The sequence below is a fragment of the Parasteatoda tepidariorum genome, chromosome 5 (genome assembly GCF_982258835.1).
Source record: "Parasteatoda tepidariorum strain Cologne lab strain chromosome 5, Ptep-v5.0, whole genome shotgun sequence".
Lineage (NCBI taxonomy): Eukaryota > Metazoa > Arthropoda > Arachnida > Araneae > Theridiidae > Parasteatoda > Parasteatoda tepidariorum.
In genome coordinates, this window is record NC_141759.1 from 20,491,497 (window position 1) to 20,563,585 (window position 72,089).

The 72,089-nt window shown below is 30.3% G+C and overlaps 2 protein-coding genes and 1 long non-coding RNA gene across 3 annotated transcripts; 2 read left to right on the plus strand and 1 right to left on the minus strand.

The window, feature by feature from the left end:
* The first annotated feature begins 6,250 nt into the window (after positions 1 to 6,250).
* On the plus strand, positions 6,251 to 36,967 carry tw (Protein O-mannosyl-transferase 2). Its single transcript, XM_087163502.1, has 20 exons — positions 6,251 to 6,605; positions 8,274 to 8,358; positions 8,805 to 8,909; positions 13,102 to 13,210; positions 14,938 to 15,046; positions 16,949 to 17,014; positions 17,285 to 17,378; positions 19,552 to 19,658; positions 21,751 to 21,833; positions 23,889 to 23,998; positions 24,882 to 25,018; positions 27,606 to 27,684; positions 28,732 to 28,883; positions 30,189 to 30,277; positions 30,762 to 30,838; positions 30,928 to 30,999; positions 32,064 to 32,220; positions 33,530 to 33,670; positions 34,122 to 34,233; positions 36,630 to 36,967. The coding sequence occupies exons 1-20, from the start codon at positions 6,496 to 6,498 to the stop codon at positions 36,727 to 36,729; spliced, it is 2,094 nt and encodes a 697-aa protein (XP_087019628.1). The 5' UTR covers positions 6,251 to 6,495; the 3' UTR covers positions 36,730 to 36,967.
* LOC147808654 (uncharacterized) lies at positions 23,843 to 44,353 on the minus strand. Its single transcript, XR_015433634.1, has 3 exons — positions 44,142 to 44,353; positions 33,277 to 33,432; positions 23,843 to 26,242 (listed from the first exon to the last, which is right to left on the minus strand). It is a non-coding gene; the product is annotated as an uncharacterized LOC147808654 (long non-coding RNA).
* A 176-nt stretch (positions 44,354 to 44,529) lies between these two features.
* On the plus strand, positions 44,530 to 53,588 carry LOC122273947 (uncharacterized). Its single transcript, XM_087163503.1, has 5 exons — positions 44,530 to 44,811; positions 45,711 to 45,842; positions 45,946 to 46,089; positions 51,405 to 51,498; positions 52,775 to 53,588. Exons 1-5 carry the CDS (start codon positions 44,643 to 44,645, stop codon positions 52,791 to 52,793), a joined length of 558 nt encoding a protein of 185 aa, XP_087019629.1. The 5' UTR covers positions 44,530 to 44,642; the 3' UTR covers positions 52,794 to 53,588.
* Positions 53,589 to 72,089: the final 18,501 nt, after the last annotated feature.

Below are 72,089 nucleotides of genomic sequence, written 5' to 3' on the forward strand. Positions count from 1 at the left end.
TCACCGGAATCATTATTTTTAAACAGGCTGTCAACAAGTAAATAAGTATTGTAAAAACTACACAATACACGTTCTTGAAAGGATAATAAATATACAACAAAATATAGCTCTTGACACTTATAACCGAGTTATACCATCCACCACTCCCCTTTGTGTGCTATCGGCATCACAGAAAGGGAAATACTTCTGCATTTACAGTGAAATCGTGTGTTAACACCTTAAGTATTAGCGAACATATTACTTTGATTATTACATATTTCATAGGAAAAAAAAAAACGGAATTTTGTTATGTTGAAAAAAAGATTGAAGTTTTTCCCAATTGAAATTTCGGGTAAAACTTACACGACCTTATTATAACATATGGTCTGGTTTGAAATAATTAAGTAAATTAATGTTTTAGTAACTTACTTTATCATCAAAATAAAATAATTATCAACAGTGAAATCTTAAACATTTGGAATGTATCCACATATAAAAAATAACCACACAAAAAAAGTATTACACCATATTCATCTTAATCATAAAATGATTCTTAAAATATAAGTTGTAAGTTCAGGTAATTTTCATTCGCTTTAAGAAAACTCTTAGGACAAAAGGATTTCTATTTTACCCGGACTGTAGAATCTGTAATTAATTAAAAAAATAATCAATCAATATAGACAGGGACGAATCAAGACAAATACGAAAGCACTAAATTTTCTCCGCATCTCAGTAAGTATTTTAAATTTACTGTAGCAATAAATGACATTTCTAATACCGGGGAACTTCATGTAATAAATTTAACCAGCTTTATGTAATAAACGTTTGCTATAATAAAAACGAAATGCGCTATTATCTAAAAATTGACAATTTTCAGCAAATAAAGCATTTCAATTTTTTTAGATTTGAAATAAAAAATTAAATGCTATATTTTTAATGATAGTAATATTATTGATCCGAGCTAGTGACTGGAAACCCACCCAGTTTTGGAGGGATGAGTACCAAGTAGCAGCTTGTCTAGGAAGTAAAGGTGGTTTGTGCGCAATAGTGACCATATTGCCGCGATCATGCCATCGCTGACAAAACACAGCTCGTGAGCTTCATTAACTATGTATTTGATTCTAAAATACGTACATTTTTTAAAACTTTATCTGTCTCGATGCCCCATTTTGAACATAATATTTATAAACATAATGCCAAATTTATGAACATAATATTTTATTTTTAATATTAACATCGCAAATCTTGGAAAAAATGTTTCCCTGTGACTTGGACTTTTAGGTTACTTTACTTTCACAATTTGTTTTCAGTTTTTTTTTTAAATTTAAAGTCTAATTATTTTTAAACTATTTTTATTTTCTATGATCATATATATAAAGAGAAGTTACGCCTTATGCATGTTTCAATTGTCAAATTTCCACCAGATGTTCAAAACATTTTATATTTCTGGAAAGATGTTAGAAGCTTTCCTTTTCAAAAAATATATAAGTGTGAATAATAAATAAAGTAAAATAAAATGAACATGTCTTTTTATGTTTTATATAGAGTAGCCTGTGCCCCCCTTGTGGTCAGACCCTCCACTCCAAACAAATGTTTTCCTAATGGCACTTCTTTTTCTCCTGATGGCATTATAATATAGGGAATTGAATATTAGATTTAATAAACTTATTTCGTATTGTAACAATTCTCAAAAAAGCGTCAAAATTTATTGAAGATATTTAGCACCGAAACGATTTTTTTAAAATTCTTTTCCATCTTTCCTATTCGAGAAAAATTGCTAAAATTCCGATTCTTTTTTTATTCTCCCAATCGTCTTTCTATTTTTTTATTTATATTTAGATTATTTTAATTTTTTTATCTATCATATTATCTCTGTTTCGGTAAGAAACTGATAATTCTAAAACTGAGTTGCTCTTAGACTATATGACAGGAGAGAGAGAGAGACAGATGGAAGGAAGAGCCCATTCAACTTTTCTGAGAACAGAAGCAGGGAATATTTAGCGGTTCTCTTTTACCTAAGCTAAACGGGGAATTCCAGCCGTGTTCCTGAAAAGGCAGCACTATAAGATGACAGCTTTTGTCACACTCTATTGTAGAAAAACACGTTGCACATTTCCTTCTTTTCTACATACTTAAAGATTTATTAGAAAATCAACCTAGTAACTAAAGACAGCTTTTTTTGTTAATCAAAATTGAATCTTAGATTATAAATCAACCGCTAATGTAACTTAGCTTTAAATGTAACGACTAAGGCTAAATATTCTGTTTAAGTATTACGTAAACGCTTGAAAGGGAGAAGAAGGAAGTTTGAGATCTCATTTTTCTAACAAAAGGGGTGAGGTCAATGAGCAATGTTTACAAAAAATATTATAGTCACATTATTTTCAATTTTTTTAAAATAAAAAATACATTTTAACGAAAAATTAGGAAAAATTAAATGTCCTAAAAGAAAATACTAGAATTTCCTGAAACAATATTCAAATTTTTTTTGTTCCTAAAAAGTTTCTTAAAAACCCAAAAATATGATCTATACATTTCTATATAAGTTATGTTAATTATTATTATTATGTTAATATATATATATATATATTCTGTTGCTCGATGCCAACTGATAGTTAAAATAAAATTTAACACAATCAACAAAGCATACTTACTTATTCCTTCATACTTACTTATTCCTTACCAAAAAACTATTTCAACTATATCTAGATCAGCGGTGTATCAATTGCATAATATTAGTTGGGCATATTACTAAATAAAATTAATCGTAATTGGGTCATATTAAAATTAAGTCACCAAAATTATTTAAGCGTCATACGGTTCCCCAAAATAGAAGAACCTTTTCTCCATCCATTGTATTTTTTAATACATAGTTTATTCTTTTTTATTTCAATAAGTATCTATTAATAAAGTTGACTAATTATAACTGGTATCAATAATATTAAGGCGATTTTTTACGTTTCTCCTAAACATACTACGTAGTTCTCTTCATTTATTGTGACTTTCAGAACATAATCTTTTTTTTTTTGTTCCACTTATATTGATTTTAAATTATTTTGTATTATAGAAAAATATTTTAAAAGTATAACTTTGAACAAAATAAACATGCGATTTCGGAAAACTTACTAATTTCGAGACGCTGTCAACCATAGTTTTGTTCATCATTGGATTTATCTGACATTAAAAGATAACACTTGAAAATATCGCGCAATAAACTCTTTTAATAATTAAATAGAGCTATGAGTTAGCAAACATTACTGATGTTTTATCTTTAAAATATATATATTATAAAAATATATATATATTATAAAAATACATATATTTAAAATTGTTGAATTATTGTTTAATTTATAGCAAAGGTATCTGTAAAACCAATGAGTAAATTCTATTTTTCAAACACTTGAACGATGTAATTAAATGTTTTAGAGAATTTTTAAGATGAGTGGTAGATTAGTTTCTTTCATCTTCTGTCCAAATTTTAAAATGCACTAACGGTCCTAATTAATACGAAACACAAACTCATAAATTGATAGTTATAGGTGTATATAAATATAGATGCATATAAATATAGATGCAGAGAAAAATAAAATAAAAAACGCACAAAATAAATATGCTTAAAATGTTTTATATTTCAGTATAAATTACTGTCGAAATTATAAAAAAAACTTTTTTAACTTCAGTAAGTAGATTTTACTCCTTATAATTATGACAATCTATAAAAATAATTTATTGTAAAGAAATACTTTTAATTATATCAATCCCGCTACATATGAATGACTGATTTATGAACATACAAGAATAATAATTACTATTATAATTTTTATATTTTTATTCAACTGTATTCTTCAGTAACGTTATTACAAAGTAATTATGATTGCAAATCCTGCCAATTTGAACACTGTTGATTTGAATTAAGAAGCAAGTCGTGAACAATCATATTGCATGCATCTTAATTTTTTTTTTCGGTCAGGACACTTAATATAATGAAAGATATGTTTCAGAAGCCGTTTCTTATTATTGATTTATTTTAAAAGCTAATACTCTTAAATTTACTAAAATATAACTCGGAACCGTTTAGTATTAATTTCTTTATTTAAGAAATAAATTTAAAGATAACACAATCATAATATTAGATTTCATAAACCATGTCACATTAAATAAAATTAATAAATCGCTGTACTTATACAAAAACTAAACGGATGAGATAATTTGAATATTCGGCACTTATCAAAAGAGTCTTCCTCTCTTATTTAAAATTTCGAAAGAATAGAAAAAAAAAAGAACGAAATAAATAAAAGAAAGAAAAAAATTTAAGTATAATTTATTACTCCTCTACTTGAAAATCGCCAATAAGGTGCTAAACTTTTATTTTCGGAAAACTTATATTTCATGTAAATGTTCTAATTTGTCAACAATTCCCCTCCTTTGCCGCATGAGTGATTTTGAATACTCAACTGCGAGAAAACGATGACCCCTCCTCAACCCCTCACAGGAAGATAGCTTTGGACGAGTTCAATCATAGAAACTGCTTTCAGAAAACTCCCGTAATGAAGGGACACAAATTCTAGGACTCGATCGGAATCAGAGGGTTAATAAAACTGTTGTTCTGTATTTCACTGCTTCACAATAATACAAAAAATTAAGTAGAATTATATCACCGAATTATTCTACTACAACTACCATCCAAATTTTCCTCTCGTTTGTTCCGAAAATGGAAAGCAGCGCAAGATAATAACAGAAAATATAAAATCAAATATTATAGAACATCAAAACTAATGCAAATTATTATCACGACAAATACTAGTTAATATTAGTTTGTTTAGAATCGAACGTAATATAACTCAGAGAAAACAGCGACTTTTAGTATCTTATTATCTTAGTATTATTTTATTATTTAGTATGTTACGTATTCGAAAATTATCCAAGATAACGCCAGATTATTCTGTTTTTCTGATGTTTTCGATTATTATGTGTTACTTAGTTCACCATGAGAGATTTACGACAAAGTGGGGTTTCATAATAACTTTTGAATCCTTTACAATGTAGAGGTGTGGAAAATAACTTTAAATCAACTACACACATCAAAGAATTATACAATAAAACATAAACCTAGCTACCACTCGAAGATTTTTTTAGAAAGTATAGTTAATTACCCGATTAATTTAAATTGACGTAAAATTGTGTCAATTTTATTCGTATTGATTGTAACTGATTTGTTGTTGTGTTTAATAGTTATACATTAAGCGGAGTGCCAACTTTCTACGCTATTTGAGAAAACTTTTTCTAGTGGTAGCTTTTACATTATTTCACTTTCAAATGGAATAAGGAAGTACGTTAACTTCTGTCTTGATTTTCAAATATAGATTAAAAACTCTTAAGTTAGAAAGATGTTACTGAAATCTGCATTAAACATTGTTCTAGAAGAAAGCGTCGCGGAGATTTTAGAAAATATTTTTGACACTTAAATACAAAAAAATATCGTGGAATGGGAATATATAGTAGTGAGGGGAATTAATTATCGACTATGTCAACCTTCATCTATCAAAAGGCACCTCATGATAGATCAAGTTAACACTTTTTATATACTAATGATTTGGTATTTAATATTTGTAGTGGTAGTTACGTAACACTACCTCTTCCAGAATTTTATCTGTGATAGAATTCGATGAACGAATACCACTAGTTGATTCATGCTGTCTATTTATTTATTTATTATTTTCGCTCATTATATATTTTTTTCTTCATAGCATTTCGCTCATTATTTGTTTCCTTCATTTTTGTTTTTGTTTTTTATAGCATTTCACTAAATTTTTTTTTCTTCAATATTGCTTATTACCGGGAGACTTTATATACTTCACCGCATTATATTTTTTTCGCTTTATTTTTTCTTTTCTTTGAACAATATATTTTTTAAGCAAATCAACTGTTTAATGTGAACCATCCATCTATGTTGGCAAGTTCTTATCACGTCCAGAGGTCACCATTATGGTATAATTAGTTGATTAACCATATTAGATCTTCCAAAGGTTTTGGATTTGTAATCGTTTAGATGGCGTATTCGATCGCGAAGGCCTTGGAGCTCTAAACTCGCCTTCGGATCTGCCGAAGCAATAACAATAACTAACGGATCTAACGGAGGAAAAATAGTGATTTTGGCGAATAAGCAACATAACGCTTACCAACAGTTCTGAATAAGACAAAAAAAAGAAGTCGGAAACTACCTAGAATTGAGTAACGTTAAAAAGAAATAAAGCAATTATTACGCATGCGCCGCATGGTTGAGAGGACTTGACAGGTTTTGTTTTTTGAGACCGGTCAAGTAACTTACTTTTCATTTATTTATTTATAGTCTTTTTAAAGAATTCGAGTTACCCACGTATACTCGATGATTGATTTCATTTGAAATCAGAGTAAAACCTTGTTGTTATTTTCTCCAATATAATGCATTGAGTATTTATTATTATGATTTCTTTATACAAGAAATATTGAGAATATGGTGTTTAATATTGTTTGACTATGGCTAATAAAGAAAAAACTGATTCAACGTGGTGGCTTTTATTTTTTGTTGTAACTGTGCTAGCTGCCGTTACACGCCTTTATAAAATTGAAGAGCCGGATCATGTTTGGTATTGCATTTTACTATTATTTAAATCTTGTAGAAATCTATATTCTTATTTTTTTATGTATTGTAATGCATGTAGTTATTCATCCTCGAAGGAGTAATGAGAAAATGCCGGTGTGCAAGCCATATCCTATTTGATTATTTTATCAATTTAGGAAATAATGCAATATTTTCTATTTACAGATCACTGCCTGTTGCTGCCAAAACTTGGCGATTTTTTTACGTATGCACCGATACGAATATCTTCCCAGATTCTATTTCACTCTTTCACTTTAATTCTATTTGAAAAGTATTTTTTCGATTAGTTATTGCAATGTGCTAAATATGCCATGGAGGGAAAAAAATAATTCTTGTCAGAGATGCAGGATGTGGGCAATGTGTATAGTTTGTGTATAGAAGGAACGTCTCTTCGCACAAAGACTAAGGCTGTCTGCTGCTATGGAAACAAAAAATAGTTGCATTTCAAAGAGCGTAGCTTCTCTCTCTCCTGATGAACAAATAAATCTCTTAAATATTAAAATAACATCCTTACTGTAAATAATTAAACCTCATAACCATATTCACCGCCAATATTCCAGACAAATGTCAATGTAGGTTTTTCCATAGCGAGACAGTATAGTTTTGTTCTCAATACCCGTTTGGAATCCATGTAGTAAACTTTAAGTTTTAGAAGAAATTCTGTTAAAAAAAATTTGCCATATGACCTGCCAGTAACCTGCATGAAACTGAAAATCAGCACAGAAATAGACCAGCTTGCAAGGTACAACATAATTCATATCCACCTCGAGGAAAACCGGAAATTATTTTAAGTACAGAAACTTTAAAAAAAACTCAATGTTAGTTGTTTCAAACTGAAGCTGATATGAAAACTGTCCCTGCATTTCAATGTTTCGTTGTTTTTTTACAATCTTACCTTTAATGACATTTATAGCTTTCAGTTTCTCTGAAACCCGAGAGTGAATGTAATGTGACCTGTCTTACAATTTCTTCAAATGTGTGTTAATTTAATAGTAGATTTGTTCAGAGATTTTGGTTTGGATTGTTCCTTGGTTATTTTTTTATTTTTTATTTTTGTCTAATTTGTTATAAAACCTCAGATAATAGACTTTCTAGTTTTCTGTTCAGTTTTAATAGTAATTTTTCTTTAATTTTAAAAAGATTGAAATAAATTTTTTGCTGTGTTGCAAATTTAATGCAATTTGAATTAAATGTTTCATTAGTTATGACAAAGATTTTAAGTTTCTTAAAGGTATAGCCAGGAATTTTAGTTTTTGATTCTTATACCATCAAGGTAAGATTTTTGATGTCAAGACTGGTTTTTGACATGATAAATATCAAAAACCTAATTGTACATTACACAAAATCGTTATTATGTGTGAAAATGTTTATATTTTTAATCATTAAATATTAGTAATTTTAAACATTCTTGCAAGTTTAAAAAAAGCTTTTGCGCCTTGGATAAACAATTCGGGTAGAATTAAAAAAAAAAAGTTGAGAGACTCTAGTATGAAAATGACTTTAAAATTATTTGTTTCTGCTTATAAAAACTTACATTTTTAATGAAAGTTTGTTAACATTATGTATCTCTATGAAAAGTTAAGAAAAGCTGTTAGCTGTAAAAATTTTATACTTTTAATTCTGTATGTATATTAATTTATTTGTGTATTTACAGCTGGGATGAAACTCATTTTGGAAAGATGGGTAGTTGGTACATCAATCGTACTTTTTTCTTTGATGTTCATCCTCCTCTGGGAAAAGTAAGTTCTGTTTCATATTTTATATCATAAATTTGTTAATAACGCTAATATTTTTTTTAACTTTAGAACTTGTAACATATAATTCTTTAATTGTGATTTTCTTAATTCATTATAAACTATTTTTAACTATCTAGTATTATCATATTTTTTTTTTATGTATAATTAGTATGATGATGCATAATAATTTTTTTTATTCTATAATAAATTTTTTCTTTAATAATTTTTTTATATAATATTTTTTTTATTCTGTTTCAGCAAATGAATTATATGTTTTTAAACCTTTATTTACTTCTCAGAATCAGAAATTAATAACAACTTTTATAAGTAAAATTCTATGGTCGGATATTTTAAATTAATTTTTTGAAGATTATTTAGTCTTCCTTGTACTAATATTTTTAATAGTACTACTTTTTTTTTTTACAATATGATATTATATTTTTCCGTAGATGTTGATTGGTCTATCAGGTAAACTTACTGGCTACAATGGAACATTTGCATTTAACAAACCTGGAGATAAATACCAAGATCACAATTACATTGGAATGAGGCTTGTAAGTTATTTAAATTATTCTTCAAAAAGCTTGTTCAAATTTATAATATCATAATAAATACGATATTAATAACCGCTGTTGAAGTTTGACCCATGTCTGCCCCTGAATGTAACAAAGAAATAATTTGAATTTTTTTCTGTTCAAAAGATAAAAAGTTAAAATTTTAAATCTCAAGTACAATAGAACCTCGATTAACTAAGCTTTGATTAACCAAGGTTTCTGTTAACAGAGCCAATAACAAAGTCTTTTTTTTCTGAATGAATCCTGAAAGAGACCACACTTTTTAGTTCGTCGCCCAACTCTACTGCCCTTGAATACACTCAATTTCCGAGAAATATTTCACCCTGAGAAGTCAACAGCAGCGAGCAAAGCTTTGTTTCCAGTAGCCCTATTGAACACCAGGTGCAATGTGTTTTTGGACTGTATTTTTATAACAAGTTAATGCATATTAAATCTTTAAAAATACAATAATTTCTTGAGATTTGTGTTATTTTTGAAAATGCATCTCTTAGTTTAATTTTAAAAATAGTTAAAAACATTTCTATTTGCTTTTTGAAACTTACTATTAGTATTGATTTTCATTTTAAATTTGTTGAGCTGTGAAACAGAACTTTATATATGTTCATTTTTATCATTTAAAAAATGTTCTGTTGTTTTTTATTTCAAGAGATGTTAAATTTGCGACCAAGGCGGTTTTTATATACAGTTTCTATTAACCGAGATATCCGAGGTGGTCCCAATAAGCTCTGATAATAGGGGCTCCACTGAACTCAAATTACACAGATTCCATCAATTTTGAGATTTTTTTCATTGCGATTCAGGAATTTTTGCTACAGAACTCCACATTGTTTTAAACATCTTATCATAAGAAATATGATATTATTATGATGAACGAATTTTGAAGTAGAGTTATTACCATTTTTTAAGTACTTTATTTATGTTGATTTCCTCATTAATCTAAGTGAATTTTCTTTCATGTTTCCGGCAGCTGTTATCAAATTTTCTTGTGATACTTAAAATGCTAGTATTTTTAATATGATATCATTACTACTTGCGAGTTTCAAATCACACATTTAAATTATTACTTTTGATCTGTTTTATTTGTGCTAATTTATCTTAATCCAATTTTTTTATTGTTTTCTCTGAAGTTATTTTTGCATATTTTCACATGGTTTTGAAAATCCTCATATTTTTAATACATATAAGGTCTCTAGAGCCGCTGTTTTGAATGTGCGCTTAATTTGTATTGATTTGATCGCAATCTAAATGATTTTTTAAAATTGTTTTTTCGGTAGTTATTGCTAAGCTTTTGAAAATCCCAATATTTTTAATACATAAATTACGTCACTTGACTTGCCCATTAAATGTGTGCTTTATTTGTACTGATTTTCATGCAAATTGGAAGAATTTTTTAATAGCTTTTCTGGTAGTTATTGCTATGCTTTTCCACATGGTTTTGTAAATCCAGCTATTTTTAGTACTCACTCTTATTACTATGGCACTTGAATTATGTTTTTATGTTTGACACATCGCTAAGTAATTTATTTGTGACGATTTCATCCCAAATCTATAGAATTTTTTAATCAAATTTTTGGTAATTAGTTTTTTTGTATGGGTATAAAAATAATACTATATTTTTTATTGCTCACATGTATTCAATTGCTCATTTTATTTATCTCTTATGATGTGCTTTGTTTGTGCTAATTTCATCCTCAATCCAAACTTAATTTCAATCGTCTTTTGGCAGTTGTTACTTTTTTCATGTATTCAAGATCCAAATATTCCAAAAAAAAATGGAGTAATAATTTGGTTATTAACTATTCATTGTTTTTAACTTTTGTGCTAAACGTTCAATTATCATTTATGTAAATTATCTGCTGATAGCATAATGGTATACTAAGTTTTAATTAGGATATGCAAATATTTTGAATTACTTATATGCACTTATGAGGTAATTTTGGGATTGAATTCCAAAACTGTGATTCTAATTTTATTAGTAGTCACTTTTAATTCACGGTTTTTATTTATTACTCATAAAAGTAAATTGCCAATGTTTTATTAATTATCAATTTCTGCAAGGTAATTGTGATTGTATTATCTCATTGCAGTTTTTGATACAGACTTAAGTTTTCTGATCTGGTTAGAAGCATGAGTATTTTTTTTGTGAATAAGCATTTTGAAATTGTTAAAAGATTGGATATTATAAATTACTATCTAAGACAAATGTTTAAAAGTATTTTATTATGTTTTAAAATATGTAACAGCTTAAAACATTTTTATAAAGATAATTTTTAAAAATGAAAGCTTATTATCATTATATCTAAAAGCTTTTAGGATAAATATTCTAACTCAAACTAACAATTCATTTCTTCTTTTTTTTTAAAGAATTAAATGATATTGTTTATACTTTAAAATATTAAAAAGAGATTAAGTAATATTTCAGATGATTATAAACACAAGAAACTATGATACAATTGAAACTTAGCAAGTACACACTATAATTTAAAAGTGACATTGGAAAAACAATTTGAAGTAAAAAGGTCACCTTTGGAAAATTTTGATTTCTCCTAGTTGTTCCCCATGTCTTTCATAAATATATGGTTTTTGTAAATTGCTTACATATTATTAAATTTTTATTCTCAAATTTGTATCCATGAATGTCGTTGGTAGGAATGAGACAGTGGATATATGTTCCCTTCAATAATTAGAAATATCTAAAAATCCTTCTCAATATTTTAAACAGATAAAGAAAATTTTCTTGAATCATTATCAATTTAAATGAATTAAATTTAAAAACTTAAAGAGATAAAAATAATTATTTATAATTTTCACGTATTTAAGACATCTAAGAAATATTTTTTTTCTTGTGTGTGAAATTTAGAGAATTATTGTAAGTGTGTAATTTAATTTTACTCTCCTCAAAAATTGATTTCCTGTGACACTCATACTTGTATCAGTGTGCATTTTTTCATCTTAAATGTTTATACTTATTGTATCAACTTTTAAGTCTATTACTCTATTTCTTTTCTTAAATACAGTGAATTCGCGATAACTCGAATCTGATAGGACTGACGAAAAACTTCGACATATCGGAAGTTCGACTTACCGTTAGTTTCGGTTTTGGACTTTCAAAATATTGTCGGATCATTTAATTAATGCTTATTAATTACAAATCTTCTAAATGCTTACAATATTTAAGATCATTTTTCTGACAAGCCATTTACGATAAGACTGTTTGAAGCACGTTATGATACCCTGGTCCATCAGCTGCAACTTTACTTTGCTGTTGTGTTTGGCGGGAGAAACTGCAAGTTTACTGCTTTCAAATAAGGTGGGGCTATCAAATTCTATGGGGTGTGCATTTATCCATAAAGAGTATCACTTTTCTTTTTTTAGCGAAGAATTTCCGATCCAATTTTCTTACTTAGTCTTCAAATAAAACTGATGTCATCCGAAACTTTTTGTTAGAGTTGTAATCCAAAGGATACGTTTTTACATTCTTGAAACATCGGGGATTTCGGTATTTTCCGATAAACAAGTAAGGGCAATTTCTCTGTCTCAGACGCATTTCCTCCAACTGGGACAGTCAAACGTTTCTTGCTCATTTTACCCCCTGAGCAGTTTTCATCCTTAACATAGTCTTATTTGGAAGACATGTAAAAAATAAGCCCATTTCATCAATATTGAAAACATCATTTTATCTGCATCCTTGAAGTAAATTTGGTAACGTTTCATTTAACCACTGTTCACATACTTCAAGAGGGACAGCTTTAGCTTCTCCATGAAGAGTGCGAAAGGCATTGTGTGTGTGTTGCAAAGGAAGGGACAAGATATCAGCTCCTAGGCTTTTTTTCTTGCTTTAAAAGATCCACAAAAAAATCGAGTTAAAGGGAGTAAAATTCGAGTAATCGAGAATAATTAACATGAAATTGAAGATAAAAGGGTCGGGACCTCATAAAAAAATCGAGTTATAGTAATATTCGAGTTATCGTACTTCGAGTTATAGCGAATTGACTGTATTTGAGTCATTATTTGATATTTTATGTTGATCCATATTCGCCGTTTTCTTTATGGTTGTTTTTTTACAGGAATTTCTGATCCCAAATATGCATATTGATTACATTATTATGTATAACGATATGCATGATTAATTATTTTAATTTAACATTTAAAAAAATAATTGTAATTGCAGTTTTGTGTAACACTTGGAATGGCTATAGTTCCATTTTGCTTTTTGATTGTGTGGGAACTGACTCATTCTCTATGTGCTTCCACTCTGTCTGGCTTCTTCGTAATTTTTGGTAAGTTAAAATAACATGTTATTAGGAGATTTATTGTAATGACTGCTCTAAATATTGTTAATAGCTTATTTAAACCATTGAGTGATTAAAAAAAATAAACTAATTTAAACAAATATTTATAATTTATGTAAATTATAATTAGTTTACTTTATCTGTGAATATATTATAGTCATGATTTATTGGAAAGACTAACATATATATAAGCACAAGTGCAGAAAATTCTCAGAGTGTGGCCCTAGCTAGATCTCGGGGAGTTTAAAATTGAGGAAAAGCTTAGTGCCAAATATTTTATTAACTTACATATAGCACACGAACAAACAAACATAAGTTTAATTAATTAAGAATAGGAGAAATGAAGAAGAAGGTTCATTCGGTTCAAAGTCTGAGCATCCACTGTCTAGTATGTGGTGGCGCTGTGGTAGCTTGACGATGTCGTGTTACAAGAGCCTAATATTTCCTCAGAACAAAGATTTTTTTTAGATCAAAATTTCTCTAGAAATTTTAGTGTTTTTTTTTCTTCTTATGAGTATTGTATTTTATCAAAATATTTTTGGTAAGTAAAGTTTGTACATTGTTCAAAGTTTTTGATAATAAAAAAAACAAATTAATTTAATTTTACACAGTTCAATAACAAGCATATGTGTTAAGAATAATAGAAATCAAAATATATCAAAATAGTAATGTTTTATAACAAGAAAAATTTTGCAAAGCAGCACATTTTTGAACAATAATATTGAAATTTTTTGAACCAAACATTTTCCCCAGGGCTGCCTAAATTTCCTCCAAAACCTTGTTTGCACGATCAGACATATACTGCTCCTCTGCATAGAGTAATAACAACAAATATTGGGAATTGGAAAAAAAAAACTTTTTTGTAAGTTAAAAGTAGACAATTATTGACGAGCTTTTTTTATTTTACTTAATATAAAAAAATCTACCCAAATTGTGACTTAAAGAATTAAAATCAATATTTAAATTGATAATAATGAACTTTTCATAGTTATTACCTGTAATGTAAACTGCATAGTTATAATATTAGTAAATAATTAAATCTTAAAGTATTAAGAGGGCCTGTTTCTAGAAAAACCAATTAATAGTTTCAATAATTTTGGGCTATTTTTTTTATATGATGCTTAATATAAATAATAATTATAGTAGTATTTAATGCAAGTATTGTGTATGATTTAATATATAATAAGATCCTTAATGGCAAAAAAGATACATGCTCCAGGTTTTTCACTGTTTTTGTCAGATTGACACTTTTTAATGGGTCCTTCGTGTGTAATGTCAAAAACGAGATTTTGACGTCAAAAACCGAACCCTGTTATAAATTGATCAGTCACAAATGAATTTTTATCAAGTTATACGTTGGTTACTTAAATCCATACTGACCAACTAATGTCTTTCAGATATATGTAAATAGTTTTGTTTTAAATATAGTAGCATATTCTTAATTAAAGTATTGTATCTAATATTTCATTAATTCAAGTTAATTTGTACATTTTTCAAGCACTATGTTTTTATTCTATTATTTCAATTAGTGAGTTTTTATTTGCTATACTATTTCTATTTGTGATATGATATAGGCTCCTGTTGAGAAATTTATAACCATTTTTGTTAATTTTTTTTAAATATTATAGTATCTGCACAAAATAGTGAAATGGAATCACATTTAGTTCTCTTTTATCTTATATTATTCTGACAAAACTTCATTTTCCATTTTTCAGATGTTGGAATGATCACTTTATCGCAATATATTCTCCTTGATCCTATTCTCATGTTTTTCATTATTGGTTCTGTATTAGGAATGGTTAAATTTGCGTCACAGAGTCACAGGTATTAGCTTTCTTTTTATGTTATGTGTATTTTTTTTCTCATATTTTTGTTTGAATTCTACATTAATAGTCTTAACTTAAAATTATAACCAAGACTAGGAATTTGATGACATTTGCATTTTTCGACTATTTTTTTATCTTTTTCTGGCATTGGAGTGTTCTTTATTATTATTATTTTTAAAATCTTTTTACGTTTTTTTTATTATTATTATTTTTATAAGCTTTGGGTCATTTAATTCCATTCACTGCAAGATTTTTCTTATAATTTTACATTTTATCTTGTGAGTCACAATACAGCATGCAACCATGTTTTCTCGTTATATTATTGATATAAAATTTTTAGCAGTAGTTCTTTGATACTGCTTTCCCATCTTTTTTAATTATTTAGAGCATTACAATTTTCTAGGAAATTTTTTACTTTAAATTTATTGCGATTTTTTAGGCAGGAAAAAAAATCTATTGTTTTCCCTGGCATACAGAGATTTCTTAGGTCATAAATATCCAGGCTTTAATTATTTCCCCCAAAAGTATATATAGCAACTCTTCCCTTTTTTTTTTCTTTTGTTCTTAAATTCCTTTAAGTAGATGCAGCTTGGGGGATGTCAAGTGAAGCCTTGAGTGATCAGTTTGCAACTTCCTACCACAAACTAAACATTTATTCAAAAAGAATCTACAGAACACAATTAAGGAGTTTTATAACTGTTTTTTTAAATTCATTATGGATTGAATGGAAAAAGTATCTTACAAACAAAGGAAATTATGTATAATCATAGATTTTAAATGTTAAACAATTAATGAAATAAGTTGATAATTGAAATAGCTATATTGTCTTTAATTAAGAAAAACATTGCTTTGTATCTTTCTCATTTATTAGTTTGAGCTTAAAATTTTAGTGTAATCTTGACTTTAAAAATACACATAATGATATTTATGTTTGTTCTTTAACTGATAATATAAAGAATAAATAACTTTATTTATCATATCAAATTATCATTATGATATTTTTTTCTAGAAAATTTTACAATGCTGTTTCTCTTTACAGAATGATGTCTCATTAAAACAAGTGTTTTTAAAATTTATTCAATATTTAAATTTTTATTATTAAGAAAACACTAATTATTAAAATTTAAGTAAGAATTAAAAAGTATGATATTTTTAGTTGTGTAATTATTTGTATAAATTTTAGAACATTTCAAATTTATATTTTCCAATAACCTTTACGGGTAATGCTGATAAAGATGTCTAAAGTTATTTTGTCATAAACTGAAATATATTATTGAACTTATAAATGGTTTATCTTAGGATTAATTTATTTATTTATTGGGTTTTTGTTATTTATTATATTTGGTTAAAAGACAAAGTAAAATATAAAAAAAATTACAAATACATTCAACAAAATACAAAAAATATTATATTCATTATCTTTCCTGTTAAGTCCTTCTATGAGAAAAGGTCATTGGAGAAATTTCCATTCCAAACTCAGTTTCACTTCTATTGGTATTTTAAAGTTTAGTAGATAAGTCACATAGCTTCAAATGCTAAAAATTTTTTTTCAGAATATGGAAATGCAAACAAATGTTTATAACATTTCTTCCCCTGCCATAATTTGTTTGCATTTTCATAATGTGAAACTTTTTTCCTTTCATTTAAGATTTCAAGGTTTTCTCTAGGTTTCTGTGAACTCACCTTTTCTATACTTTAAATTTTAAAAATTTCATGTTGGGGAAAAGAGAAATCGCCATGCAGGGTTTCTTCCATGGTATATCATCCTTTTAACTGTTAGGCTACAAAATTTAATCGATATTTCTACATGCATTATTTTGCCTTCATCATTTTAATATAGTTCGCATTACTATATATGTTGCTATTATGGTAGTCTTAATAAGATATTGGTTTTTTGTAGAAACTTCAGCCCATCTTGGTGGTTTTGGCTATCATGGACAGGAGTTTTTATGGCTTGTTCAATAAGGTAAATGATTGTTCATTTGTAATTTATTTGTTTTTTGCTAACGAAATAAAGTTAAAGGGCACACATAATCTTGATACTTGAACTTTTTTTTTATCAAATACTTATTTGTATTTATCTGTATTTATTGTTAAAATTTATTCTTGACATTATGCTAAATTAATTACACACATTTCATAATTGTGTAATTAATTTAGCAATATATATATATCTTTTGTAGAAAAATATGAATAATTTTTCAATTTTTTTTTTCTTTTCAATTTTGATTTGTAGTGTGAAGTTTGTTGGGTTGTTTGTGGTTCTTCTAGTTGGCATTCATACTCTTTATGATTTATGGAACATACTTGGAAATTTGAACACTCCTATCGTAAGTATCATTCTTAACAGTTTCAATCGTATCTTTCTGGTAGAAAAAATATGGAATCAATTCTTAGTTCATAAGATAATGTATTGACAAAATCTTAAATAAGACAGGAATAAAAATATGTAGAACCAAGAATAAAGTTAAGTTACTTTTTTTTTAAAAAGTGCCTAGTTTTTAACTTTAAATTTGTGTTGAAATTTTTTTTTTTTTTTTGTGGCTAAAATGTTTGCTAAATAAAATGGAAATAACCAGGCTAGCATGTTGATGAACCCTATAGCAAAATTCATTTAGTTTTTGCTCAACAAACCTCACTAGCACTTACATCTTTCTTCAAGATATTTTTAATGGTAATAAATATGTATGTAAGCATTATAGTATGTAAGCAATTTATATGTATGTAAGCAATATGTAAGGTATATGTATGTAAGCAATTTATATGTATGTAAGCAATATGTAAGGTATATGTATGTAAGCAATTTATAATAATAAAAGTGTCTTATAATTATAAAAAAAATCCTGCATTTGTAGATTAAAACTGTGTATTTATGTGATTAAACTGTTTGACTAAAACTGTGTTTATATATTTTTTAAATTGTATTACTTACATCTAAATTTTTATTGAAAGTAATTTTTCTTGCTGAAAAATTCGCAAAATTACTCAATAGGTGAAAAATATAACTATAAAATTTGAACATAATGCAAAGTATTTTTACTGATCATTTGAAGCATAGTAAACGATTGGCTTTTGTATTACCTTTGTTTACTAGTTTTGAAGTTAAACTTTTTTCAGAATTTTATTCATGAAAATTCAAAAAGTGTACAACATAATAGCAATCAGAGTTGAATGCAGCAGAGGGTCAGAAGCACTTTTTACCCCTCAGGTATGCAAGCAAAGCAACCTTTTGAAAAAAACAATTCTGGGACGCCTTTTGAAAAATTTTGCTAAGAAAATTTTGTTTCCCAAAATGTTAGGCCAAAATAAAAATGCATTTTTTTTTCTCAAATGAAAATTTTAGTGCAAGAACCTAATGATGTCCTGCATGAATGTGTCAAGTTGTTGTGATTCTGCTTTTTGCTGAACCAAAACTATCAAATGACCTTAAAATGAAAAATAATGCCCTTAAAAATATTAGAACACATGTTTTAAATTAATTTTTTTTTAAAATTATAAATTTTATTTTTTATTTAGAAATTTAATAAATTTAAGGTAAAAAAATGAGTTTCTAATGTATGAATAAAATAAAATATTAATAAATGTCTTAAAATATAATTAAATTTTTTTTTAATCTTTAGTTACAATCTTTAAGAATATCAGAAAGATTGTCTGTTGTTCAAAGCCAAATTATTATATTTTGGAAAACTTCATCATCCCTTGTTGTTGAAAGATATTTAAAATAACCAAATGCAATGGGAAATTTTTATATATTTATGAAGAAAAAATTTCATTCTTGAGTAAAATTCACTTAAAAGGAAAATATTAACGAAAATTTATAAAATAATTTTAAAAATAAATAAATTACAAAAAATAAATAAATAAATAATTCACGAGTAAAATCTCTTTAAATGAAAATATTAACAAAAATATATAAAATAATTTTAAAAATAAATTACAAAAAGATAAATAAATAAAATAAACATGAATAATGCCTTATTAAGGAAAAAAAAAACCTAAAATGCCTTTTTTTATTACTTTAATTTATTAATGTGGATAAATATAAATACTAATTATCAATTAATTGTAGGAAAAATCTGGCATTTAACAAAATACTATTTTGTTTAAAATAGTATTTAGAAAGAAGCTGAAATATTTTCTTACTTAGTGAAAAACACACATAGTTATTTTATTCTGGGATGTTGTGATTTTTGTCTCATATGTTAGATCCTTTTGTTTGTTTTAGATTCATAATTTCATCTGGTTATCTTTAAATAATTTGCTGTTAGTTTATCACTTCATAAATTATGTTCAAAGTAAAGAATAAAATGTAAATGTTTTTTTTATCAGTTTGTACAGTTTAATCTATGCTGTTACTAATGCAATACAACTTTATACAAGTATATTTCTATGATACTTAAATTGTTTTAATTTTATCCACTTTAATCTTATTTGTTTCTTTTTTAATTTTTTTGTGTGTTTATGTTGTAGCATTTTAATTAAAATGCTTAAATTTTAATTTAGACTCAAGTGATTAAACATTTCACAGCACGAGCAGTCTGTCTCATTTTGCTCCCTGCCATTTTGTATGTCACCTTCTTTTATATTCACTTGAAGACACTATACAAAAGGTATGTTGACATTCCATTAATGATATTTAACCTATTAACCCTCCAAGCATTGAGCTCTTGACAAATTTTGTTGAACTTTATCTGTTATAGGGCATAATTAATAATTGCCACTGGAACGAACTATAACAATTCAAAAATGCCTCCTCATGCATTTTATGATTATTTTTTAATAAATATGTAATTGTCATATTATTCTGAAAATGATTTTATATCAACTTGTTTCTTAAAACTTTTCTTAAATTTAGAAATCGACCTTATAATACTTACCATATTTTGAAAAATCTTTCAAAAGAAATGCTTTACACTATTAATATAAACATTTTTTTAATCACCTGAACATTTTAATTTTTTAAAAATTGACCAATAATTTAAAAAAGTGGAGACTGTTATGAAGGCTTTAACTGACCAGTAATTAAGTTTCCTAATTTTGCCTCATGTCTGTTATGCATTATTTTCTTGAATAATGTTTTGAAGAAAACTAGTTTTAGGGTGTAGAAGAGCCGATAGCTCAAAGTTCAGAAAATACTGGAACTATGTCTCAGAGGGTTAAGATTGTATGTTTTATGTAGAATATTTTTTAAAGATAAGTGTTAATTAACGTTTAATAATTGTTTGAACATAGTTGAATAAATAAGTGCAAAACTTTCACAAGCCATTAGCCACTTATTAAGGTGTGAAAATACTAAAAACTATCATGTAAAAAAGAGTAAAGAAAATCACACATTTTGTGCAGTTATTTTTTCATCAGTATGATTAACAGAAATGTTATTTTGTAGCTCAAATATATATATATATATATGTAGAGAAAACATGGAAAAAAATTACAGAATATAATGAAAAAAGAGAAGAAGTAAATTATTTTAAAAAAATAATAAAAATCCGGTAAAAAGGATATAATCTCTTTATCAGCTCACATGATTATATCAGTAAAAAGGAGTGCTTTCTAATATTGTATCAATAAAGCCAAAGCAAAATATATCAATACAATAGTGTGAGGAGCACTCAAAAATTTTTTTGAAACAAAATGAAACACATTAAGTAATAAATGTAACGTAAAAAACAGAAAGTTAAATAAAGGAAAAAATCAGAACAAAACATAAAACCAAATTTATAAAGCAAATTCAAAGGAACTTAAAAATATTTTCATAATGAGATTGCCAGAGTTCAAAATATGCAATTTGAGGTTAAAAATGTGAATAGAGGGATTTTGCTTTATAGCTCGTTCTTACTGTTATGCTGAAGCACGTTTGATTTGTTAGGTGCCAAGCATTGGGCCGAAAATAGATGTGCACAAGGTAATATTATACTGGATAATTTAAAAAAGTTTATAAATTAATAAGGTTGATATTTAATTATTCAATTTCAATGATTCTCGAAAATTAATTTTTATTGAAGAAAAGAGAGAGAGAGAGAAAGAAACATGAATTACCTGTTTTGCACATATTTTTAGCCTCAGATTTGCCAAAATGGATTTGCACATGAAAAAAATTATATAAATTAACAAAGAAGCTTTTAGTTAGTAAATTTACTTGCAACTAAATGCTTACTTGCAACTCAGTGAATTTATATAGAATTTAATTACTTTAGTCAGGTATGCATTGTTTTATTTATATATATATACCACTTTTATAAGTAAAAAGCGCAAACTAAATGTGATATGACTTTGTTTCATGCATATTACCATTTTAAAGCAATTTTAATTCCTTCTAAGATATTTATCTCATTGGACATTTTTTACATCTAAATGTTTTCTTACCCCAATAATTGATGAAGCTGTATGTTAAACATAATGTTTAGATTGAAAGAGGAGGATGTCTGATGCTTTATATGTTACTTTATACCTAATTTTCTTATTAGGATAAGAAAATTTGTTTTCTAAATTATCGGTGGTAACTTAAAACATGCCTTTAAATTTAAACCACCTTCCCTATTTCAGTATTTTGAAAGAAAAATATTTATTAGCTCTATCAATAATTAAAAAAAGGATTACTGGTCAAAAGTCCTATTAAAATTTTTATTTATTTATTGACATTTATTCATTTTATGTAATGATTGTTTTAACAGAAAAATAAGTTTTCAACATTAATTTCAGTGGCTCTGGCGATGGATTTTTCAGCTCGGCATTTCAATCCCAGTTAGAAGGAAATTCACTTTATCATGCTCATATGCCAAAAGGTAATAGTGTTATTATGCATATTTAATTGAACTTAGTGGCATTTTAATACAGATATAACCAAAAACATCAAAAATAATTTCTTCCAACTTTTGCAATTTTATTTTGCAGAATGCAGGAAACAAAATTCAAATTCTTTAATTGAATAAACATCAGAATAAAAATGTATTGTTTTATAAAACACTATACTTTTTTCTAAATAGATTAATTAGTTTCCTTTTGGCTGTCCTACATTATTTTACTAAGCAAATAAAGGTGTTAAAAAAAAATTTTGACATCAGAAACATAACTTTATGTTGGGTAATATTTGAATAAAAAAATTTATGTTACTTTAACAGAATTTGTTTAGTTTTCTATAATGTTAGTTTACGTGAATAATTGTAATAGTATCTAAGTATAAAATATTGGCAATTATCTACAAATGCTAAATTTTTTAAATACAATACTTGTTTTAGTTTATTTATCTTTTATTTATTATTTTATTTTAATTTTACTTAATTTCCAAAGAATTAATTTACTGCATGAATCCTTTTTGTGATGTAGAATTTCTTAAACTTAATTATCTCTACTCAAAGAGTAACCAACCATATTTAATAAAAAAGGTACGTAAAAATATAAGCTGATTTTTTTTTCTTTGCTGTGAGCTATGTTCAAAAGTAAATTGCAAAATTAAACAGAAAGACTTGTTTTTGATAAATATAAAAGTGAACAAATTAAAATAACAAATTTGAACTATCTGTATTATGTTGTATTTGAGTTTATTTGATATTTGACTACTATATGTGTTTTTAGTTGAATTTAGTTTGCAAAATTAACGCTTTATACATGTGCAGTATTCACTTTTTTTTTTTTTGCATAAATCTAAAGTTTGTTATCTTGTTCTTTACTTTCAAATTCTGCAGCGGCTCTTAATTTGTCTTTTTTCTTTCTTCATCAAAAATTTTAAGATAGTTTTAAATCTGGTTGCCTAGAATCTGCAATTTTTTTACAGTTTTTTAAATTAAAAAGTAAAATTAATACAAATTTAATGTAATGCTCTTATAGATGTCATACTTATTTTTTACTAACAATTGTATTCAGGGTTTCCAAATTTCTGTCTAAATTAGAATTTAATTTAATAATGCTCTCTAATTTTATGTTTTAAAGTTTGATTCTTTTTTTTTATAACTTTGGTTTAAATTTCGTTTTCACACCACTACATTTTCTACACCACTACAACAAAAGTTGATACATTAATCACCATTTTGTTCCAAGTCTTAATGATGGATCTTAAAATGTTGGAAAAATTACCAAAAATTCTGAAAGCTTTTTTTTTTTTAATTGTCTACCACTCTACAAAATACTATAGTAGTTGGAAGCCCTGTGTATTTATTTTATTTCTTTTTTGATAATTGGAATAGCATAGCTGCCAACTCTACTGGATTTTGCCAGATTCTCCTGGTCTACTGGTTTAATAAAAATTCCCCTGGTTTTTGTGTATTTTAGAAAATTCCCTAAAATTGAAAAAGTTTCCTTAAAAGATCCCTATTGAAATAGAATTTTTGCAGAGATTATTGCTTGCTTGAATATTTAAATAAGTGTTACTAATGCATAAAGAAGTGAGCCACATTTATAAAAGTCAGTTGACTATCCTTGATGAATTAAATTCTTATTACTATTCAAAATTAAAAGTAAACATAATATATTACATTTCAAGTTCATTTAGTGTTAATTGTAACTAGAAAATATTGCAGTTTTTTATTTTATTTTGATGGCTAAAAATCTCTAAAATTCTTTATGTGTAAAATATTTAAAACATTTTGTAACAAGTGTCAAGAATTTTATACTATTTCGTAAAATCTACTGGATTTTTCCCTATCAATGTTGGCAGCTATGGAATAGCATTATCATTTACCTCTTATTGCACTTCCATGGGGAAAAAAACTTTTGGTTTATTTTATTTCTAATAATATCTTGCTGAGAATGATTATTAATACTTTTCATGTTTTTTGAAAGAAAAAAAAATATAAACCTTTGTTAAAATTTTTATTAAGGACTTTCAAATTTTTTGTTTACAGATGTAGCCTATGGAGCAATTGTTACTCTAAAAAATCATAGAACAGGTGGTGGCTATCTTCATTCTCATTGGCATCTTTATCCTGAAAGCGTCGGAGCAAGGCAGCAACAAGTATGTTATTTCTATACTTACATTTTTGTGTGAAAGTTTATGCACTAGAATATTGCAAATAAGGAAACTTTTTAATTATATTTCTCTTGTTCTAGTAGGAAATGAAGAATTAACACCCTACTTAAAACATAAAATACCATACATAAAATATAAACATACTTAAAATCTCAAATGGATAACTATCATATGAATATCTGGATAGGTTGAGTCCAATTTACAAATGGTTAATGAAAAATCTGGGTAATTTGACTATTTCTATAAACTGGCATAGTAATGTTTATTTGGTAACTTTCCTTTAAGCTTTTTTTAATTTTAGACTTAGAATTGGCATTTGTATTGGTACATTATTTAACTAATTATAAATCATGTATTTAGACTTAATTTTTAAAAAAATTTTTTAAATTTATTTTCTACAAAGTTGGTAGAGAGTTACACATAGAAGTATCCATGAAAGATATATTAATAACTATATTGATAATTTAAGAAGGGAAAACTAAATGTTTGAAAAAAAATAAAAAAATAGTTTTTAGAAATTAAAACAGCTGTATTTATTAAGAAATTAAACCAATTTTTTTTCCAATGTTGTACAAAAATGAGTTTGCAGATCCGGTAATTAAGCAAACTTATGTAATCAACTACTGGCTTAACCAAATTTGACCACAAACATTAACACTTTTTATTGAAATCAGTATTTTTTTATTATAAATTAAATCAAAATGTATTGCAGGTTGTATCACTTAAGTCTTTTTAATTGATATTTTAACATTAAATAAGTGTATTTACTAATGTCAAGATTGCAATTGTCTTTATAGCAGACTATTATTGTATTGTAATAAAAATAAACCCAGGTAAATATGTTAAGTATTGTTATTCTCCAAATTAGGTGACTGCTTATTCTCACAAAGATGAAAACAACAAGTGGTTAATTAAGAAGTATGACTCTGAACCAGTTCCTATCACCAAGAATTCTCCAATAGAACTAGTCTCCAATGGTGACTTGATACGCTTTGAACACGTTATGTAAGTGGCTTGCTTTTCGATGTTTGCACTAAAATCCTCAATATTGCAATTAATGCTTTTGTTTTGTATAGTATGTTGAAGTGTCTTGCTGGCTGTAAGTAGAAAGATACTCTCTCACCTCTTATATAATGTATATTAAACCAATCTTTTCATATTGTTTCTTCATAACTGATTCTACTACTATGAAACCTACAGGAAGAACCACCTCTGTGTAGCGTCCTCCTGTATATATGACTATTTTTGGGAGGCACAGAATTTTTTTCCTTAAATTTACTATTGAAGAAAACTTATAGGAGAGAACATCAAAACCTTCCCCAGTGAGCAGGAAAACCCTGTCACCAAATGCAGAAAATGTTAAATAAGAAAACAAGAAAATATCAAAATAAAAAAATATTAACAAAACAAATAAGTAGATTTAAATCTATTGTAAATATTTGGGAGTAACTCTTATTTAAAGAGCTCTTTTTGAGGATTTCTGAAAAAGATTGACAACCTCATGTTACAATCACAGTGCAATAAGACGATGCTATCAATGATTTAGCTTTAGAGCTGAAAATTAAATTAGAGAAACAAATTATTTTAGAAAAAAACTAAGCGTCTCAAACAAACAAGCCTTTCATTTCTTATTCATCATTTCATTTTTTTTTTCATAAACTAATTTTCATGATGTGAAATTAAATGTGAGCTAAAAAGACATAATTGCTTATTTATTGAAAATAGTTTTATCATTCATAATTGGTGATTTTGTTTTTGCTCATAATTAGTTCAGTAAGGGTGATTTTTATTGAAGCTGAATTTTATTCATTGATCCAATTTTCATGACGCCAACACAAGTGTTCCCGAGAGGTTTCACTGTATTTGTAAATTTTAAAAACTCAAAATCAAACTATGTATTTAATCACTGGGGCAGTTAAGCCCACCCTATTGTAGCCATGTGGTTAGTGACAAAACTTCACTTAATGAAACATGAAATTCACAGAAATCCTGGAATCCTATTGCATAAATTTGGCTCTCAAGGAGGATCGCTGGAGGCATTATGATTACAAGTTGAGAAACCTTTTAAGTGCAAAATTTTTTGAACAGAAGATATTTATATTATCTGCAAAGTAGAGTTACTAGTTGGTCTTTGGTGTCCCTTGATTTTGTGATCCTATGGCAGATTTTTTTTCTTCTCCGGCTTTCTATGCACCAGGGCTGCCACAAGTCAAGGAGAACAGGGAAAACCTGGAATTGTTTGGGAATTTTAACTCTAAAAAGCAGAGAATAGTTAGGGAAAGTTGCAATCTTTTGCAAAATGCTTGGAAAATTCCTACATTACTCATATAGCTGGAAAATAACCAGTCTTAGAATTGTCAGTAACAGTAATCAGTTATTGAGATTCAAGTTAAATAATTCTAGCATCTACTACAATTATTTTATAAAATTCTACTTTTTAGTTAAATTTATCCATGTTTCCATTCTCATTCTATTATATGTTTTTGCTCAAATTTTTGTTTTTGAAAAATTGCATGGTATAGATAAAATATGGTGCAGATTTTCATTGAAATTTACCTAATATATCTAGTAAAGTCAGGGAGTGTTAGCACTATATGTTACTATTAAAAATATTTTGCTCAGTGTTCGAGAGAATTCTGTGGTCAATTTCCCTAGTACTTCAGCAAAATATTTTTAATAGTAACAAAAACATATGTTAATAAATTAAAGTAGCAGAAGAGATTTGTGTTTACAAAAATAAAAAATATATAAGTAATAAAAGCCTACATGCATAGAATAAAACTATTGTTCTCATGCAATTACATTACTATTGAGATTCGTTGAAAGAAAGAGAAAGTCCATTATGCTTCCTAAATTTTAAAAAAAAGGAAACATTTATAGGTCCAGAACTGTTTTTTAACGTGCCTACATAAATATAAATTTGTAAAATTTAATTAGTATTAAATATACGTTGTTTGCGTGATTTGGACACACGATTCAAGATAAAAATTATAAAAAATATCTTTTTCCATTAAAATCTCATATTTTAAAGTAAATAGTCCAGATACTTTTGATTAAATGTAAAAATGTTAATCAAAAAGATCTAAAATAAAAAAGAAAGGGTGGAAATAAATATGCTAATAAAATTATTTAGAATAGTTTTTAAGCAAAATGGGAGGAATGTTGCAAAGGCAACAATAGAATGAAAATAAGGAAACATAAGTAAAAAGAAAAACGCGATAACTTCAGATGATTTTATAGTTATTATTTATCAAAAATTAGCTTTGATAATCTTAGTGTTGAGCAGTGACTTGCATTCCGATAAAAATTTGTTATTGTTACAACACTTCTTCTAAGTTAATAAAAAATAGTTGATCAATTCAAATCTCTGGTATAAAATTGTTAGTTTGTTTAAATACCAAAAGATTTTGCAAGAAATCCAATTATTCTAATTTAATCAAAATTCAAATAAATAACAATATTTTATCATTAAAAAATTTAAATATTTTTTTAGGCTTTTTGAATATTTTCGCACTACAAAATGGTGTTTTATAAATACATAATTAGTTATATTTCTAACAGTTAATGCTTTTTTATTTATTTATTTTCTCAGAACTAGAAGAAATTTACACAGTCACAAAGAAGCAGCTCCTATTACTAAGCGTCACCAACAAGTCACATGTTACGGTGAGGTGAGTCAAACAATATTTCTATTCCTTTTTTTCTTTTTTTTTATATTATAACTTGTTTACTTGGTTAACATTGCTTTATTAACTTTAATTTACTTTTTTTTAATGTTAATTTAATATAAAAATTAAGTATTCAAAAAACAATTTGTTACTTCCAACATTTTTGTTCAATATTTTATCATTTTAAAGAGAAAAAGTAATTTAATGTTATTATAAGTTATTATTTTTTAAAAAAAATTGTTTTAATTCATGCGTTATCGGTCTTTAAATTTGAGAGTATTTTTTGTAGTTTGTAAAATTGTTAAATTTAAGTTTAAAGAAAAAACAAGTGTAAGTTTTTGAAATAATTGGGAGATATTGCCCTGCTATATATTTATCGTTACACACACAGTTTATGGTATAAATTGTGTGTGCAATCAAATCAATATTCTTCTTGTAAATATTCTTTTATACTGACAGATGGCAGTCAGCGATGTTTAATTGTATAGGATATGGTATGATGTAATAACACCAGAGATTGAATGTAGTCTGATTGATAGCAGCCGACTATAAGGTCACATTCTAATGTGTTTAATATATTATTAGTAATGAAAGTGTTGTTATTAAATATATGGAATTGATAACATAACTAATTGACATAAACCCACATTCTCCCCCAAAAGAAATAAAAAACATCACATTTCTCAAAAGCTTTTATTAATCAAATGACTAGTTTTACTTATTTTGAAAACAACTATAACAATTAGTTTTAGGTCAAAATTGAGAAAATAACAACCAACACATAGACAAATTGTTGTTCATTAATTGTTTTTAAGTGACAACATTTATTATTGGCAACATTTTGTAAGTTTTGGTTGTAAATTCTATGCCTTATTCATAATATCTTTTTCAGAAAGGGAGCAGTCAGCTTCCCTGTGGTTATTTATATATTTGGTGACAGATAAGGGAGAAAAACTAGTTTGTGAATCCTGTTATTTATATTTTGATGACTAATAGGGGAATAATAATTCTTTTGGGGATCCTGTTACTTATACTTTGTGTTTCTTTCAGAATGGTACCGGTGATGCAAATGATGTGTGGAAAATTGAAATTGTGGGAGAGGACAAGAGAGTCCCTGTCACAACTGTAACCAGCAAATTAAGAATCACTCATTATTTGACTGGATGCGCTTTACATTCTCATTCTAAACAACTCCCAAAATGGTGACTATAAGTTACATTATTCTTGTTTTTTAATTAATTAATTTTTTTTTGATATTATTTTTTAAAAACATATTTCCTAGTTTCTAGTACTTTAATGGTGTAATATTCATCTAAATTTTTATTTTTCAAGTCTCACATAAAATTATGCTAATAATAAAAGGTTAAAGGGATTTATTTATAGACTATGTCAGCCTTCATCTATCAAAAGGTATCTCAAGATAGAATTGAGTTAACATGTCTTACATACTAGCGATTTGGTATTTAATATTTGTAGTGATAGTTAGTTATGCCACATTACTCCCCTTCCAGAATTTTATCTGTGATAGAATTCGATTAAAGGATACCACTAGTTGATTCATGCTATTTTTTTAATTTTATTTATGTCATATTTTGCTCATTATATGTTTACTTCATAGCATTTCACTCATTATTTTTTCCTTCATTTTTGTACAGATAACAGCATTTTGTTGTTGTTGTTATAATTCTTAATTTTTGTTTAATGACCTGGGGACTTTATTTACTTCACCGGATTTTTTATTTATTATTTATTTTTTTTTAACAGTTTATTTTTGCGCAGATTAACTGCTTAAAGTGGGATGTTCATATCACGTTCGCAGATCACCATTGAGGGGAATTAATTATCGACTATGTCAACCTTCTTCTATCAAAAGGTACCTCTTGGTAGAATAAAGTTAACGTGTCTTATATTAGTGAATTGGTATTTAATATATATAGTGGTAGTTACGCCACAAGGTAATCAAATAATTATTACAAAAGTAAAAATTCAAGTAATTAAATATTTTTAAAAATTTTAATGTAGACATATATGGGGAGAGTAAAACTGTTGCATTGAGTAGATATTATTTTTTTAGAATTTGCAATTTGTTGTGCATTCATAAATGATGCCATTGAAATTACTTTAGAATGTCATGTTTTATGGAGAACTAAATGATAAAAAAGGAAATTTTAAAAAAAATGATAAATTTTTTATTGCAGTTTTCTTTCAAAGATGTTTTAAATGTTTTTCTTATTACTGCCAAACAAACTTTTAAACTTCTGTTTTAGAATGGAAAACAGTCTCCATCACTATTTGTTTTGTCGGCACATGGCAATTGGTGACCGCAAACTTCGCCCTTCAATTACTACTCAAAATTGAAATTTGCTAAGTTGAACTTAATATTAATAATTAGTCATATCCTCTTTAATTTTATATATAAATTAATACATTAATATCAATTATGCAATTCATTAAATAATTATTAGAAATACTTTTAAGCTCAATGTCTTTTCTGTTTCTATATATAGGGGATATGAACAAATGGAAGTGACCTGTAATCCAAACATCCGTGACTCTACCAATTTGTGGAATATTGAAGATAACTATTTCCCAAAATGTAAGCAACAATTATTATTTCTTCTATTTACTTATCATTACATTTTTGTTTGCAGCATCTATAAAAAATTATTAATCTTCAAAGTTGCTTTGAAGATTATATGCCTGATTATTTTGTCAATTTATGTCCAAGTGTACTTCATATCTAATTTTGTAGCATAACACTTGATCTGCAGAGATTAATTAGAATTTTAAAAGACTCTGAAATTATTAAGAGGACATATTAGTACATTGAAATCTGTTAATAGGATTAAAAGTAGTTAAGGGTGTTTCAATTTTTATTTTGCATACTGCGCATTGGTTTTATATATTTTACTTGCAAATTCTATTAGTGTGTCAAAGTTGAAATTTTTTATGAACTTTTTCTTTTTTGGTTTGTGCTTAATATTCTGATTTTTTAAAATTCTTGTTAATATCAATATTTAGATACGCTTTGCAGGAATAGGTATTTTATTATACCAATATTATTGTTCATTTCTTTTTAGTACCAAATGTGAGTTTTGAAGTTTATGCTCCATCATTTGTTGAGAAATTTTTGGAGTCTCATGCTGTTATGTTTCAAGTAATTATTTGTGGCTGCCATTTATTTTTACATTTTTGCTATTAAGTTTCATTAAAAACATGCATAACAATAATTCAATTTTCTTTCAGGGAAATTCTGGTTTGAAACCTAAAGAAGGGGAAATTACATCCAGACCCTGGCAGTGGCCAATCAATATCAGGGTATAATTATTTTAATCATAAATTTTCTTATGATTTTGTATTTAATAAAATTTCCTCTTGCGATATATTCAGTTTATTTTTATTGCACACATGCTGCTCCTCTATTAATAAAATTCAAATCACCTTGTAAGTACTGCATAGTAACAGTTATATGGTTATTATTTGTAGCACTAATTACAATTCAGCAAAAGATATAACTACATATTTCAACCATATTGTAGTGATACTACCTCATATGTTTATCATACCTCAAATGTGCTACAAAAATTGATTTAGAGAAGAAAAAAAAAGATTGTTTTACCCTTCTCCTTTTCTTTTCTTTTTTTTTTTTTTTTTTTGGATTAGGCTGTAAACATACATGCTTGAATCTGGTAAAAAATTATAATTTTATAAGCACTATGCTGCTCTGAATATAAAAATTATTGGGTCTTAAAATCAAGTTTACTTGATCCGAAATAGTTAAAGCTCCAGCTTAGTTTTTTTTTAATTCACTTAAGTCAGGAGAGAATTTCTCTTTGATCTATTATTTTATCACTGGAGTATAACAGCCAACCCATATTTGAGTTTGCGACTCATAGCCTTGTAATTTTTAGACTTCATCCCAGGGTGACATGGCAACAATTGTTGCCAAAAGTTTCCACAAATGTCACATAAATCATCATACACATGGGTGACAAATTTGTCACCTTGAAATATGTTAAGAATTTATATAATAATAATTGCATCCAGTTCCATGCATTTAAAACAAAGTTTTTGTACTAATTTTATTATTCTGGTTCAAAATAGTGAATTCAAATGTTGCAATTTAACTTAACATGTTGTGCTGTGCTTTGAATTTGTATTTTTTTTTCATATTAAATAATTGCATTTTATTGATTAATTAAAGTGATTTGATATAAATAAAAATATATTTTTGTCACATTTGATTCATTTAAGGGCTTGTAAAATTTTTCTTGAGTCTGATAAAAAATCATTTTTCTTCTTAAATCGATTTCAATCTATTTGCATTGCAATTAGATTATTGTTTTCTTTATAAATTTTTACAATATTCATTTTGTTTTCAGGGTCAGTTTTTCTCTGGGCAACAACTTAAAATTTACTTGCTAGGTAACCCTGTGATTTGGTGGGGAAACTTGCTTCTTCTTGCAATATTTTTATTTCTCCAACTTGTGCTTGCTGTGAGGGATCAAAGGGGGTTGAACCAGAGTCCTTCAGTCAAAGGTATATTTTATTTGTCGATCAGCTTTTGTACAAATCTAAGAAAAACAGGTGTTCTTGAAAAATGTTTGGTCTAAATTAAATTACTCACGATATTATCATTTATTTCAGACCTCCGATTCTCAATTTCCTTGAATGTATATACTGTTAAAAGTCCCATATTTGGATGTCCATTTTTCAGAAACTTCTATATTCTGGATATAGCAATAAAGAAAATGAAGGAAATAAAAATATGACCACCGAAGCCGACGTCTTCAGGGGGTACCGGCCTCGGAAGCCATGAAACAAAACCTTTTCTATTGAGAGAGAGGCAAAATTAAATGCAAGCAAACTAAAAGCAAAGGAAACACTTAGAACAAAAGAAAACTACGCCCTCTATTAAAATGCACAGATTGAAAAAATCAATCTTTTTTTCAATTTGCGTATTTTAATAGAGGACGTAGTTTTGTTTTAAGTGTTTCCAAGATTTTTAAAGGTGGCGATTCAGACTGCATTATTTTCTGGACCTCTCCAGATATGGCCAAGCCATCTTAATCTATAGTTTCGGATGACCTGCACTATCTGTGGCTGTCCATAGAGTCTATATAATTCAAAGTTGTATCTGATTCGCAAATATGCCTTTATTAATGAAAAAGATTAGCTGCTCACTTTTTCCTTTTTAATGTATAAATATTTTAGTAGTGACATTTATTTTATCTAACTCAACATTATTTATTTGTCATTAATATATTGTTATTTATTTTTTTGATCTTTTATCTTAAAAACCTATGATACTGGACTTCATGAAGTTCTGGTGGCTCGGGATACAGAAATTTCCACTGTATTTATATCAGTCATTTTCTATAACAGTTTTCTAGTAGTCATAACCCTCAAAATTCAGCTAAAATTTATGAGTTAATTGTATATATACAGTAGCACCATCATTCATCTGAAGTAATTGGAAATGGACTCCAAATTCAATTATTTAGAAAACCATTTTGAACTAGTTTCTATGTTGGTTTTGTATTTATATATTGATTTAAAAACATGAAAAAAAAAGAGTTCTTAAAATTGTAATACCTATAATAAATCTAAACTTATTGAGAATCTCTCCCTTCCTTAAGTGCAGCTTTGGTGCCATCTGCTGTAGACTTTTGTTACTGATGTCTAATATTTCTGTATGCAATTTTTACAGATTTCCCAATAAATCCACTGTTTGACTATTCGCTGGACACCCTGTAGATGAAAAGCATAAAAATTTCTTGTTGGTATTAAATAAAAGAATGTTTGTTATTTTATAAAATTCGTTAAAAATTAATACTCATTATTTCAGAATTGAATGATGTTTCAACAAATGCCTGCTTCTGGCTCTTTCTCGGTTGGGCATTGCATTACATTCCTTTCTTTGCGATGAGCAGAGTTTTATATTTTCATCATTATTTTCCTGCCCTTCTCTTCAATTCAATGTTATCGGGTAAGAATTTTAGCATAAAATATGCTTATTTATTTTTTTAAGATTACTTGAAAATTTTAATCATATTTTTATTTTGTTAATTTGCAAATAACAAAATATTTTATAGAAAAATTCTCAAAACATAACTCATTTTCTTATATCTGATTGTCTTATATCACGTTTTTGTATTCATTTACGAAAAATAATAATAATGTAGAAGATTTAGCACCAGGTATTTTTTGATACCTGGTCAAAAAAATAAATATCAATTTGTTCTTCAGATGTTATGTTTGTTAATTTTATTTATTTATTAAAAATTAGATCAACTGTACTATTAAATGTGTTAAAAAATAAAATTTCAAAGATGGAAAAAATGTTATCGAGTTAATTCAAAGAACAAAATGATTAAAATAATTTTTTTTGCTTGTCAGAATCTGTGAATAATTTAAAATTTTTTTTTATTTATTTATAGCTGTTGTTATCAACTATATACTCAAAGTGTCACCTGTTTTACTACCAGAAAATATTGCAAACATTGCATATCATCTTTTGTTGGGTTTTGTTCTTGCCAGTGTTGTCTACAGGTAAGGTATAATTTCTAAAATATATACTATCTGTAAATTTGTATATCAAATGTAAAAATGAACAATAATTTCGTCAATTTTAACAATTTAAATTCATAATAACACTAAATGGCTAATTGTGAGAATAAAATTTAAATGAAGTTTTGGGAAAAGTAGTTATCGACAATGTCAACCTTCATCTACGTAAAGGTACCCCACTGTAGAAATGAGTTAACACGTCTTATATACTAGTGAATTGTAATTGTAATTTTGGTAGTGGTAGATATTCTATAGTAGTTAAATTTGTTTGTTATGAGTATTGAAATTTAAGCGGCACTAAATGTTACATTCATTATTTTTATAGCCAGAGTTTTGTCAAATAAACAAATCCCTACAAATTGGATAAAAACGAATCTTTAATAGTTAGTTTTAAAGACAATTGTTACTGCCTTCTTGTTCAGCAACACTTATTTTTAGAAATTTATTTTTATATATATATATATATATATATATATATATATATATATATATATATATATATATATATATATATAATGCATGATAAAAAAAATTAAAGCACAGCTACATTTGCAACCTTAGAAACATACTTAAAGTTTATAAGATTAATTCTTTAAACAGTTATAGTTACGAAAACATCGTGGAGTCAGAATCAAACATAATTTTAGGAGGATTCAGAGATATTTTCTAAACTATAAATAATTTGTTATACTGTTTGTAGCATATCAATTAGTTGTTGAATCGAAGTCAAAGATGGTTTTTTAGGAATCAGAGAAATTTGCTCTGTTTCAATTTATTATTAAATTTGTAGAAAATCAATCAGCTTGAATCAAGATTCAAAGATTATTTTGCAGCAATCAAAGAAATTTGCTCGACTCTGATTAATTAAAAATATGGTCCTAAAGTTTAAAAGTAGAAAAAAAAGTCTTTGGTATTATGTAACTTATTTAAATAAATATTATAATTTAGATAATCTTTTGTACAAAGCTATTTCTAGAATAAATGTCATGCCAGTATTTTAATCTATGACTCAAAATAAATTTAATTCTTTTAAATATATTTGATCCCATGTTTGATTACTAAAATTATTGAAATATCAATATTAAAAAAAATATATTATTAGTATTTATACCATTATAATGTTAATCAAAATATAATAAATTATCTTTTGCTTCATAAATTATAATTTGTTAAGCAAAGCTGTTTATTTGAGATAATAATGTGTAATTTGTACTAGTTCGTGAATATGCACTTAAAGAATCTCCTTGTTGTAAGGTGTTTATATGTGTGTGCATGTGTGAGGTATTGATTTGTAATTGATTGATGCATAATTTTTTGGTAAAAATATATTGGTTGAAATTTGCTTTTTCAACTGTCATGCTGTATTAATCAATATAGTTTTAATTAAAATGCCTTTAATTAGTACTAAAAATTTATATATAAATGTAAGATTCAAATTAGGGGACCTCTTTTCTCTTTGATCTTGCCAACTCCTAAAAGTTTTTGTATCTAAAATGAAGTCTTGGAAGTATGCAATATTTATCCTGTAAATCCTTTGAAGACCGGGATTACAGGCCAATATTAGGGTCTTCTAAAGCTTTGCAACACCAACTTATTACATTTTCAACTTGTACATTACAATTTGTTCTAAATTGCTATTGAACCTGCATAAATAAGGAAAATAAAAAAAAAAATATAGAACAGTTTGTTGGTTGGAATGAATTGATTACTGCTGACCTTTCATTTCTTTCTAACTTAATTTGTTTCTGCTTTTGTTTTATTGTGACGCCCGGTGGCTGAGCGGTAGCGCTTCGCGCAGTCGTGCCACAGGTCCTTGGTTCGATCCTTGGGCCGGGCAAGGCCGACTCAGCCTTTCATCCCTTCAGTGGGTCGATAAAATGAGTACCAAGCATGCTTGGGAACTAACACTGGGGGTTCCGCGTTCGGCTGACCACCTAACCGGAACATATGCTCCTGCACCCCAGAGCCCAAGGTCAAGAAAACTGAGATGGGCACAGTCGGCCTTGGCCCTCTTAATGGGCTGTCGCGCCACTGAGTTAGTTAGTTTTGTTTTATTAGAAATTTGTTACCTTGTACGTTTAAACGTTCATGCTTATGATTGTTCTCTCGCTTGATAATTCACTCCTTCATTGTCAATTTCAGAAATAAATTTCCTCAGTGTTTTTAACAATCAACATCCATACACATTAGTGTTTTATATAATACAGATTTGTAATTTTAGAGTAGTATTTACTTAGTAATAATATTGATACTTTTCTAGAATTTGGTGAAAATTTTAATAAAGTTGGAGTCATGCTTTTAAAGAGAAATAGTCCAGAATTGAACATTTAAGTAGTTGACTCCACAGGCTATTAAAATTTTTTCTTCTTATTTTTCAGTTTCATTTTGTTCAGTCCTTTGGCATATGGTATTGACGGTTCTGCAGAATCCAATGGTACAACAAGTAAAATCAAATGGTTAGAATCTTGGGAATTTTGATTTTTTTTATGTCATTGTTATCAATTTTTAAAAATCAAAATTTGTTATCATTTTTGATGTACATTTTTATGTTCTTGTTGTATGCCACTTTTTATGGAATGTGAACAGTTTGATAAATACTTAACAATGTTATTTTTATATTGATCGGTGACCTCTACGTTTTTAGCCTTTTATATTAAAAAATGTAAATTTATTTTTGTACATAAAAATGCATGGAATAAACTAAAGTAAAAGTTTATTTTGTTCACTGTTTGTTCACTGTTTATGCTGTCAATTGTTTTCTGTTATTCTACCAAAAAAAATTCTTAAAACTGATACTTTTAACTAAGATTTAAATTGCAACTTAAAGTTTATTAAAATATTTTGCAATCTTTTACTTTTATGCAAAGCTGAATCTTTAATTTTTGAGATTGCTTATAAATTGTACTGAAGAAAATCATATTCTTATGTCAAATATTGAGATCCTGTCGACAAAATGGGTAACAAAAAGCAATTATTAAGTATGGGGAATAAGTTAAAACATTCTTTACTCATTACTGTATTATATCTAAATCCCATCTTTTTAAGATGTATTTTTGATAAAGTAGAGCACTTTCACAACTGCCATTGTAGGCCAAGGGGAGAATCACGGAGTTTAAAACTCCACAATTTTGTAAGCTACAGAATGATTGTAGCAATGTGAACAGTACTGCGCACTAGCGGCCTTTACTTTTCAGACAAACTTGTACCCATCGATCTGAAGCTGGGTGGGTTTCAAGTTACGATTGGGTATCGAACCTCAGTTCTTCACATTGACAGTTCTGTGACTTAACCACAGAAGCCATCGCAATTTGTATTTTCCATAAACCTTTTGTTATTATTAATCATTACCTGTTTTGTAAGTTAAAAGAAAGAGGATGCAAAAATACAACTGCTGCTTAGTATAAAAGTTAATAAGCTTGAAATCAAACAAATATGTCATTAAATCTTTTTGCAACTAGACATGAATTAAAAATTATTGCCTAACATGTAAGGGTCAAGTAAATAATAATGGGTACATTCATGTGTTTTCATTGAAATGAATTTGAAAAGAAGATTAAGCATGAGATCTATGTATTTAATTTTATGGTTGAGTCTTGGATAAAAACAAATCATTTTAATTTGTAAAATTTTTATCAGGTTTGTGTAATTCAGTGTTAAATCTATTGATTTTTCTGTAATTCAGTTGAATTACAGAAATTCAATTGAAGCTCCTGTTTTGTCTCTCACCTGTTTCACTTATATCAGATGTTAATGTGAGCTCAAATTCTATAGTAATGAAAACAGTATTCAATTTACCACACAACTAGTTCACTACTCACAGATTTCATACTACAATATTGTCATTGCAATTTTAGAGTTGTAGGTCCACACAAGAGAGTGATTCCTGAACTGGGAATTTTATCAATCTGGGAAAAGTCAAGAAATTTAATTATTACTTTAATTTAGAATTTTAATTATTGTAATGGATTAATTTGCAGTTTAAGGTATCTAAAGTGCTCATGTTTTTTCCAAAAATTGAATCACTTTTTTCAAAATTTATTTATTTTTAATCCTAATGTTTTTTAATACATTTTATGCATAAGAATAAGGCATAACTGAAGAATTGGGATATAAAATAAATGAAAAAGGTTACAAAAATCAAGAAATCAGATAAAATAAATTTACACCAATTTGTTTTTTTTTTTTTTCTGAATGTTTATGACTACTCTTGTCTAGTTACGCGTATTTCAATACGCAAACAGTCTACAGTTAAAACACTGATAGTCCATCAGTTATTTTTTTCCAAATAATTGTCATTTTATCAAAATAACTGTCTCAGAAAAATCTAAAATCTTTTGGCTTGTAAAAATACGAAATGAAATTATATCAGAGAAAGGAAACCTCACTACAATAAAAAGAATATTCAACAAGAGAAGGTAGTAATGGATGGTACATGAGGACATATGGTGTCACCAAGAGATAAATTGATACACATTTCTTTATCTGGACCCCTGATGGCAAAAAAAAACGGAGAAGACCAAGTAGGATTTTATGATGATATGATTATGTAAATTGCAATTATTTGATTATTTAAGTAGATTTGGAGAGCGTAAAAGTTAAAGGATTACAAAATGCCAGGCCCGAAGCCAAAAACAGGAGGGCATGTCGTAGTAAGTCAGATGCACCGAGGGCGTGAAGAGTTTTTTTTTTTTAAATTTAAACGTGGAAGAACAATTTCTTTGGGAACTTAACTGATATGCTTCTCTTACTTTCGAATTAAAATATAAAGCTTTCCCTTCAACGTAAGAGTACTTCTAAATTTTTATAAATAGCAAAAACAAATATTTTAAAATGCCACGTAGGAGAGGAAATAATATAGAAAATAATTTTTTTTATCCACGTGCTGCAAATTTTCATAAAATTTAATTTATAGTTGGTATATTCGCGATCGCAACATTCTAATACGCCGTCCGGGCAGAGGATCAATTCCCTTATCAAAAAATATTTTTTTAAATTTCCAGGACGCTTTCTTTTAGAACTATATTCAATGTAGTTTTCAGTTCCATATAGTTTTCCAACTTAGAAGTTTTTAGTCTATTTGAAAATCAAGATGGAAACTAACGCAATTTCTTCTATGGCTACTCTCCACACGCTAATGGTGAAAGTATGTGAAGTGTTGCCATAGGTACAGAGTTCTGTTCTACGCCACCTATAGTCCATTTCGATCGCCAATTCTCGAGAAAAAAACAATCATTTCCTTTTTTTTTTACTGATGTAGGATAAGACACACCTGACTACTTTTATGGATGGTTGACTGAATGTAACCATTTGGCGATCGAAATGGGTTACAGGTGGCTTAAAGCAGAACTCTCTACATATGGCAACACTTCGCACCAATAGCGAGTGGAGAGTCATGGGAGAAGGAAGTATGTTAGTTACTCTCTTGATTTTTAAGTAGATTAAAAACTTTTAAGTTGGGAAACTATTTGGAACTGAAAATTATATTGAGCATAGATCTAAAAGAAAGCGTAGGGGAAATTTGAAAAAAGTATTTTTGACAATTATATACGAAAAATGTTAAGAAAGGGGAAAATAATGCAGTATATTCCTAAACAACTGAGAAGAGGAGGAGTGAAAAGGGGTAAGGTTCAAGACATGTGGAACCTGTATTCTCTCCAGATGGCGTTACGATCGCGAATCACAAGCTTCCTAAACCCGGAAGAAATTTTAGAAGACTTCCGGTGAATTCCTCCGCTTATGGTATGCTCATAAGGCGATGCGTGAACAAGCTTAATATTCTAGGAAGTTTTGTCATTGAGATTTGTTTTTACATTTACGCGTGATTTTACCTTTCATAAATGTTCTCTGTAATTTATAAATTCTTACAAGTTGCGTTAATTAACATTCTAATTTATATGGTGGGTAGGCGCTTTATTTACGTCGCACTAGAGTTACGCTATTGGCCACGGTCTGGGAAACATCCCTAAGGAAGTCCGAAGTAATGCCATCACAATTATCTGCAAGAGGGATGGCTCCCTTGCTTTAGTTTAGCAGACGGCCTGCTCACGAATCGAGCACCTCTCGGTAGAACAGTTTAACGAGGACCTTTACAGAGCACCCTGAGTCCCTACGCAGACTGATCAAAGTGGTCACCCAGCCGCTTACTGACCGCAGCCAGTGATGCTTGACTTCGATGTTCTAACTTATATGGAGGAACTTAGTTCAAGTTTAACACGCTATTTTGCTTATAAACGATCGGCTGCCGCTGTCATCATAGGTCACACGTGGGCAAGGGCGCCGTCAGAATAATATAAAAGGGGGTGCAACCCTCTAACAAACAACCTCCCCCCCCCAAAAAAATTTTTTTTTTATCTTCAATATTCTGTTATTACATTTTGTTTTGTTGTTACATATGCTTTCATCTGTTAATTTTTTTCAAGATACATTTCTTCATTGTTAAGATATTTTAAAAAAGTACGAATTTCTTGTAATTGCAAATTTTGCCACGAGAAACTGTATTGATGGTGCTGGCATATGGCATAGCTACTGACTTTGAAACACAAATAACTAAAAACAGTAGTTTCGTATGCTAACGTGTTTGTGTACGCTTAACATTGGTATTTATTGTGTTGATGAAGTTTTACAGTTGTGAGAAGTCAGTTTGTTAAACTACAACTCATACACCTTTGTTAAACTAAATGACTAATGGAAAATATAACATTATTTATCTTTTATTAAATGAAACTTAAAAATATAGCTTAGATATCTGCCAAGTTTGTGCATGCATGCTCAGTGTGCATAAGAAAAGAATCAAAGTTTACTCAGAATTCATTGAAAAAGTTATAAACAGATTTGGACAGCAAACAGGACTATTACAATTCTTGTTTGATTAAACAATTTTTTAATTGTTATAGATTATTAATTACCTAATTATTTGTTTTTTTAATAAAAAAAATTTATAACAAAATTGTTTTTCTGTATCTCTTTAATTGATTAAAAAAAGACCAGGGGGGTGCAAGTGCACCCCCTTGCACCCCGCTGCCGGCGCCTTTGCACGTGGGGGTATTTGTGATCGTATTTTCCCTGTAGAGCCGACCTGGTTACCGAGTGGTTAGCGTGGTTGACTGCGGAGCCGCTGGTCGCGGGTTCGAATCCTGCTCAGGGCATGGATGTTTCTTTCTCTCTGTGTTCTATGTCCTTTCTCCTTTGTGTGTGAATGTGACCCGCCTTATAAACGGGTTGTGGTTGTGTGACGTGAGCGATGCTGCTCCACCGCCGTGGCTTCGCCACAGGTGCCCACTGGGTAACGAGAAGAGAGTAGCAGTTCTTTCATTCCTGTGGCCAATGGGACAACCCCCAAGTGCCCGCCATTAAAAAAAAAAAAAAATTCCTGGAGTGCAAGTACCCAATTATCTAAAAGAAATTATGTATTAAAATTTTTAAAGCATTTTAAATAAAAAGTAACAGTTTCGAAAAAAATATTTTTTACATTGGATTATTTTTTCTAAAAAAATCATCATTTTTATAATTGTGTACTTGCTACTCGTGGAGAAGAATATCGTTGAAGTCACATAATTGTCCTTAAGCACGTAGATGTGCATGCATTGCGCTTTAAATTTATAAATATATTATGGCTCAGTTTATTAACACGCCCAATCAATATTCAGATCAGATATGATTGGATACACCTGGAAGTGAAATCCCGCGTATGTGTCGAACCTGATTGGCTGCCGAATCGTGATAATGCTTTAATGTAAAGTTCGAAGTATCTGCTTTACAGCCTCTTCAACTGACTTATTTTCCCTAGGTAACGCGAATGAATTAAGTTTGAATTTATAGTACAATATTATGAATTTTATACTAAAAAATAGAATAATATGATATAATATTTACATGAATGAAAACGAGATATTCCGAATAATATAATGTAATATTCACAAGAACGAAAAAGAAATATTTACAAGAACCGAATCGAATATTTACAAGTTTAATATTACGAACTCGCAAATAATCAATATCAATAACTTATTCGGGGGTAGACATCATTCCCCCGCCTCGCCTCTCGCCCTAAATCGGGCTGCGCAGGTGCACAGGAGGACGACACGTCTATTAGGAATTAAATATTAAATCCGGAAGGAAAATTAGATAATGATTCGCAAAATTACAAAAGAATTTTGAGAGAGTGCCGTCGGAAAGTAAGAAGTTACTTGAGGGGCTGTAATTGATATTATCAGAAAGTTCGATTTTAAAGATGATATTTTGCTGTGTTGCAGCTTATTGCATTTTTATAGAATTTTGCTTTACTTTCTTCAAGGTATTCTGCTATTGGTTTAATTTTTAAGTCATTTTGAAGATCTTCGTTTCTCACGAACCATGGGGCTCCAGTTATTTTCCTTATAGATTTGTTCTCGAAACTTGCTGATGTAAGTTTTCTGTGCCATGGCTATTGAGCTATACGATGCATCCTACGCACATCAAGTAAAAAAGTCTTTTATTTCTTAAAGAAAGGTTCGAGTATTGACATAGAAGATGTTTTAATGAATAAAAGGCTTTATTGGCATTTTTGATGGTAATGTTAATATGCTCTTGTCAAGATAATTACTTACGTAGAGAGATTCTGAGATATTTTAAAAGATATACAGAATCGTGGAATAAACGGATGTCATTATTTACCTCGCCCAAATAGTTTCGTAGAGATGGTGAAATACACAAAATATAACATCAATAGAAAGCGCGTAAATTTTCGACCGTTTTACTGACTAATCAGTCAGGGGTCTGTCCAGACATTTTACGAAAGGTCCTGTTTTTGTGAAATTGTGAAAAAACTACTCATAATTTGTGAATATAAAATTAGATGTGAGTGTAAGTCACATTCTTTCAACCAGGGTCCTGCTTTTGTGAATTTGTGCAAATTAGATCCTGTTATTGCAAAAATTGCTAAAAACCTTTTCGAGAAGTTTTTAAATTGTAAATAGATACAAGATTATGCTCAACAATTTCTGCTACTAAATTAGAGATGCAACATACAAATATTTGCCATTAAGCCTATACTGCTCAACGCAGAATATTCACATTTCGGGCGAATAATGGAATCAAAATCAGTCACATTTTTAATAATTTCAATTGACATACTTTAAATAATACAACTTAGTTATGAATCACTTTTAATGTGTTACGCATTAAGTAAACTTAAACAATTCTTAAATTTGTAATATTTTATTTAATAAATTGCCAGAAATTAATTTTTATTAACATAATATTCTATTTATTAATTTTATGAATAAATATAAATTGATCAATTATTTATTTACAAAAAAATTATCAATTAATCAATAAGAATGTGCCCACGATGTTTGTAAAAGTACAAATATTTTCTTAGGATACTACATTTGGAATTTAAATTTAAAGAAACTTCGAAAACTTAGTTCGTTTCGAACCGTCTTTCTTTCTTTTTTCCTCGGGAAGGGTTTATTCGTTTAATAACAAAACAATAATAAAGATAAACAAATTTGTGAAGGGTTCAATTAAAAGATAAATTATTTTGTGAAGAGTCCGTTAAGGGACCCAAATTTCTTCTAAACAGACCCCTGGAAGTATTGGGATCATATTTTCAAAATGTTACGACCCTTATATCAAAAATAAAAAACATAACATAAAGAAAGGTATGTTAATTAGAGGAAAAAACAATTTTTACGAGTACTTAATTTTATAATTTAAATTATCGTCTGCACAAATTAGCTTATTTAGAGCTTTAAACTTTTAGCATTGTTAGAAGACTGAAAATTCCCTAATTCGATCAAAGGGTTATTTAGGTTTTTCCTTTTCAATTTAAACACCGAGTTTAATTTAATACAAATAAAATAAAAATGATTTCATATATTTAATGATAGGAAAAAGGTAGCAAATCTTACCTTTTCAATTCGATGAGTACGATGAATGGCTGAAAATAAGTTCTTTGAAATTGATTAATTTGTGAATGTGTTAAACTAGCATCACTGAAGAAGCATCTTTTTAAGCAATATAGAAATTTAACGATGCACTTTGACAAAACATTTTTACAAGCAGTGAGGAAGGCTTCTCCCTCAGTTGAAGATTCGCAAAGAGAAAGGGAAATCTGAAAAACGAAGAGTAATAAAACATGAAACATAACATTAATATTCAGACCTTGAAAAGATGCATGCGATGAGAGTCACATGATATGAGAGTTTCAATTCCCTAAAACCACACTTCCTGGTTGTAAAATAAAGCTTCAGCGATCATTTTATCCAACATTTAATTCATATCAATGAAGCCTTATCATTTCTTAAATGAGATAAAGATTTTTTTTTCTCCCTTTTTAACAAACACTCTTATCTTTCATTGTGTTACTCTAGATTCGAATTTATTGTGAATTTTGGTTTTACTAGACATACATGTCAAGCATGCGAGCATGCATGTTTCCAAGTAAATTATGTAAAATTTTTACCGGTGTTGTAGTTTGTTTACTGATTATATTTTTCATTATTTTTGTGTATTATTATAATTACTTTGCGGATGATTTTTATGAAGAATCTGTTAATCAAAATTTCTATTTTAATTCGAGTAAGTTATTTGTTGTATTTTTTTTTTTTTTTTTTTTTTTTGTTTATTGAAAAGTTTAAAGATCTATCTTCACTTCATCTTTTTTTAATTAAAATAATGATAAAAATACATTGTGCACATTAATTTAAACTCTCATTTAGAATTTTTTTGAAATTACATTGTTTCACGTACATGAAAATTTCTTTCCACGTCTTTCTAAGCCAGGTCATTAAACAATCTATCTTTCAATTCATCTTTTCTTAATTAAAATAATGATAAAAATACATTGTGCACATTAATTTAAACTCTCTTTTAGAATATTTTTGTAATTACATTGCTTCATGTAATTACATTGCCAATAGAGCATTTGTGGTCCTACTTGGAAAACCAAATTCGTGCTGCCACGCTACCCCCTCGCAATGTGAGAGAATTGCAGGACCAGTTGGTGAGCGCTTGGTACCAGATACCTCAGACTACCTATCAGCTTCTTGTGGAATCAATGCCACGGCGGGTGCTTAGCAGTTTTGAGGCTTAAAGGGGGTCATAATGTAATGGCTTTTTGGTGTGTATATATATATATATATATATATATATATATATATATATATATATATATATATATATATATATATATATATATATATATATATATATATATATATATATATTGTATGCCTTGCATCATAAAAACTTAGCACTCACTACATAGCATAGATGTCTGAACACATAGTATTTAGTAGTGAATATTCAAAAAGCCCTCTTTCAGAATGTATTATTAAATCGTTTAAGAACTGTTGTTATTTGAGAGAAGCCGATTGCAGATTGGAAATCCATTCAAAAATCTCATGAAACAGAAATTTTTTCCCTATTAGTATCAGTTAAATATGAGTATTAAAGAATGTATTTATTTTTTTCTGCAGATATTAACTATTGCTCCAACGAACCATGTCCTTTATCTGCAACTTGTGTAAATACAGATGGAAGTTACAGTTGTGTTTGCAATGAGGGATACAAGGCAAATGGATCCGACATTAGGGTTGATGGTTGTGTAGGTATAATCTAATAGTGAAACTGATGCTTAGTGTTGATGTATAGTTATTAAGAAATTAATTTAATTCGACTCTTTTTTTTTTTTTTTTAAATTCCACACTATAGATATTAACGAGTGTGAGGAGAGCCCTGCGATCTGCCCGAGTCAAACTAAATGTGTAAATATTTTTGGGGCTTTTGCTTGTGTTAATGATTTGACTCCATCCCCAGTTTTGGATGTAAGAAATACTTTGACTGTTGATGTTGCAGGTAAGCATATTTCATCTATAGCTTATGCATCTTTGTTTATGCATAACTAGAGCGAAGGGACCTCATTGTATGCTCGTTGTGACTGAGTGACGTGAAAAACGGATTCGTGAAAAACGAAATCATAGAAGTTCAAACTTACTAAATTATAAACGTAATACAGTGAATTCGCGATAACTCGAATCTGATAGGACTGACGAAAAACTTCGACATATCGGAAGTTCGACTTACCGTTAGTTTAGGTTTTGGACTTTCAAAATATTGTTGAATTATTTAATTAGTGCTTATTAATTACAAATCTTCTAAATGCTTGCAATATTTAAGATCATTTTTCTGACAAGCCATTTACGATAAGACTGTTTAAGCACTTTATGTTACCCTGGTCCATCGGCTGCAACTTTGCTGTTGTGTTTGGCGGGAGAAACTGCAAGTTTACTGCTTTCAAATTAGGTAAATCACTATGCGCTGTGAATTTATCCATAAAAAGTATCACTTTTCTTTTTTTAGCGAAGAATTTCCGATCCAATTTTCTTACATAGTCTTCAAATAAAACTGATGTCATCCAAAACTTTTTGTTAGACTTGTAATCCAAAGGATACGTTTTTACATTCTTGAAACATCGGGGATTTCAATATTTCCCGATAACAAGTAAGGGCAATTTCTCTGTCACAGACGCATTTCCTTCAACTAGGACAGTCAAACGTTTCTTGCTCATTGTACCCCCTGAGCAGTTTCCTTAACATCATAGTCTTATTTGGAAGACATTTAAAAAATAAACCCATTTCATCAATATTGAAAACATCATTTTAACTGTATGCTTGAAGTAAATTTGGTAACGTTTCATTTAACCACTGTTCAGATACTTAAAGAGGGACATTTTTAGCTTCTCCATGAAGAGTGCGAAAGACATTGTGTGTGTGTTGCAAAGGAAGGGGCAAGATCTCAGCTCCTAGGTTTTTTTTTCTTGCTTTAAAGGATCCAAAAAAAATCGAGTTAAAGGGAGTAAAATTCGAGTAATCGAGAATAATTAACATGAAATTGAAGATAAAAGGGTCGGGACCTCATAAAAAAATCGAGTTATAGGGAGTAAAATTCGAGTAATCGAGAATAATTAACATGAAATTGAAGATAAAAGGGTCGGGACCTCATAAAAAAATCGAGTTATAGTAATATTCGAGTTATCGTTCTTCGAGTTATAGCGAATTGACTGTACTTCGTCTATTTTTTTTTATTTTATTTCCGCATTCCACTTTGAACTGTCTTAATTTCTCTTGTATGGGTGATTCTTTCTAAGCATGACAATTCGGATCAAAAAATTTCTTCAAATTTAAAGTCTTCAAAATAATCTAAAATTTTTTTGTGCACTTCTTTAGATACACTTATTAATATCTTACAGGCAGCAGTGTAGTTTATTGACATTTTCTCGAAGAAAAAAAATAGAAATTCACCAATCTTGAATGCCAGGAAAATGACATATTAGCTTAGAAGTTTAAAAAACATTCATTTTAAGTAAATAGTAAGAAACTCAACTTAGGCCTTTATGTTAGATCAGAGGTTCCCAAACTTTTTTTTCTCGTGGACCACTTTCAAAGTTTTACTATTTTCGGTAGACCCCCTGCTGTTACATTTCTACTGTATTCCAAAAAAATATCACCCTAAATTGGGGGTGTTAAGAAGAAAAAAAAGTAGCACATTTTCTTGTGTCCTATTTATTAAAATAATACTTGTGCTAATACAAAATTAATGCACATTTATTATTACAAGCAATCAACAATTGACAAAAGATCAACAATAAACTCTGAAATGTAAATCAACAATAAAAAATAGTCATACTTTTAATGAGACGGATGTAGTTGATGAATTGACAGCAAATTATCAATATTTGGCTTCAGTTTTGTAAGAAGTAATCTGTGATCCCCGTTCTGTGATGTTCAATCTGCTCCTTTTTTTTGTTAACAGGTTGGTAACAGCACTAAAACTTCTTTCGACAAGATATGGCGAGAGAAACGCTATCAAAAATTTTCTCGCAATTTCCCACAACCCACGATATTTTTCGGGGATTTCTGTCAGCAGCCAAAAAGTTTGATAGCCTTTTTTAAATTTCACCTTCAGTTCCTCGTTGGTGCTGAGCTCAAGTAGCTCCTCTTGTAATACCACATTCGTCTCTTCCGTTTTATCAAATGGGGTTATGATCCATGGTGGTATTTCCATCGTTAGAATATCTTCAAATCTATTTTTGAAGTCATCATGCAGGGTATTTAAATGCGAGCGAGCGCACAGGCGGCACTTTGCAAGTCTCGACACGTGGTTTACACTTGTACTATTATCTATTGTTCTATTCAATTCTGTGTTTGAACTGAGTCTCGAATATTTTTGAGTACATACCTAGTGAATGATGCTATCTGCCTACGCTGATAGGTAAATCCAAGCCAAAATTTTTGGTCTTTATTATGAAAACCAGAAAATTTTTCGTGGACCCCCACTTACAACTGGTGAACCCCTGTTTTCTTTTCACGTCTACATGGACCCCCGTGTGGTCTCCTATGGACCACTTTGGGAACCTATGTGTTAGATGAACCATAAATTGCTTAAATTAATTTTTTTTATCCACTGAAGGAAGAATCAAAATTTTTTTGTTGCTGATATGTACGGAAGGAAATTGTGTATAATAATCAATCATTGGATAAATAAATAACTTTGATTACTCTCAAGCATATTACAATCTTACATAAACTTGGTATTAGGTTAATAATTGCTTTCCATCCTTTACAGTATTAGCAGTTAAGAAAAATTTCTGGTAACACTTCAATGATCTAGAATTCATAAGCCAGGATACTGACAAATTCGCCATTTTATAGAATATAACTTTAATTTAATATTTTAGCCTGAGACGTTTATATTTTGCAGAAAACAACAGGATTTCTTACAATAACTCAGATAAATCTATGTAGTTTATGTTATTAATTATTTCAAGAAGCCAGGAAAATAACAACACAAAAACCTACTCACCTTGAAAAAATTTTTGAAATAGATTTTGAACCAGAAAATTGGTTCTTTATTCATGTAACAAGACATGTCCATGTCCATATAGGAGGGCATCTAATCAGTCTATTAACATAAGACATTGATTGCTGGCTCTATCAATTTTGGTTATAAACCACTAAATAAAAGTAGCCAGGAAAATGATAGATTTTCTTGGGACAAACAAATTATTGATAGAAAAAATTATTTTAAACGAAGTTTTTGTAAGTAATACCCTCTGCGTATATTCCAGAATTGCTTACACCGGTTGCAATAAAAAAAATTAGATATTGAAAAATTTATGGAAAGTTTTGAAGTTAGTTATTATTGGAAACATTGTTACCAGGAAAATGACATTTTGAAGTTCAATTAAATTTTTTAACTATACGAAACAGTCAATGCTTGTGCAAAATCATTTTAAAATGCTAACAGCAATGCCATTTATTAATTTTTTTTCTTCTAAAAAGTTCTTTTAGTATTATAGTATTAGATCTAGAAAGGGACAGTGAATTGTCATATTTCGTGAGAATCGCCCGTATTCCAAAACATCATTTACTCATGTTTACTGGATTTATGATTGATTGCTAGCTTTCAGTTACCTTCGGGATGTTAAACGGAAACATTATTTGCACGTATTTCCTGGATTTATGACTGATTGCATGGTTTACAGTTGCCTTCGGGATGTTAAATGGAAACATCATTTGCACGTATTTCCTGGACTTATTACTGATTGCTAGCTTTCAGTTGCCTTCGGGATGTTAAATGGAAACATCATTTGCACGTATTTCCTGAATTTATGCCTGATTGCATGGCTTACAGTTGCATTCGGATGTTAAATGGAAACATCATTTGTATGTATTTCCTGGACTTATGACTGATTGCTAGCTTTCAATTGCCTTCGGGATGTTAAATGTAAACATCATTTGTGCGTAATTCCTGAATTTATGACTGATTGTATGGTTTGCAGTAGCATAAACTGAAAATATCTTTAGTTGCATAAACTGATTGCTCGCTAAACTGAAGGTTCGTTCGCTAAAAGTGAGCTCTGCTCCACAAAACTAAACAATGTACCAAGTGCTTCTCTTTAAATCGGGGCTTGTTATAAGATAAGAGAGTTCGAGTGAATGTATATCTATCTCTAACACAATGATCGGCAACGTTTTTTTTATTCAAATGTATCATTTTTCAACAAAAAAAAAATTTCCACTGATTTTTTGACTGGTGGATCACATGACTTCTGATTTGGATTATGTTGATGTATTATCTTAGTAAACAGAAAATAAAAACGTTAGAGTGGATTATCTAATACAACTTACTTGATGATCTGCTTGGTCATAAGTTGCCATTGTCCTGACCACTGGCCTAGCGTATAAAAGTGATAACATTCCCAGTTAATAAAAGAGTTTGTTTAAAATATGCAAGACTAACAGTTCCCATGAGGTGCTACACTGAACTTTAAAGTGTCGTTTAAGTGCTTAGAGGTTGCGTGAATTGTATCGTAGATTTTTCGTTTCGTATCGCTGATCGTAGACAATCAGCAATAGTCTTAAATTTTTCTTTATTGTATTTCTGTTGTATTTATTTATTGTATTTCTGAACTCAATATTACTTATCAATGTTTTATTACCTACTTTAAAATGTATATTTACCTAGTAAATAGATGCTTACTTTACTTTATAAATGGCGTATTTAACTCAGATGACTTTTGATAGCCTGTTTAGTCTTTAGTTTATTTCAACTATTAGGGGGACCGGAAAGGAATGTCGTTTCGGTGCATTTAATATTTGTTATCAAGATTTTATTTTTAATCAATAATGTATTTACCCACGTTAGCCACAACCTCCCAATGCTGGATCGAAAATGAATCGAAATAGATAAAAAAAAAAAATGAATTAGTATTTAAGACAAACGAATATTTAATGCACCAAAACGGCATTACTTTCCGGTCCTCCTAATACATTTACGAAATTTAATGTAAGATCCATTTTTATGTCCAGATGTATTATATCCAGATGTATTTGCACTGAAATGCATTTAGTTGAATATTAAGTTTAAGCGCAAGAGAGCCAGAATCGGCAATAATGCACCAAACATTAATGGCATTACGCAATATTGGAAAATTGATCAAACAGTTTTTTAAAAAAAGAGGAGGTTTAGATTTCTAGGATTTTGAGGATTTAGGTCCTAAATTAATAAAAATCCCCTATTTGACAGTGTAAAGCAAAACTAATTTTTATGAAGTTTTTGTTTCAGGTTATGTTTAATAAATTAAAACGTCATCTTCTTATTTGTTTCAGATTATAATCGATGGTTGGTAGCAGTTTTGGTCATTTCTTCTATTCTGATACTAGTTGTTGTTTTTGCATATTTAGCTAAAAGAGAATTTCGAAAGTGAGTAAAAAAGTTTTATATCCATCATCATTAGGGAACAAACTTTTCTTAAATATATATATATATATTTAACTTTTCTTAAAATTTCTATTTGATTCAAACTAAACAACTGCAGCTTAAAAGATTCTTATGGTCCTTAAAAATTTAGGAAATATTTAAATTATTTATTTAAATATTTATGTGAGAAAATAGTCTAACTATTTTCTCTCATAAATTCATCATAATTTCATTCACCAAAAAAAAAAAAAAGAAAACGAGAAAAAATTCTACTTTGGTACTGATTTAAGGTGGGAATGCCTGGTAAGTAAGTTAAATATTATTAATTGATACCATAACGAAATCTCTGGAAAATGTTCAAACAAAACCACTAAATAATCAGGATCAATAACCAGTACCAAAGTATTCAAATGCAGCCAGTAATTTGGTACAGAAGGAGAAAAACCAAAATCTGGCTTAAAAACGACTTTCGACAAATATAGACCTGGCCGAATTTGCATTTTAACTTCTGTCGGATTTGGCCAGTTATGCAGCAAAATGACATAAATTTTATCCACTTTGTTAGGAGAGCCACGATGGCTCATGTGCATCGTGGCTCTCATACCTCTCCCGGTTTCACTCATTGTAAGGCGCTCGCCTTCCAATGAGCGGAACCAGGATCGAATCTCAGCGATGGCTGGTAGATGCGAATTTCGGATCCGACTTGCACTAACCGCAGTGCTGACGTGAAATATTCTCAGTGGTAGTCGGATCATGGGTTAGAGTCCCCCTGTCGTCAGGCTAACCGTGGGTGGTTCTCGTGGTCTTCCTCTCCGTGTAACGCAAATGACGGTTGAATCCATCAAAAAGCTCTCCACGAAGGCAAATTTCTCCCAATACTTAATCCAGGAGTTCCTTTGTCCTTTGGATTGGGTTCCAAATTACTAGGCTACGGAGTTTAACATTAGTAGACGTAAGTGCTGCTTATGTGATTGAACTTTTGCCCGCATTTCGAGTTATCGGTTTGTCCCCGGATGCCCCCTTGTAGCGGCGGGGCCGAGTTAAGCTAGTTATTAGTAGTCGTAAACCCAAATTTGGATCAGCTGTAAAACTGTAAAACTATAAACTATAAAATTGTAAAATTTTTAATAATTTCTTGTATTCAGTTGATGTTTAAGTTTACTCAGATTTTGAAAGATTAAAAAAGAAATGCAATTCCAAAATTTTAGTGAAATGGTCGTCACATTTGTACAAATATTAATTTTATAAAAAGAAATAATAATTGTTATTTTTCTTTTAGGTCTTTGGAGAAGATTTAGTAAGTGACTATTACTAGATTGTTAATCGAAGGCATATCGTTAAAAATGTGCAACTGCGATAGAAACACCCTTTATAGTTTGTCTACGGTAAGAACACCACCCTCCACAAAGTCTGCTGCTATGGAAACAAGAATAGCGCATTTTAGGGAGGGTAGCTTCTCTTCACTCTAGACTAAAGAAAAAATTCCCTTTCTCTCTTTAACTTGAGCCAAAGCCAGTCCTAAACTCCACACCCCTACTTGAAATAGTTATACCTCGTTACCATAGTCACCTTCAATGGTCCAGACGAATGGCTCGGAGAGTTCTTGCTTTAGACAAACTATATACGATCTTTTTATAAATTGGTGTCGTTCGTATGAGGATTCATTTGTTTTCTGACCTCCCCAAGAAGACATTATTTCTCTTTCATCTGTTGAGCAGGCTGCAAGAAGAAGTATCGGCATTCAGACGTGTAGCTATCATTGTAATTGCTGAAGCTTATTTTAAACTATTATTTCAAAAATATTGCAAAGAGTTACCAAAAATTTAATGCTCTCTTAATTTTGTCTCAGTTTCTAATACTTTACCTACATGCAATGCAGAATTTGCAATTTTGTCTCAGTTTCTAATACTTTACCTACATGCAATGCAGAATTTGCTAAACTCTCGAAAAATGAAATTTTATATGCATTTTACTAGTCTTTTTTATTTGTGATTTTTATTACCATCTGCCAGCACTGTACATAGACAGTGTCCAACAAACTTTTAAGTTTTATGTATAAATATGATTAAAGATAATAAAGTAATATATTCCTCTAGAAGTCGGAAGTTCCACCATAAGTCGAAGAATATCATGCCTGATTTTACACATTTATGATACATATTATTATTTTTATCAAAATAATTTATAAATAAAAATTTATAAATCCTTGCTTAACACTTGAGCGCCGCGTCAGCCATCGGTGGCTGACACTGAAATTACATTTAGGCTGCGTCAACCACCGGTGGCTGACACTGAAATTACATTTAGGCTGCGTCTGCCACCGCTTGCTGACACTGACCTTTCACATAGGCCTCGAAAAACAGCTGGCTAACAGCGTATAACATGATATAGAACTGTAAAATTTACTCTTTTATGGAATTGCAGAAAATTTATTCAAAATTTACTTAATTATTGTGATTTTGGGTTTAATAATGTGAATTTAGTAGATTTTTATTCACCACTATTTTTAAACAATTCGTAGGCATTTATAATTCACCATTTTTATCCGACATGTAATGCTAAACCTTTAATAAACTAGCCAAATCTGTCTATATTTGCAAATTTAGTTTGTAGTTACGTAAAATTGGCGTGGCATTCAACGTGTTAATGGAACTAATCACAGTAATTAAATGTTGATTTGAAAATTACCCAATGTGCATTACGGAATACAATAGGAATCTAAACTAGATAACCAGCCTCCTGTGTTGTCGTGAATAAGAGGCTTTTCACAATGTTGTTTCAAACATCTACTGTTTGAATAAGGCTGAATTCAGTTTTTATTTTACAGAAGAAAAAAATAATGCTAACGGCACGCACTATAATACATCCGGACAGCTGCTCAAACTACTTTGTTATACTTCTAAGAAAATCAAAAAGAGAGTAAGGCCTGTAGGTGTGAAACTGATTTTACCACTACCTGGTAATTTGAAATTCAAATAATGGCGTGCAAACTTTTGTTGTGAAATAATAGATAAAGGCAAGAAAAATTCAAAGCTTTATATTCTTTCTTTTTGCATAATAAAATAAAATTTGCAATTTTATTACCACAGCGACTGAGGATTTGCAAATAGGCGTACATTGATAAGCACGACAATTAACATGTTCATTTACACGTTCACGCCGGGGTGACCAACCGGTGGGTAACGCTAGATTGTCTCATCTTGGCAGCGCTCCGGAGTAAAAACTGGTAACAATAAATTTCATTTCTTAGTTTTTTTCCGGGAATAATAATAATCCATAACTACCAATTGTTTTTAATGCATGCAATTTTTATATAGAACTGCTTCTTCGCCGTGATAAATTTCCTTACAGTGAACTGTTACTGTTGAGAATAGATAAACTCCTCCCGAATATTATCTAATATTGAAATAGTTCTTCTACCAGTATTTTCTCTTTTCCCGTACCAGTATTTTCACTTTTCCCGGCGTGAACGTGTTAATATTCACAGACGAGCTGGAAGAGAGGGAGCAGGGGGGGGGGGGGTAATTCACGATATTGCATGATTTAGAAAAATTTTATATATGGAATTATTTATACAGCAATAGTATTCAAATGAAAGATAACATCGTAGTGATAAGAAACTACAACAATATTTTTTTACAACTTATTTTCACTATAAGATAGCAAACATTCTCAAGTGGAAGAAAAAAAAATTTAGTGTGGAGAAATTTGTCAAGCTTTAAGAACAATGCATGGTAAAATGAATTAAAATTTTGATAAACCTATTTAAATGTAGTGAGATAATATTCAAATGAAAGATTATGTTTTAGCCACTTCGATTTTATTTTATAACCAGCGCTGAGAAGCCGACCCAGTTCTGAGTTTACGATTATCAAATGCTCAACTCCGTAGCCTTAGAATTTTGAACCCAACTCAGAAGACAAGGGAACTTCTGGATCAAGCAGTGGGACAAACTTGCCTTTGTAGAGGACTTTTTGATGGTAGTAACCAGAATTCGCGTTACATGAAGAGGGAAACCTTCCACACGGTTAGCCAGACGGCAAGGGTATTCGAACCCACTATCCGTCTACCACTGAGGTTATTTTGCGTCAGCACTGTGGTCGATGCGATCCGGAAGCATAATTCGTATCAACCGGCCGTAGTTGGGATTTGAATCTAGTGCACATCTTAGGGAGTCGAACGCCCTATCCCCTGAGCTATTAGGGCTCATGCTTAGATATTCGTTATAATTTATTTTCAATACAAGATACTGATATTTCAATACATTTTACATGAAAATTTTCGGAGAAAAAAATGGAATATGAAGAAAAAAAATTGCAAATCCTCAAATAGGATATGATTACAAAATAAATGTGACGTTTTATTACTAGGAAACTATTAATAGGATAACGAGTCCGATGTTCAACGAATTTCAAATTAATTTTTTTAAGTTTCTTTTGTAAATATGATATTGCTTGCTCTACAAAAATTATAAATATGAAGAAAAATGTCCATAGACAAAATGTCCATACATGACAAAATACAAAATTGGAGTAAAATCAGTTGAATAGTTCCTGAGAAATTAAATTTTAAATATCTGACTTTTTTGAAATTCTTTTTACCACTCCCTGCGTAGCAGAATGGGTAGGGGGACACTAAGTATTCACTCGAGAAAATTTCAAAAAATTCTGATATTATTAAATTACACAAAAACTGTTGCTTGTACAGAGAAACCGATTGAAGATTTAATTATTATCTTAAATTTCTTGAAAGTTTGATGGTTTGAAAATCTCATGGGATGCATTTTGCAGCATGTCTCCTTTAAGTCATGCAAGTTTTTCTTGCGACCTCTCTCAGTCCGTTCTCATATTTATTTAATAGCTAATTCTGTCATAATACTTCGCATCGTAAACGTAACTTAAGTGGGACAGGTCGCATACTTCGATGCGACTTGTCCCACTTAAGTCACAATTCCACTCTAACAGTTGCTTGAATACCTTGTATAGTTTACCTGTAGAAAGAACTCCCCTCGCCACAAAAAATGAGGCTGCCTGCTACTTTAGAAACAAGGAGAATATCGAAGCCCTTCAAGCAATCCGTACGATAACTCAAGAATTGTGTCAATAATTTTATTTGAGTAATGCTGATTAAAGTGAAGAATTCATACTAGTTTGATGTTTGACGTTGGCAATCACTGACATAAAGCCTCTTCAATTTAGTGACCAACTGCAATGTGGTCACTAAATAGCAATGTGGTCAGCACTGCGCATCGACCGCCATCCTGACAGATAGTCTGGCATGTCAGATAGACAAACTGATAGTCAAATAAAGCAACTGTAAAAAAATCCAAATTTAATTGGGGCGAAAGGAATCGATGATTCATATCGAACCCATTCAAGCAATGCATACAATAACTGAGTAATTGTGTTAATGTTTTTGTTTGTAAAAACTGATTAAAGTAAAGAAACCATGCTAGTTTCATTTTGGTCGTTGGGAGTCATTGACGTTAAGCCTCTTTAATTTTGTAAGCAACAGCAATGTGGTCAACACCGTGAATCGACCGTCATCATGCCAGACAACCTGATAGTCATATCAAGCAAAATGAAGGAAAATGTTCAAATTTTCATGGGAAAAAAAACTGGCCTATGGGACGACTCTTTCTTATTGAAAGAATCGCTATACGAAAATATGTAAAATAGCAATTTCTCTGAGCAATAGAAAAAAAATCAATTACCTCATTAAATTCCCTAATTTAGCACGTTGAGCGCCGCGTCAGCCATCGGTGGCTGACACTGGACTTTCCATTTAGGCCGCGTCAGCCACCAGTGGATGACACTGAAATTATATTTAGACCGCCTCAACCACCGGTGGCTGACACTGAAATTACATTTAGGCTGCGTCTGCCACCGCTTGCTGCCACTGACCTTTCACATAGGCCGCGAAAAACAGCTGGCTGACAGCGTATAACATGATATAGAACTATAAAATTTACACTCTCCTATGGAATTACAGGAAATTTATTCAAAATTTACTTAATTATTGTGATTCTTGGTTTAATAAATTCAATTTAGTAGATTTTTGTCCACCACTATTTCTACATAATTCGTAGATTTATATAATTCACCTCTTTCACCAGATTGTCAAGCCGACATGCGGTGCCGAAAGGTAATAAGGTCATGCGGGAAGCTTAGGCTCTGTGATATTACTTTTGTGAAAAGAAAAAGATGTCATGCTTGTCATCCCGACCGGCGTTTTCTTGATCCAGATGTTGGTTTGAAAAACTGCGACTTTCGGATTATCATTGGTGTCTTTTGAGTGAGTAATACCTATTTCATACTCTTGCAATCATGTACGTTTTTCTAATTCTGAATTAACTTAAGAGTATGAGTAGATGCAAGTTAAGTTAAACGATTCTGCCCGATATAGTAGCTTTCAATTTACGTTAACATCACTGCTGAAGTTAATATTCGCAATCACACATCAATGGCTACGTATCACCAACACGGACGTGGCGGAAAGCGGCTGACCAAAAGACGTGCACGTGGCTCAACGACGGATGAGGAATGCTCGGATTTTGAAACCAAAATGGCTGAAAAGTTAGCAGACATGGGAAGGAGAATTAAAGAAGATGAAAGGAAAAATTAAGAACTACTTGAGAAATTAAATCAATTGGAGCAGTTTCTCATGCCTGTGCCAAATAGGCCCGAAATACCGACAACACCAATTGATGTCATTAATATGGAAACTTATGAAGGCGGCCAACTCTTGGAGCAGCCGGGGAATGAGTCAACCAGAGATTCAGAAAGTTCAAACAAAAATATTGCAGAACCCCCTTTGAAGAAGAAGAAAAAGAAAAATAATGTCAAAAAAGCTGAAGCAAATCTAATCATGACCACAAATAGTAAACATTTTTCACCGATAGATACCGCCACCTCCTTTCAGCCATCTGAATCTATATCTGATACTGACTTAGCTCCACCCAAGGAGGATTCCAGTTCAACTGTAGATCCACCCACAACTGCAGCAAAAGTTCAACCAATTAAGCATATAAAAGTTCTTATTCGTGGTCTTCCAGTTGGATTCTATACTGATCACATCTCCCAGGAACTGGCAAAGTCAGACATCATAACGCAAAAGATAATTCAGTTTAAGAGAAAAGTGGGCGGGACCTACAGGCTCCTCCCACTTTTTCTCACAATTCTCACAGAAACAGATGTTAATCGACAAATTTTCTCTATCACCAATATACAAAGTATCCCGGTTAGTATTGAAAGGTTCCGAGGCGGGCAAAATCCAATCCAGTGTTACAACTGCCAAGAATTTGGACACAGTCAAAGATCATGTAATTCACCATCAAGATGTGTTAAGTGCGCCGCCAAACACCGATCATACGAGTGCCAAAAAGATGAAAATACACCACCTAAGTGCAGTAACTGCGGAGACTCTCATACAGCCAACTACACGGGGTGCAGAGCCCGTCCCCGCAGGAGGGGAACACGTGCCATACCACCACCAACAACAGGACTTGCTCAAAGGTTGGTTACAATAATTAAAGAATTGCAAGAACTTTTAAAAAATCAAGAAGTGCTTCAACTGCTTCAGAGGATTATGGGGGAAGCCACTCTTGCACAGTAACGTCTTTTTTTACTTGATTTGAGCTTCTATTTGAACTCTTATTATTATTCAGAACTCTAATTTTCCATACAGATTATTAAAATAAATACTGCATACTGCCCTTTCAAATTGAAGTTGATCATACTAGATGGCGCCACTAAGGCTTGACAAAATTTATGTAAAACCTTCACGCCTATGAATCACGACTTTTGTATATATATAATCATCATTTATTCATGCTCATATTCAATTTTCTGTACATATTTATGGCAATTAATGTAAATATCTCTGATCAAGTTGTAATGTTTTCTAATCAAGGTTATATTTTCTGTACATTTTTTCATGGCAATTTCTGTAAATATCTCTGTTCAAGTTTGTATTTTCTCTAATCATGGTAATATTATTGTAAAGCTACCACAACGACTGCTTATATTCAAAATGTTTTTAACTCATTTTTGTAGTTTCATGATGAATGGGATAGGGGCCGCTACGCGGCCCAGGTGCCCAGCTGTTTTTAAATAAAGTAAGTAAGTAAGATTGTCAAGCCATGTAGAATTAGCGTGGCACTCAACGTGTTAACCAAAGTGAGATCCTTTCGAGGACGATATTGTCCGCTTAAGAAGAGTATATTGCAATAGCATAAAGTTTAATGAGGCTTTAAGGAACTATTTCCTCAATAATGATTTTAAAAATGCATCTTTTGGCCAATCTTGACTCGAGAGCAATAAAACATACGGTTGCACCTGCTTTGTCATTCATGCATCACAATCCAATTCATCATTGTTGATAATTTCATGAATTACGATTTCGGGTAAATGAATCTAGCTTGCCAACAGTATTTGTAGTTCTAACAATTTAACATGGTAATGGTAATCATCGCCATCCAAATTATTGTTAATAATTTCATGGATTGCGATATAGGCTGGATAAAGAAAAAAGGTATTTTACAAACGAAACGGCAACACAATCACGGGATTTTTATTAAATTAAACAGTTTATAGATAATTAATATGTGATGTGATTAATATAGTTTAAAGAAAGTACTGTTACGGTGCTTTTTTTTTTTACTTATCCTTTGACGAGAGTAACAAATGCTTGTTATTATAAATTGTCATGCAATCTAATCTTCTATTAAAAATTTCATAGCTTGCAATTTAGGTTTATTTTTTAACTTGGGATGAGATCCCAAATATAACTTGGAATTTTAATTTTAGTAAAAACTTTATCAAATATATTAAAAGATAGAATTCAATTCTTTTTTTATATTATATACTATGATGATACAATTTACTTAATTACAGGACCAGTAAATTTTAAATGTTCATTCACATTTGATATTTGATGATAGTGGCATCGCTTTAAATAACACCCACAATAGATTGAAAAAAATTAAATAAAAGAAGAAAGACGCTTTGTATAATTAAATTTTTATTATTTTAAATTAAACGTGTGCGGAATAATCGTGCGGAATATTTGCATGAAATGTTTTTTCCGCGGAAAAGCGTCCGTTTAACAAAATCTACTTGCACTATAACAGTACTTGTTTTAAATATGTTAAAAAGATTAATATATTTTAAAGAAGTACTGTTACGATGCTTCTGCTCATCCTTTGGCGAGAGTAACGAAACCTTGCAGTCAATATATAGTCAATGTAGTATGTATAGTCAATATATAGTATGTAGTCAATGACCGGCTGCGTAATCCAATCATTCATCAAAAATTTCATAGGATTCAATTAAGGATTATTATTTTTATAAAACGAGGGAGGAAATCCCAAACATAACATGGAATTTTAATAAGAAATTTATTCAATACATGAAAAGGTAGAATTCGTTATTTTTTTTAAAGTCATATACCATGATTATACAATTTACTTAAATACAGTATTACAAGACCTGTAAATTTTTAATGTTCATTACACCACATCTGATGTAGGTTTGAACCTTGTGATATGGTGGTGGCCAGACACATGTAATACTCCATACAAGTTCCAAATACTATTGAGAAAACATGAAAATAATTACAGAACAATAAAAAAGGGATAAAGAAAAATCCGAAAAAGGGAGAAAAAATTGAATAAAAATCTGGAAAATAAAAGATGTAAACGAGATTATATCTTTTATTTTCCGGATTTAAATGAATTTTTTTCCCCTTTTTTTTAATTTTTTCCATGCTTTTTTTACATTTTGAACTTTATTTATATATATGCAGATATATAATAACAATTACGGTTTTGGGTAGATGGTTCTAGTTTGCCAACAGCATTTGTATTTCTAACAAATTTAACACGTTCACGCCGGGTGTTGCGCCTGAAAGCGGGACGGAAGAGAGAAAATACTGGTAGAAGAACTATTTCAATATTAGATAATATTCGGGAGGAGTTAATCTATTCTCAACAATAACGATTCACTGTAAGGAAATTTATCATGTCGCAGTTGAATTTAAAAATTGCATCCGTTAAAACAATTGGTAGTTATGGATTTTTATTATTCCCGGGAAAAAACTAGAAAATGAAATTTATTTGTTACCAGTTTTTACTCCGGTGTACCGGCCGATGAGACAATCTAGCATGACCCACCCAGGCGTGAATAAAACAAGGTACTCTACTCAAACTAACTCATCGCGACCCAATAGTTTCATGGAATGCGATATGGCTAGATTATTCATTGTAACAAAAATCAATGAATCAAAATAATGACAAAGCCTGGGAATTTCTATTATATTAAAAAATTTATTTTATATAATTGGTGGTGCGATTAATATATTTTAAAACAAACATTGTTACGGTGCTTTTACTCATCCTTTGTCGAGAGTAACGAACGCTTGTTGTTGTAACTTTTTATACAGTTCATCGGAATCCAATCTTTTTTTAAAAATGTCATTGATTGCAATTTAGGTATATTTTTATTTTCAACTAGGAATGGAATCCCGAGCATATTTTAAGAATTTTAATTTACTTATATATAAATAGGTAGAATTCAATGTTCTTTTAAATCATATACAATGATGATACAATTTACTTCATTACAGGACCTGTAAATTTTATATGTTCATAGATATTTTATGTAGGTATGAACCTATTGATATGATAGCGTCACCGCTTTAGCCTGCATAGATGGTATATAAAGAAATAAAAAAAAAAGTAAGAAAGAATGAAACGCCTACTTTCTGGAGTTACTCTTGTGCCTAAAGCGCAGTGAAACGGTAGCTCTTTCATTCGTTAAATTTTTTTTTAAATTTGTGCGAAACGCTGAATTTGCCATGAATTATTTTCCCCTCTGTACAGCGTCCATTTAACAAAATCTACCAACCGTAAATTGTTAAAATCTTAAAAACTGGTACTATTTTCGATTCGAAAAACACTAGCTGAATCATTACTATGATTTTTTAAACAAAAAAAAATTTACTAAATTGGGATTTTGAAAAAATACAAACAAATTAGATTCCGTTTTATGATATTCATGATATGAACGTCACAACACAAATTTCACTTTTACGATTGCTTTAAAAATTAAAAACTCAAAACTTGATCAAAATTTTCAGCTGAAACATTTCTGGAAATATGTTGAAGCATTCATTTTTCCTAACTTTTCGATTTTTGAAGAAATAATTGAAATTAATATAGTATATGCTATGGAAAAAGATTGCAAAATAATTAAATTCACTTATTCGCCATTAAAATTGCTGCACCAAGAATAAATGCAAATAACAGAATGATATTTATTGGCCACATACATTATAGTTGGAAGAACAAGCGATTAAATTTTCAGGATATTTGGATGCATCGATCCTGAGGAATCAGTACTCAGAGCAACCTCTCCTGGCAGCAACAACAGCAGTTATTTTCCTAGACATCGAGTCGAACAGAGATTGGATAGCATGGACAAGTACAGCATTCCATGCAGCTTCAACATTATGCCACAATTCATTGACCGTAGTGACTGACGAGCGGCGGCTAGCCAGTTGTTCGGTAACCATTGACGAGACGTTTTCAATTGGTGAGAGATCAGGAGAACGTTACGGCCAAGGCAACATTCGAACATGTTCTGTGCCAAGGAAGGTGAAAGTGCGCGCAATATGCTGTCGTGCATTGTCCTGCTAAAATGTAGCGTTATAGTGGCCTCGAAGATAAGGAAGAGCAACTGACCCTAACATATCAGAAATGTAACGGCTGTTGTTCAAAGTGCCGGCAAAGCGAAAAGGAGATGATCGAGACGCGTATCCAATGGCACCCCCATACCATTACTCCAGGTGATGGAGCAGCATGACGATGTCGAATGCAAGCTACCAATGGGTGTTCTCCACGATGCGCCAAGGACAGACAGATGCGGCCACATCCTGATGTTGTGTACAGAACCCGGATTCATTTGAAAAGACTACGTCATGTCATTCCTGCGTCCAGTTTCGTCGTTGATCACACTATTGGAGGCATTCCTGCCTGCGATGCAGCGTCAAGGGTAGCCAAAGCTATTTTCTCTGTGCTGACAGCTCATGCAGCTGCAAACGTTGTCGAACTGTTCGTGCAGACATTTGTTATCTTGCAAATGACTCCATTTGTTGAAACAGGGTTCGTGACGTGGTTACAGAGATGCCAACTTGCTCCGAACAGCAAATATATATTTTAAAGTGGTAGTTTATCAATTGTGATTCTTGGTTCAATAAATTCTATTTAGTAGATTTTGATCCTCCACTATTTCTAAATAATTCGTAGGCTTATATAATTCACAACTTTATAATACTTTAGTTCTTGTAAATAATGTTTGTAAATATTTTGTAAATAATTTTTCACTTGTTTCATTTATTAATTTTCACTTGTACTTATAATATGTTCAATTGTGATATACCTACGTACTTAACCCAGATTATACACTGTTTTCTTTATTTTAATATACTGTTATTAGTGACTAGGCACCCCCCTTTTCCGCCCCACCCATTATTTATTTCAATGCGATGAAAGAGCAGATATCCCCTAGGGGATAGGCACTCTGTAAAATATGATTAGTTAGTTAGTTAGTATACTTTAGTCATGCTATACCTTTTAAAAAGCAAGCAAAATAGTCAAGTATTTGCAAAATTTACTTAGCAGTTATTTACCGTTTTTTTAAAATTATTTTGGCGTGCCCGGAGCAGTTGGCATCTCTGTGGTTATACGATCCCTTAACCCCTTGGGGACGGGTGATTCAGAAAAGCATTCGTACAAAATCAGAATCAAGTTGCAATTAAATAAAAAACGGTAACTTAAATGTAGTCGTTACTAATTTGATAGACTTACTTTGCTTTTATTTTAATTATTGTTAGTTTAATCATATATATAATCAATGTTAATTCAAAGTATAACTAAATAGTTTTATTTTGAACAAAGTAATGGTGAATTAAATAAATCAAAAAATTATAACTCCGCCCACAAATAAACTGCTAAAGAAATACTTTGATTACCAGTTTTATCTTCTTACCCTGATTGATACGGTTTTTTGCTGTCACGTATTTTGTGACAGTCGGCGCGAAAGGGTTAAGGCCCTGCGGATAACATATTTGTCTTATCCGCTGTTAGTGATGGGGGCAGCTGAGATCCTGCACTGTGCTCCATCATTGTCATATTCTGCGAGACATGGGATCTAGACCAACGCGAGGAGCAATACTTCGTTATGATAAACCGCAATCCCGGTACGCGACAATTCGACTTCGATCAAATTCAGACACGCGCTGGTAGGCATTTCTCCTTCTTACACGAGCATAACAAAAACTTTTTTACCCAAGATCAACGCTCAAAATCAATTCTGTATGGCAAACTTACTGCTAAATCTCTTCTTTTATACACATTGTAAGTGTCGCTACCGCCACCCGCTTCGCATGAATGCGCTGATAAGATAATTATTTGCATACCACAACATGTTTTATCTGTCTTGTAAATTTCAAGTTCGTGGTGTTCCGCCTTCCTGGCGTAGCAATTTTAATGGCCAGTAGTGTATTTTACAAAAAATTTCCACACTATGCATTTTACACTCGATTTATAAAAAAAAAAAATGAGTGATTCCATTTAGTGAAAAATCACACCTTTAAAGTTTACCTCACCTGTCGATACCACTTTCAGATTTGATAATAGTTTTAACTTGAAAATTTTATTATCTAGATTGAAAACCTAAGTAATAATGAAATCAAATATGGGTTCTCACAATGCAAAACAAAATTCAACAGCACTTGCACACATTCATTTAGCAAATTTGCCCGTTTCTTGCAGCAAAAAAATTTTAAAAAAATTTTTTTTTTTATTTTTTCTCTTGCTTAAGTTTGATGCTTTTAAATAATATACGAGTATGGAAGAAATATTTTGATCTAAGAAATATCATTTTAAGTTTATTATTAGGCCTGTGTGTTACCTTTTCCGACCAAAAAGAATTGCAATGTCAAGGAATAATAGTTTCTATGCGGAGTAAAAATGTTCCTCGTTAAACTAATAAATAGACCGCCATCCTGTCAGACAAACTGATAGTTGTTTCAGCTAAAATGAAGGAAACTGTTCAATTTTTAATGAAAAAAAATGAATATATGAGTTCTAAATAATATTGAGTAAGTTTTTCTTAGAATTTAAAAAAAATATTCCACATTAGCCTCCACCCCTACTCACTCTCTTATAAAAAAAAAACTTTACAACTTTCAAATCATTTGAAAAACTTGATTTTCAGACTCCTTATTTTCAGGAAAAGAGATATTTGAGAAGCAATTCAGCACTTGTCTAGAAAGCAACTAGATAGCATTGCTAACGTAAAAATAGGTATAAATCAAAAGTAGTTCGTACTTAATTTAAACAAAAGGATAAATTTTAGAGTTTCTCATTGGGCCTATCGGACGACTCCTTCTTATTAACATGTTGAATGCCATGGGGGTCACCGGTGACAGGCACTGAGGTTGTTCGTAGCGCCATGGGGATCACCGGTGACCGGCGAAGCCTAGATTATTCGAAACACATGATGCGAGTAAATTTTTTTTAAATATTATTATCGTTGCTAAAATGGTTTGAAGAAATTAATGCAATTCTTAGAACACACAAAAATAGTTTTATTTATATACACAGATATGTCAACTTGCTCCGGACAGCGAATATATATTTTCAAGTGGTAGTTTATTAATTGTGATTCATGGTTTAATAAATTCAATTAAGTAGATTTTTATCCACAACTATTTCTAAACAATTCGTAGGCTTAGATAATTCACCACTTTTAACTGCATGCCAACATTCGTGCATTTGATCTAGGTTGTGTTAACAGAGGTGCCAACATGCTCCGGATAGCGAATAAATATTTTCAGGTGGTAGTTTATTAATTGTGATTCTTGGCTTAATAAATTCAATTTATTAGATTTTAATCTACAGTTATTTCTGAATAATTCGTAGTTTTATATAATTCACCACTTCATTATAGTTATATCACGCTAAACATTTTAAAAAGCAAGCAAAATTAGTCAAATATTTGCAAAAGTTAGTTTGTAGTTATTTACCGTTTTTTAAATTATTTTGGAGCGTCCGGAGCAGTTGGCATCTATGTGTAAAGACTGAGCTCCTCTGCTACGAAGGCTTTCCGATCCTCTCGCGTATCGGACATCGATCTTACTTCGACAAGAGAAAGCATGGGGAAACACACCTGCACTAAACTTCAAAAAATAACGAACATTGAAAAAGAGATGGCGGATTCAGAACGCAACGCACAAGGATGTGGAGAAGAGCTAGACCAGGGGTTTCCAATTTACATGAGGCCGGTAGCCACAATCAAAAACACAAATCAAATGGCAAGCCGCAACTTTGTCAACATTTTATGTAGGACTCTTTTATGTTTGAAGGAACATTAAATATTACTGTCAGATTTTTACCAAGTTGTACAAAAGGAAAGTATTGAATTACAAATTAAAATAAGAAGTAGATTTTTAAAAATATTTAATTGTTATTAATAATATTTTAAAAATTATTAAATAATTAATAAAAATTCGGGCTACAATAACTTTAATGTGCACCTATGCATTGAACAATTTATGTGCAACAGATATCTAATTGTTAATATAAAACTTTAAAAAAGGTTAGTATTAAAACTTACATAGTAGCACACAAAATGTTCAATGAGAAAATTGAGGTTTGTCTGCTGCAACCACCAGAGAATAGATATTTACATTTAAAATTTATAAATGTGTGTGTAAATATTTTCGTCCTAAATGAGTGGTTTCAAAAAGTTAAATCGGAGAATTTCTTCGAGAAAATTTCTGATACACACATGCTAAATTATATTCACAAAATACAAAAAAATGAAATAAAAAAAGAGCAACATACACAATTATTTTTGTATTTAAGTAAATATTTTCTTGGATGCAAAACCTGAGAAATAAATTTTTTTGCCTCGTTGGTATGTTAAATTTCACAGAAACGAAGAAATTAGGTTTTTATTTACGAGAACACTATTTTAAACCCATGTAGATTTTTTTACGAAAGTTGTCCGCAAAAAATGACAACTAATATATTTTAGTTTGTCAGAACTGGTCAAAAGTCTTGCGGCCTTGCGGAATTTTGTTTTTGATGTAAATTTGTGAATTTTTCTTCTTTTGTTTTCTACTTACAACTGTAAGCCTCATGCTATACTTTGTGGTGCATGAAGAGTTTTAAGTCGTTTAAATAAAAAAAAAAATAATATATATATATATATATATATATATATATATATATATATATATATATATATATATATATATATATATATATATATATATATATATATATATATATATATATATATATATATATATATATATATATATATATATATATATATATATATATATATATATATATATTATATATTAGTTCGCGGGCCACAAAAGAAGGCTCCACGGGCCCCCAGTTGGAAACTCCTGAGCTAGACTATATACTCCAAAACAATAGGAGAATCAACCCAGATTGTTTGGGAAACCTATACACATTAATCTACTATGATAAGAACTTAAAAATCCTGATAGAATCTCAGACTAACAAGGAAGACCCAGCTATGGAGACTTCTGAGCCAGAGGAGATTCTGAAAGATACCCAGACCACGACATCAGTCGACTCTACATCTGAGACAAATGAGCAAGGCTCAACCCCCACCACAAATCCCGCATCACAACACCCAAAAACAGCTCCTAAGGATAAGAAGAAAAAAAAAAGCGGAGGAAAAACGGTGTCAACACGGCGACACCAACTGTTCCCGAGACCGAAAGTGAGACATCACGGGCTGGTATCCTGAGCTCGAAGTCGACAGTCGATTTGAGCTTTTGGAAGCCGCACCAGGGGGCGGTTTACCTGATATTCAACTTTTCCCGCCCATCGCTCAATTTTTGGTATTCCAAGCAAGTTTTAGTGGATCTTAATGCTCTTTTCGGTCGAAGCGAAACCCACTGGTATTTTCAGTAGAGTAATGGCGAGCACATGGAATGCATTGATAATTAATTATTTTACACGGATAAGTCTTCGGAGGAGATCTATATATAGAAACAGAGAAGATGCTTTTAGTCTTCATGACGATGTCTTTTTAGATTTTTTTTTTGATTAACGAAAAATCTTGTACAGTATTTATGCGTGAAACTAAGAGAGGACTTGGAAAAAGAAGCACTGTTAGGAAACGTGATTTCAGTAGAAACACAAGTTAAATTTACTTTATTTTCAATATCTTGAGTATCAATATCATGGCACACGCAGAGAAACTGTCCAGCTCCTGAGCCAGCATGTATAAAATGAGCGAAAGCGCATTTCACTTACACCTGCACTAAACTACCAAGTGAGACTCCAACATGTGTGAACTGCAAGGGCCACCATCCTGCCTGCTTCACTGGCTGAAGTGACCGACCAATGAAAACATCAGGAAAGAGACTATAAGGAAACGTCACGAACAAGGATAATAGTCTTCACCGTACCTTTAAAGAGATGCAAGAGCTCCATCAAAGCGCCGAACTAGTGACGATGTTGCAATCACTCCTCACCGAGGCCCCCAGCATCCAGGACTGAGCCTTTTCCACGACCCGATCACAGCTTGCTATGATCATTTTTTCGTTTATTTCCAGATTCTCTACTTCCTCTTGGAGTGGGTAGTTTTGCAGAATCTACAAAATCGACTTCCAACATCCCATGAATGGGATAGTGCCGCTTCGTGGCAATTTACCGAGCTACAGACAATTTCTAACTTCCAACGTTCTATGACTCGCCCGTCGCGAAGAGGTTAATTTGTTTGGAGACATTATAAGTACCAGTTTTTTTTTATCCAATGCCCACCTGTGGCAATGTCGTCATTTCAGGCATTTCACAGGCAGATTTGCCTCTCTTTCAGGGACACCATATTAGGTAAGCCAACGTTGCTCCCTCAGTAAGGACAGACCTTGTCCGGGCTTCGAACCCAGAACCTTTCCAATGCAAGGCCAGCTCCCTTTTCCTGCACAGTCCGGTTGGCTTAAAAGTACTTGTGTGTAATGTAATATAGATTTTTTTATTTTCATCATTACATATTAGACAGAAGTGCCTCTTCTCCACAATAGAATTTGGAAACGGAAGTAGGAAAGATAAAGGCTTGAATAAAGATAAATAATAATTAAGTAAAATAAAAAATCTTGATAAAAAAATATTTAAAATTGCAGTATTTTTTCAACAAATTGTAATTTCGGAGGAAAAAGCTGACGTTTAATTCATAGATTAAACCGGCTCCTTTAGCACATTGAAATTCAACTCTACAGAGAGACGGAATGGTATTTTTTATTATAAGTTTAACAGTTAATAATTCTCTAGCTTTAACAAATGTTAATTTTCTATTTCATTTTTAAATTAATATTTGTTACCGACTTTTTTTAAATTTAATCCCAATCTCTAGGTGAAGCAAAAAACAGTTTTTGATGTTTTAAAGTTCAATTAAAAGCAGATTTTTTCCCTTTTTATTCATTAGAGCCTTAAAAGAGGATGCTAAATCCCCCTTGATTTTAGAGCAAGCTACAAGAACAGAGCAAAGCTGTTATCTAGTTCAAAGGTCATTATAAAATTAATCTATTTATTTCCGGGTAAAATAAATAATTTGAAAAACGCTATAGCGTGTTGATAAAATTGCGAACAGGTTTATGGTTATCTGTTTTTTTGCTTATTGAAATCTTATTTAAATGTCTGTTAATGAATATAGTAAAATTCTCGAATAATCAATCGAGATCCACCGCATTGCCCGAAAGAAAGAGCGAGAGTTCTATTTCTAGTTGGTGGAACGTGATGAGAGTTAAAGGGTCCGAACTATGTCTGTCTTTAAGAAACACGCTACCGGTAGGGAAACTAGCCAAGGGTTTATTTTGTTTCCCGCTAACAGAGAGCTGGCTGTGACCATAACCATCCGCGCAACACAAGCTGAGCGAACAGCTTTAATGTATAGAAAAGTTTATCATAACGAATCTGTAGCTGGTAATTGTGCGTATTTATAAATATATATAGAATTTAATATTTTTGAATGCTGGTAGATATGCTCATAGCATAAAAATGGAGCTGCGTTTCGATGTAGCAATGAAGACAGATAATTATTCTATTTTTAAGAGATTATTGGCCATAGGGTTTCATCGATGACAATGCAAGAACAACGCAATGGCCTGTAGTAACCTGTCAACTGCTGCAGAAAGGTGTTCCCTTCCGGCCGCACTCAAGTCTTGACTGGCGTAGATTAAACCTCGCTAAACGAATTACATTCGATATGCGGAATTCCCCCGCAATATATGCCATCGAAAAACGCCGATGAGACGGAAATTAATGACTTCTATTTACAGTTTCCTTTTGATGAACTGCTTAAAGTGTCAGACTACTTTCGTAGCTTTCTTAACAAGCTAGATAAGAGAGGACCTTATTACAACTATTTCTTAAAAAGATCACAAACTGCATACAACATCATGTACAGATTACGCTTAAAGAAATAGGAAGAGAAGGAATTAAAGACAAATGAAGCACCAGTTCCCTCCCCTGAACCCAAATTTTAACCTACCGAGGAATTGGACTCAACTAAAGATACAGAACCAGTCCAAAACTGTGAGGAGGCTTCGGCCTTTGAGTCAGAACCTCAGACTGAAAAGCTTAAAGAACCACCCACCAAAAGGAGAAAGAGGAAAAAGAATAAGAAATCAACTGATATGTACTCAACAAAGTCTACAAACTCTACTTCTGATTCTCTTTCTGCACTGGTGAACTCCACTCCTTCCCCAATGGAAACTTCGGAAGAGTGCAATGTCAAAGAACCAGAGTCATCCACTAGTGTACAGAAAGCTCAAACAGCCAAGAACTTAAAAGTTCTCATCCGCGGGCTCCCTTTGGACTTTAATACGGACACTATTTCCCACGAATTAGGGAAACAGAATTTAGAAATCCTGAAAATTGTTCAGTTCAGGAAGAGAGTGGGGGGGAGCCTATAGGCCACTCCCACTTTTCCTCATCATCCTACCAGGGATAGCAAACTACATGAAGATCTACCACATCGAATTCATTGAGGACTTTCCGATCAGTGTGGAGAAATTTAGAGGCGGCCGGGGGCCGCTACAGTGTTTCCGATGTCAACGATTCAGACCCTCACAGCGAACCTGCACTTCCGAACCAAGATGCATGAAGTGTGCCGAAGGGCACTGTTCATTCCAGTGCAAAAAGAGCAAAGATTCACCTGCCACCTGCTGCAACTGCTGCAAGGCCCATACTTCTAATTTCTCAGGGTGCGAGACCCGCCCCAGTAGAAAAAGACATCAGCCTAAGGATACGCCTGCTACCTCTGCTCATCGACTTGTTTCAATCGTGAAAGAACTGCAGGAGATCCTAAAAAATCAAGAAGTGCTCAGTTTACATCAAACTCTAATCCAGGGGTCATCCCCTACAGAATGATGTTCTACCACTAAAACTTATACCATATCCCAACAAGGACTTGATATTTTTTTGTCTATATAGTCATTATTCTACGCACCCACGGGCACCATCATATATGAAGGAGTGAAGT

Coding starts and splice junctions, on each gene's coding strand:
- tw (XM_087163502.1), top strand. CDS start 6,496: ATGGCTAATAAAGAAAAAACTGATTCAACGTGGTGGCTTTTATTTTTT. Junction 17,015..17,284: donor TTTATGGCTTGTTCAATAAG/GTAAATGATTGT, acceptor TTTGATTTGTAG/TGTGAAGTTTGTTGGGTTGT. Junction 23,999..24,881: donor TCGGAGCAAGGCAGCAACAA/GTATGTTATTTC, acceptor TCTCCAAATTAG/GTGACTGCTTATTCTCACAA.
- LOC122273947 (XM_087163503.1), top strand. CDS start 44,643: ATGTCAAGCATGCGAGCATGCATGTTTCCAAGTAAATTATGTAAAATT. Junction 44,812..45,710: donor AAATTTCTATTTTAATTCGA/GTAAGTTATTTG, acceptor TTTTTTCTGCAG/ATATTAACTATTGCTCCAAC. Junction 46,090..51,404: donor TTTGACTGTTGATGTTGCAG/GTAAGCATATTT, acceptor TATTTGTTTCAG/ATTATAATCGATGGTTGGTA.